This window comes from Juglans microcarpa x Juglans regia, chromosome 2D, assembly GCF_004785595.1.
Source record: "Juglans microcarpa x Juglans regia isolate MS1-56 chromosome 2D, Jm3101_v1.0, whole genome shotgun sequence".
NCBI lineage: Eukaryota > Viridiplantae > Streptophyta > Magnoliopsida > Fagales > Juglandaceae > Juglans > Juglans microcarpa x Juglans regia.
In genome coordinates, this window is record NC_054596.1 from 15419521 (window position 1) to 15491609 (window position 72089).

Below are 72089 nucleotides of genomic sequence, written 5' to 3' on the forward strand. Positions count from 1 at the left end.
AGATACAAACTTTTTAAACCACAGTCGAAAACTAGAAATAGGAATTTAGCGAACCTTTATAAGCTTGGACATAACAAATCTAGCACTAGCAGAAAACAACATAAAAAATAAGAAAATTGTTATAAATATTAAGAGATAATAAAAAAATAAATTTATAAATGGACAGAATTTTATATAATATATTTAAATTATTTTATATTAAAAATAATTTTACAATTATTTCAGTTTTTAAATTTAATTTTAAATAATGATTAAAGTATTTATCAAAAAATAAATCAGACAACGCAGCTGAAACACGACCGAGGCTAAACTGCCACCCGACATTGCGAATCATTGCGAGCGAAAGCTCCAACTATTTCCAGTAAACATCTAGTGATGACCCTTTCAAACCTGCATACCACCCTGCCCATTCCCTTCACGCCACGTAAGCCAACAAATAACCTTCCCGGAATTTCGATCCAAATTTTCCACGACGTGGGAAGTCATCATTCGTCTTCCCGTCCTCACGCGCAATATTGGAAAAATACCAATTGCCTTCATTTGTATCAACAGCCTCAAGCCCTCGGCTTTTCCTCAAAAGTGCCCTTTCCGCTTCGATCCGTGAACTTGCCAGAGAGGAGATAGACAGAGAGAATGGCGAGTGGGGGAGGAGGAGGGTACGGGGATGCGAACCAGAAGATAGACTACGTGTTCAAGGTGGTGCTGATAGGGGACTCGGCGGTTGGGAAGTCGCAGATACTGGCCCGGTTCGCAAGGAACGAGTTCAGCCTCGACTCCAAGGCCACCATCGGGGTCGAGTTCCAGACTCGCACCCTCGTTATCCAGCACAAGAGCGTCAAGGCCCAGATCTGGGACACAGCTGGCCAAGAACGGTGCTCATCAACTCTCTTTCTGCTACACACTTAGCTTTCAACTTTTCTAGCTAGCTTCCTACGGTTCTCATTTAGTTCACTGAGTTGTGCTCAAAGCTCGAGATCGATCTTTCTTCTGAGAAAACTAGCTAGCTAAATAAATAATTCACATGCCTTTTGAGGTTACTGATTTGTCAGGAAATGCAGTTCCAATCTTCTCTTCTATTTCCACGCCGAATTTTGATAAGTCAAACCAATGTCAATTTCACTCTGCATTGATTTGTTACTAAATCCTTGACAATTTAGAAAAAAGTTAGATTTCCTTATTTCGGATCAGGAATTTGTCTAGTATGATTGTATTAAAATAGTGCGCATGACTTGGATCAGGAATTTGTCTCCTGGTATGATTGTATTAAAATGTTATCTTAGTTTTTTTATTCTTAGATCCAATCCATCAGAGAGTCTCAAGTCCTTTGAATGCTTGTCATGAGGTATAATTTCGTTTTGGTAATTGATTTTTTTGTGTAATCGTAGATGTATATTCGAATAATGTGCGTTAAAAAACCAGTATGAGAAATGATTTGAAATCTTAGTACGACTTAATCCAAATTTAGACAAGTCGGCGTTTCTTGAAACCATTGGTTTTGTGATAGAACCTCCTCCATTGGATGATGTTTGGAACTTTGGTCAGAAGGATAACTTCCAAGCCGTACGAGAGCTTACCCACCTCCCTTTCTCTTAGAGTTTCCGTTTTATTGCTTGTCAAAATCTTTTATATTTTCTAGACGTAAAATAAAAGAAAGAATATAAGAAGTTCGCACTTTGGGTTTTACAGAAGCCGGGTATCCTTCAGTTGTAGTTGATAATGAGTACTTATATGATTATATCTAAATAATCTAATTGACTGCAAGAACATTCCCCTTTTTAAGGCTACTTTTGATATCTGGAAATGGATCCACATCACAAGGATACAAACGTGTAGGTTTTTCTTTTCAGCTTCTATATTCCTTTCGGGAGATACAAGGTGAAAGTTCGAAACATGTTCAACGCTTGTAAAAATTGATATTTTATTTGCAGAGTAGTTCGTTTTATGTCCAATATGAATGACTACTTGATCTTGAGTGAGAGTTCTTCCTTCTACAAGATTTTCCAAATGCCTGTCACTTGTATTATGGTGTGCTTCAAGAGTGTGATAAGAACACACTTGTTGAGGCAGTAGAGATGTTACTGAGCCTTCATATAGCTTTGGATTCTATCATTCTACCTTTGGGTATGAGAGGGGCCCTTGGCAAATTTCTGTGGTATTTTGAGACCAACGTGTTTCCTTTTTAGTATCTCAAAGCTTAATTTTTTTTAAATGATTAGGTTTTGTGTGGATTGTGATTGAATGATCTGTTAAGCCATTTGAAATAAACTGTCTGCCTCAATGCAATCTATAATCCTCTGATATTGTCTTTTGGTTGATTGATCAGATACCGAGCGGTTACAAGCGCTTATTACCGGGGTGCTGTTGGGGCAATGCTGGTTTACGACATAACCAAGCGCCAGACATTTGATCACATACCTCGTTGGCTGGAAGAGCTGCGTAGCCATGCAGACAAGAACATTGTCATCATTCTGATAGGGAACAAGAGTGATCTTGAGAATCAGCGTGCAGTCCCCACAGAGGATGCCAAAGAATTTGCTGAAAAGGAAGGACTGTTTTTCTTGGAGACATCGGCACTGGAAGCAACCAATGTTGAAACTGCCTTCTTGACTGTGTTGACAGAGATCTTCAACATTGTGAACAAGAAGAACCTAGTTGCAGATGAAAATCAAGGTAGTGGGAACCCTACATCCCTTTCCGGCAAAAAGATCATTATCCCAGGTCCTGCACAAGAGATCCCAGCTAAGAGCAGTATGTGCTGTAGATTAGCGTGATTTGATTGAATTGAAGTTTCAAAATACGTGAATCTTGGTCATATGTTCGTCATAGCAATTTTTTGAGGTGTGTGGTGTATTTCCTTTGTATATTTGCCAATGCTTCAGTTCCGTTTGTATGAGCAACTGGTTACTTGCATGTTATGAAATGGGAGTTTAGATTCTCTTTGTACCAATGTCAAAGTCCACAAAAAATTGTCCATTCTCCCTGAGAAATTGTCAATTGGGATAGTACCCAATTGCCTGAAATACTGTTTATTAAATTTCTGTACCGGGGGGGGGGGGGGGGGGGGGGGGGGGGGGGGGGGGGGGGGGGGGTCCCCCATTATTATTGATAATGTGATACACGGCACCGTGGTGGATGATATGACACAACTGCTGCAATTCCTCTTCGGTATGATTTTGCAGTACACTTCCTTTCTTGGATACTTTTGAGAAACAAATTTTCATGTCCATGTACGCCTTCCGCCAGCGAGCTGGCCATCGAAAAACTTTTTATAATATAAAAACTTCGACCTAGACATAGACACATGCATGATCATGGTTTCTAGGAGTGTGTGTAAAAGAGAAACTTTCAGCAAAACAAACCCGTAATTTCTTCTTCTTAAGAATCGCGTTAACATGATATGGTAAGAAAAATTAAGAGTCCACACTGTCAAAAAAGAGTTCCTCTAAAGTACCAAAACGAAGGACTCTGCCACGCTAATCATGATAACATCCAAGATTGGATTAGCTAATTATAATACAACACACAAATATGTTTCTTGAAATTAGTTCAACTCTTGGTTGCAAGTATGCCACTCTCCATGTCCTCATTCCTTTCTATGTCATTCATGTCCTCTACTTCAACACCCTGAACATGAGATTTCTCTTCATGCACCAAAGAGCAGTTTTGAGCATCCATGTCCTCATTCCTCTCTATGTCATTCATGTCCTCTACTTCGACACCCTTGACATAAGATTTCTCTTCATGCACCAAAGAGCCGTTTTGAGCATCCATGTGTATTAAGAGCCTTTCTAGCAGTTCTTGGCACTCAATTGCATTGACCATTACAGATAAACTGGCCCTGCCCTTCCAGCATCCAATGGCTATTGTTGACTCATCCACTTGGGTAGAATCTAATGAGGCTTTGCTACCTGCAAAAAAAAAAAAAAAATGTAAGATATTCACGTAAATGGGAACTGATCATCTTGAAAACATGGTAATGTATACCTTTGCTCAAAACTATAATACAGCAGCCTAGCATTAGGTTTGTTGCCTTCTGTCCAAACTCAGAATCAACAAAATCTGCAAATTTAATAGTTTTATATTGCAGAAGATGCTTGAAGTCCACTAGGGATGCATATAGTATCTGTTTGGTGACATAGGGAAGAATCAGTGGCAGTCCTTCGGAAGATATCCGGAACGCACATGGTGCAGAGCTCCCTTCTCTGGATGATTGTCTTTCCTGTTTTTTGACAGAGTGAAAAAAACTCCAATTACACAAAAATAGCAGTTATCAGGGAACTTTATTCGTGTAATACACTAGGATTAGACAGGAGTGCAGTTAAACTCATCACAAACAAATAAAATGAAATTTGGCAATATGTACTCGCAAAAGAAAACCATTCATTAGATTCATTAGTTGGCGACATAAATATGAATGGGAGACCAGATCATGGGACTGGATTCTCATTTATTTTTCCATGTCTTTGTTTTGATACTCCACCAATAAAACCCCCAACATAGGTGAAAGCAAATTTGATCACGGTTCAACTCGTGGTAGAAATTATAAGCAGGGTAGCAAGCGCTTATTGATTCTTTCTTTTGGGGCTAAAATGAAATGTTTTTAGAGCAAACTTTGACCAATTGTACTGTTAATCGTATTCCAACTAAACTTTGACTTGTAAAATTGTAGCTGATATGTTATGTCCCATCCAATGGCGCTATTTTTAACTTACAAGGCAGTTATTCATACACATTACGCAGGAATCAGGATCGACACCCTCAAGAATAAGATGGGGGAGAAGGAAACCTTTTATGAACATGTAACTTTGAAACGGAACAGGGCTAACGAGAGTGCCTCAAGTACTCTCAAACACTCTCACTACTATTCTTTACTTTATTATTACCTTTCACCTACTTTTACTATTATTCATTACTTTTCACCTACTTTTTACTATTATTCAATATTCTATTATTACTTTTCACCTACTTTTCACTACCATTCACAAACATTCTCAAATACTTTCACTATCGAAACGTAAACTAGGGCATACTAAATAATCATGGTAACAATGACATATAGAAATACTTACAAACATCTTCAGGCCGATGGACGTTATCTTAAGTTGCTGCCCTACTGAGAAATTCAGCTCAAGGACATCCTTAACTGACTTTGAAATATAGTATATCCTCTTCACATGGTTAGTATCGTTGTTTCTTGTGACTAGGTGCCCATTTAACGGAAAGGCGCCATCAATACCATAGAATAACTTTATGCTATTGACGATGCCTTCATCTTTGAAGAAAACAACAGGGTCAACCCCTTTCCACTTGCCTTGCGTTTGCTTCTTTCTTTTACCTCCAGCTTTCTTCACATCAATTTCCTTATGATCAAGTGCTTGGGCTTCTTCAGAATTCTGCACTTCACTTGTAATGCAAAGATGAGGTTCCACAGCAGCCTCATCTGGTTCATCTGTACCAGCCTCTAAATTGGCTACTGAATGTTTCTCATCTGTGCCATCTCCTGAAATAACCTCCACCCCATTGGTATCTTCAATAACCTGATTCAATTGTTTTGTAGATGACTCACTACCTACTTGCAGAGTATTTGGTTTCTCCTGCATAGCTGTGTACAAAAAAATATCAGTGTAATCATCTTGATATGGAAGCCTAAAACAGAATGTAGAGAACAGGAATTACTCCAAAATAGATATAAATCTATTTTAGATTTAAAACTTTATTGCAAAAGCATATGATAAACATGATGCATTTGCAAAAGGGTATCGAAACATTCATCTGATTCTCCAAAAATTTAACACTATAAAAAAAAATTATTGCCCACAGAGAGAACACAGAACAGAGAAGACACAAAAAAGGGATTTATCTATGGATGTTTAGCACATGCATGCGGTCGCTTTGGTTTTACCATGACTGATACCTTGAATGTCTTGGCTTCTCATGAGAAATATTATTAGTTAGATTAGATCTGAAGTTACCTGGCAGAGCGGAAAGTTTGTGGAAGACAGCAATAAAAAATGCTCCACTGTTTTGATCATGAGGCATTATCCTCATGCAACGTTCTAGAGGAAAGTTACAAACTTCCTCATCTAAATCATCAGCTAGAGCTATGGATCCCCTAACGGCTGGAACCCATCTTTGGAATTTCCGTTACCACTCTCATGCTTTTCTCCCAATTCCGTATCAGGGTTATTCTCACTTTGCTCCACATAGATTCTGCCAGAGGGAAACATGCTAGGAACAATCACACTTCTGCGGTACTTAGGGACGTCTTTGTAGGAAACAAACCAGGTGCCCTTGTCACGCACCTGCATGTCCAAGAGAAGGAATGAAAAACCATATACTTGAACGATGCATGTTGCCAGCTAAAGGTGTAATGCTGGAACTTATTCCACAAAGTTGACCAAAATTTTATATCATTGTCTTGCTACCGGGCAAGATCAGCAATTTGTTGCTTTTGATTTGGATAGAGAATACCATTTTCCATGTAAATATCCAGTCTGAACCCAGACATTTGTCATGCACAGCATCACTCACTACATGATATCATAGGATTAACTTTTTTACTAATTTGAGAATATTTAGATTTATTTTAGAATAGATGACCCATAAGCTAAAAGTAACAACTTCAACATTAAACCACGATACAACCAATACAAACATTTTCCAGTCAAGAAATAAAGGTCCAGGTAGGAAAAATTGCCAGGCATTGCATCAATTCCCACCAAATAGTCAATCTAAAAAGTGGCACCAAGTCCTGTTTCACCATTAATCAATAAGAAAAACAGCATTTTGACCTTAACAGTGAGAAAGGTAAGCTTCTATCGTGCACCAAAGTCAGCTGTACCGTTACTTTCATCTACAGGGTCATAATTTGATTTTGTTATATGTCCGGAGGTTCTGGTTGAATGAAGCCCAAATATTAGGGCTTGTTTGTTTTCAAAGATGAGATGAGATGAGTTGAGATTAAAGTTAAAAATTTGAATAAAATATTGTTAGAATATATTTTTTAATATTATTTTTATTTTGGGATTTGAAAAAGTTGAATTGTTTATTTTATTTTGTGTGGGGATTTGGGAAAGTTGTAATGATGAGGTGAGATGAGATGAGATGAAATGTTTCTTGAAAACAAACGAGGCCTTAATTTCAACCAGTGTACTACTACTACAAGTAACAGACATTACTTTCTCTCCACTCCAAGTCTCAGATAGATATTTTTTTGGAAGGTAAGTCTGATATAGACATTTTTGTATGCAATGGAACCATGCCAAACACCCAATATTGATTCAAGCTAAATTTCCTCTCTAGAGGAAGAGCAAGAAATGTCCTTTATGCATGGGCAATGAAGATAACTTTCAGTATACAAAAGTAATATAGCAATAGCGTTGACCAAAAAGAACACAAGACTAGTACCCACTTCGGTAGAACAGTAGTAATGTGAGGGCTCAGGAACTAAACATTTTCAGTCCAATTTTCCTGGGGGTAACACAATGCATATAGTTTGCAGGTGACTGAGAGCAGGCATAGGGATTTTTCTTGCCTCATACACATCACCCATACCCCAGAGTAATTGTATTTAGTAAAAAAAAATGAAAAACCAGAATCTATATGCCAAGAACTAACCTTCCATTTTTTGAGGCCTGGCCTGCGAACAAGTTGGGGAAGCTCACAAGAGACATCAACAAGTTCAAGAGACCCTCCACACTTCCGCAAAATCTGTAGAAAATGAGCAATGGTGACCAAAATTTATGTGTAGGAATAAACCTCCAGTTACGTCCAGTTGGTGCAGAGAAAGAAAATTGCCACATCCATGAAGTCATAATCATTAGAAGAAATCGAATCCAACCATTCAAAAATATGACCATAATATAAATTAAAGACAACCCCATGGGGTTGGCCCAAGTGGTGAAGGCCTTGGTCTTGGGGTATCACTCCCTTCAAGGTCCAAGGTTCAACACCTCATGGCTACAAAACAATCCTTTGGGATCACACCCCCTGGTGAAAAGCCAGCAATTTAACCAATTCCGTGTAGGGAAACTTCCGAGGGTATGATGCACGGGACTAGAGTTTACTCTGCAGGGATGGATCCGAAGGACCCTACCTTGGAGAGGTTCCCCGACATCAAAAAAATAAATAAATTAAAGACTAAAGAAGACAACAACTAGGTAAGATCAAATACCAACACATTAAGGCAAAATTGACCCAAATTTGACACTTATGTTAAGGTAAAAGAAAATAAAGTAGAAACAAAATGCAGGCATAAAATTCACATGCAAATTATCTCATATGCTATACAACACATGAGTTTAGGAAAACAGATTAGATCTTCTCAAGACACAAGGTGCTAACAATCTTAGAACCTAATGAAAGTGAAAATTGAGATAGGAAATTCCAAAATAGTATAAAGCTAGCTTCAAAATCAAATTGTCCAATCTGTTCTTCTCCATCTACTTATTTATACCAACTTTCAGAATTCTCAGTCAATTAAAGTAAAAACCAGTTATTAAGAAATTTGAAAGTAGACAGGAAATCGAACACTTGCTGTTATTACTCTTCAATTTACTGCTGAGGTGCCATGAATCGTCTTGAGATAGAGGAGTTCCTTTAGGGACACACGAAAGTAGTGCATGACAATCATTAGATGTAAAGTTGGTCACAAAATGATCACAAACCTCCTGTTTAGAGGAATGGTACATAAGTAAAATAATTTTTAAAGGGAAGACAATGTTATAGTTGAAGCAGAACTAGTCCATAATGGCTGCCATCATGGAGAGAATGGTCCATACATAAAATCATAATTATTCAAGAATCAAAATTGATTTGCTTTATATAGAGAATACGTTGTGACAAACAGGCTTTACTTGTAAAAAAGGAGTTGTGACCAATGTACTTTAGGATGTGGACATAGCATAAACATTCCAAGTCTTGGAGAGATGAATAAGCTGGTGGACACTGTAGGATTTCATTAGGAGATCAGTAGCAGTGTAGGACAGGTCTGTCAATGAACGCATCTTGGCCTAATCGGGCATCTTCATTCAAGTGAAATTTTAAAAGAGCAGCCAAGGGACCAGGAGCACAAAATTTACTCGTCCATACATAGAATCTTTACTCTTTGTTTTTTTTTTTTTTTTTTTTTTTTTTTTTTTTTTTTTTTTTTTTTTTTTCAGATTAGGCATTTTCTTTTGTGTAACCCCAGTGTACTTGGGTTGTGCCCCCAGCACTTAACAATAATACGTGGTATCTTTACTTATCCCAAAAACCAAAAATTATTCTTTTGAGCCTATCAGCCTACTAGTTCTACCTTTTCCTAATGCCATCTTTGAGTGATAAGACACAGTTAAATCTAGAAATAAAAAAGAATCTCCTGTAGGCTGTTAAAAGAGTGGATATGTTACTTGATATAGAGGTAGGGTTTGTGGACGTGCACACAAAAAATTGAGCAAGTTCATTGAACCATAGCTTCATTCACTAGCTGGATTCATTGATGTAGAAAAATAATTGATAATTACCTCAGCAACCACAGCTTCATTCTCAACTGGATTCATTGAGCAAGTTGAGTAAACCATTCTGCCGCCAACTTTAAGCAAGGATAGACCTGCATAAGCAACACAGTTTTTGTAAGTTTTGAATACTCACTAGACTGCATGCGCAGACCCAAATACAAACACTAGTATGACCTTCATATATTAACTTAAAAAGGAAAGACTAAGTGGCATGATTAGAAGTTCCATCTAATACAACAAACATCTCTTGAACACCATCAATGAACCATCAAAAAACTTAAGTCTAAGCAACAACATGCATTGTAATGTAATGACTAAATAAAAGACGGGCTCTCGAAGAGATTAGCCACTTATCAGCACCACGGGAACCTGTGACTTACTCGAAACAAAACGTATAGTAGAATTGTTTCTTTCCCCTTTTTTTTAATGTCTGGGGAACCGCCCCACGGCAGAGCCCTTAGGACTCACCCATGGAACCTAAACCCCCGGGGAGACTAGCATAGCAACCCACCGCCATGGCCTCCCACTTAAATCACAGTTTGATCCCAGGGGGAATTGAACCTGTGACATAGAGCTCATGCACACAAGTTTGCCCTTATCACTTGGGCTACCCACAGGTGGGTTGTTTCTTTCCATATCTCCCTTAAGACACAAATTCACATCAACATTTCAAAAACACCATTTTAGCAGGACAATATCCGAGTCTTTTTTTCGATTTTATTTTAGTTGGAATTTCTGACAAGATTGGATCAAGATTTAAAACTAAATAAGTGAGCCAGAAAGATAGTTGATTCACAGAGTCACTGGTCAAACCAGTTTGATCATAAATACATATATTATAATAAAATAGAATTAAAATACTATAAATATACAAGTATGGCATAAGTTAGACTGGAATATACTTCTGGTCCCCAAATATATAACAAGGGTCCGAATTTCGTCTCTGAAATTTGAAAAGCCTCAGTTTAGTCCTTAAAAAAACTTAAATGGTAGCAATTTAGTTCTTACATCCATCAAGGGGGGAAAGTTGCTGATGCAGCAAAAGGAAAACCAAGGTGGCATGTTAATAGTACCTGTGGCATGTGAAATGGCAACATTGCCATACCATGTCAACAATTGAAAATTATATTAAATTATTTACTTACCTTAAAAAAAAAGTCTATCTTCCTCTCCGTCTCCCTCTCCTCCATTCCAAATCCCACCAGAGCTACCACCATCATTAACTTTCATTTGCCATCACATGTTCATAAAATATAACTTAAGAAAATGGACCCAATTGGACAGTAGGAAAATTTTAAAATGAAAACTTAAACTTCAGGCCCCTACCAAGTTAGGAAAAAAGGCTTTCAGAAAGTCTTGTTTTCGTTTTCTCTCTCTATTTTCTCTCCGTACACATAATGTTTTCAGTGGTGGTTGGGGGTGTTTAATGGTGAGGTTACCATTTGACTAGAGCTGATAATGGGATTCCAGAATCAGATAGTTATAGAAGCAAAAGCTTTAGAGTTCTTGAGGGATGGAAAATATTTGCTCATCACGGAAAGGAGCTGGAGAGTTGTGAAGGAAATAAGGTTGGGGAGGTCCATGACATTCTGGTTTGCCAAAGCCTTAGAGAACTATTTGAGGGGAGGAGGAAAAGTGTTCTATTCGGCTCATCGTGAGGGAAACAAAGGGTTCATTGCGCAGAGATGTTCTAACTCACACGGTGGTTACATGGCTTTAATGGAGTATGGAGATGGTGGTAGAAGAAATTTCATCTTCATTCCAAAGGAGAGAGATGACAAAGGATGGAGGAAGATGGTGGATACACTAAGGGAGGCTAGTAGAGAGGGTGGCTATGTGGCTAACAACAGAGGAGGGGCAGCCTAGGTGCCGTCGGAGGAGATGGTGGTAGTGAGCCAACCCAAAAGGCGGTCGTACAGAGAGGTCCTCCAATAGGAGGGAAGGTCTGACATGCATATAAGTCTGAAAGGAGGCGTTGTGCAAAGGCAATATGGTGGTGGCAGCTGCGTTGTCAGCTTGAAAGAGGATGGCATGTACTCTGCTCTGCTGGAAATGAAAAAGCAAATTGATTTTTTGCAGGAGAGGATGGTATGTGTTTTAAGCTACATACAGGAAAATCAGAAGGTGGGCTTGGACTTGGGCTGGGTTGACATTGTTTTGGCTGAAGAAATAAGAGTAAAAGGCATGGGATTTGATGGGCCAGATAATAGGCCCGAGGAAAACATTTCTCTCAATAAAAATCTAGTGGGTAGAGGAAAGGCCAAATTGGACTTGGGCCGACGTAAAGGGCCTCAAACCGTGGGCCAAAACAGTCTTACAACAGGGGTTGGCCCTAGTCACGTTTGGAGAAGACGGGGTGCTGGTGATCCAAGCCCATCAACTGGCGAGACCCAGACCAAGCCATTAGAGTTGGTTCCGATGGTCGCGACCGGTACGCTGACGACACCTGTGTTGGATCTTGACAGAATCTACGCTGAGCAATGTGTGGTGGTACCACCTAAGTTGGATTCTCGCATGCTGGTGCCCTCTAGAGTGAACAAAGACATCACAGATGGCATTCCAGCCGGGGGGTGGCACAAACTTGTGCACCAAAGCATTCTGCGATGCTTTCCGTCACCACGGCAGTGAACGTGGCTAACGATGGTGGAGCAGATCCTTTCGTCACATGTAGAGGAAGAAGGTTTAGTGGCTCCGAAAATTTTTTCCCCTGAGTCCTGCACACAGAAACTCCCGATATTTAACATGGAACCTACATTGTCCCAGTTGGAGGCGTCATTTGCTGTGTTTGAGCATCATGAGGTGTTATCAGAGGGAGGAGACGGGAGGAGTTTGGATTTCGTGGAAGATAGTCTCGGGGGGCTACTTTCCGAGGTTAGTGAGGATTTGTTTTTGGTTCCTGAAACATAGGAGATTGCCATTCCTTCTGCTAATGTTGAGATCAACAGGGGCACTGTAGTTAAATGGGAAGAATGTAACATGTTTGGAGGGGAGGGAGATGGTGGGGATAAGGAGCCATTCCCACTGAATTGTCTATTACCAAATGAGTTTGAGATCTCTGATTGGGTTCTCAAAAAGGTGAAGGACATTCAACATGTGGTGGGAATGGAGTGTGTGGGTTACGAAGAGCAATTTATGGCCCTTCTCACAGCCATTGAGGTGAGCCATTCTCAGTCCAAGAAAGTTGGCTCCAAGAAACAGAGGGAGCTTAACAGACTTAATTGGTCTTTGAATGAGGGCAGTTCAAGCCGAGATAGGTCCAAAGGGAAGGGTACTGCTGTTTTTTTATGAAGCTGAAAATTGTATTGTGGAATGTGCGTGGGCTAAATGAGGGTAATAAGCGCCTTCGCATAAAAAATTTGCTTCAGGAATGGAAGGCAGATATTATTTGTTTACAAGAAACAAAGTTGAAATGGGTGACCAGAAAACTGGTGAGGTGTGTGGAGTTGCCCGTATGCAGAATGGGTTTATCTGGTTTCGAATGGTGCATCGGGTGGTATCCTTATGATGTGGGATAAAAGAGTGGTGGAGAAAATAGAGGAATTTGTAGGGGAATACTCAGTGGCCTATTCCTTTAAGATGGTGAAGGATAATTTCCTGTGGGCATTTGCAAGGTATATATGGACCGAATGTTGAAAACATCAGAAGGCATTTGTGGGAAGAACTAGTGGGAATATATAGCTGGTGGGACCTCCATTGGTGCATGGGTGGTGGTTTTAAAGTAATAAGGTTCCTTAGAAAGAGATTTGGAGACAGCCGTATACGCCCAACCATGAAAGATTTTTCAGAGTTCATTTTTTACTTGAACATGGTTGACCTCCCATTAATAGGTGGTCCCTTTAACTGGTCTAATAATCAGACGTGGTCTCGGTTGGACAGATTTCTAATATCGCCGGATTGGGTAAGTCATTATCTGGAGGTATGTCAGAAGAGAATGCCACGTCTTTGCTCGGATCATTTTCCCATTTTGCTAGATGGAGGCAATATTCAAGGGGGTCGTCGCTATTTTAAGTTCGAAAACATGTGGCTCAAAAGTGAAGGTTTCGTGGACAAGGTAAGGCTTTGGTGGTCATCTTATCAGTTTCATGGTACTCCCTCTTATATTCTTGCAGGCAAGCTAAAAGCTTTAAAGAATGATTTAAAGCTTTGGAATTCTCAAACATTTGGAGACTTAGAGGAGCAAAAGAAAGCTATGATGGGAGAATTACAGAATCTTGAGAGGATTACTAAAGATAGTCCTCACGTCAGAGGAAGTCTCATGTAAGACAGAGCTGGCTTCAGGGTTGGAAAGAGTATTATCTCTAGAGATCTTTTGGCGACAGAAGTCAAGAGCACCTTGGTTGAAAGAAGGGGATCGAAGCACAAAATTCTATCATAGAGTGGCTAATTCTCACAGGAGAAATAATTCCATTGATATGCTGAAAATCAATGGTAGAGAATGCATGGAGGCTCCTTAGATTTGGGAGCATGTGGTGAGTTTCTTTGAACAATTACTTTCAGAAGGTGAGGGTTCGAGGCCAAAATTAGATGGACTTGGTTTTAATTCTATTGAGCCACAATCAGCGTCTTGGTTGGAGAGATATTTTGAGGAAGAGGGGGTATATGATGTGGTCAGAAAAATGGTGAAAGATAAAGCACCCGGTTCAGATGGTTTTTTGATGGGCTTCTTCCAAACATGTTGGGAGGTAGTGAAAGAAGATATTATGAATGTATTCCAGGAATTCTTCTTGGCTAGGAAGTTCAAGAAAAGCATGAATACTACTTTTATTACTTTGATCCCAAAGAAGACAGAAGCATCGGAAGTGAAGGATTTTAGGCCCATTAGCCTCATACACAAGGTATATAAAATCATTTCCAATGTGCTTGCAAACAGGCTCAGGTAGTCATAGGTAAGATGATATCAAAGCCACAAAATGCTTTTGTAAGGGGTCGCCAAATCCTGGATTCAGTCCTAATAGCCAAAGAATGTCTGGATAGTAGATTAAAGTATGGTATTCCAAGGATTATCTATAAACTAGATATGGAAAAGGCGTATGATCATGTTAACTGGGACTTCCTCCTTTATTTATTGAAGAGATGTAGCTTTGGGGAGAAATTGTGTATGTGGATCAGATGGTGTATTTCAATGGCAAGATTTACAGTTCTGATCAATAGCAATCCAGAGGATTTCTTTAATAGCTTGCGAGGCCTAAGGCAGGGAGATCCCCTGTCCCCTCTTCTCTTTGTTGTTATCATGGAGAGGCACTGAGGAGGATGCTATCGGCTATGGTTAGCAAAGGTTTTATGGTTGGATATTCAGTGGGTGATCCAAACATGAGCCTTATCTCAGTTTCACACTTACTATTTGCATATGACACCCTTATTTTTTGCAAGGCAGAGCAAGACCATCTTAGGGCACTGAAGACGCTTCTTCTTTGTTTCGAAGCAGCGTTAGGTTAGAGAGTGAATTTTGATAAATCAGAATTAGTGCCAGTTGGGAATGTCAGTAATACTAGGCATTTGGCTAGCACACTCGGGTGTAAGGTCGTTTCTTTTTCTATGACATGCTTGGGATTACCGTTGGGGGCCGCATCACGGGCCTTGTCTATTTGGGACACAGTTATTGAGAAAGTAGAACGGAAATTGGCAGGGTGGAAGAAATTATATCTGTCGAAAGGAGGCAGGGTGACTCTTATCAAAAGTACCCTCTCTAACTTACCAACTTACTTCATCTGTTTTTCCAATTTCAGCTTGCGTGGAGGCACAGATAGAAAAACTCTATCGTGATTTCTTATGGAGTAGGATAGGGGATGATTTCAAGTTTCACCTAGTTAGTTGGGACAAGGTATGCAGGCCAATTCCGTCAGGTGAGTTAGGGATAAAGAACTTGAGAACGTTTAATCGGGCCCTTCTTGGAAAATGGCTTTGGAGATACAATATGGAACCGGAAGCTCTCTGGAAATTAGTGGTAGATTGCAAACATGACAATCTATTGGGGGGAGGGGGGGTTGGTGTACTAGAGGGGAGAATGGGTCCCATGCGGTGGGGTTTGGAAGCAAATAAGAAGAGGGTGAAGGGTCTTTACTCACCATACAAAATTGATAGTGGGGGAGGGTACTCGTATAAAATTTTGGAGGGACATTTGGTGTGGAGAGGTGGCTCTAATTGACTCTTTTCCATCCGTTTTCTGAGTGGCGTGTGATCAAGAAGCTTCGGTGGCGGACCTCATGGTTCGTTCAGGGGACCAAGTCCAATGGAATGTCACTTTTAGTAGAAAAACCCAAGATTGGAAAATAGAAAGTTTTGAGGCTTTCTTCAGCTTAGTTTATTCTATGAAGCTGAATAGATTGGGGGAAGACAAGTTATGGTGGACACTTGCAGGTAAGGGTACTTTCTCGGTTCGCTTTTTATTTATTTATTTATTTATAAGTAAGAATCTTTATTGAAGAGAATGAAACTAGGCAATGCCCAAGTACATAGGAAGTATACAAAGTGAGACACCTACTTACATTCTAGTGAGCTGAAAAGAAAATAGAAACTCATGGACATTCCCACCCTTCAATACAATAGCAGAAAACCATTGTAAAAGAGAGAATACAAATAAATTCCATATTTCCCCCACTGCACGTTCCTTGTTGTTGAAACACCTATCATTCCTTTCAAACCATAAACACCACATTAAGCACAAAGGTATCATTCTCCACACTGCTGCCAGTTGAGTGCTATTGTGCCTTCTGTTCCAGCACGCTAGTACTGAAGGTTCGCTCAGTTCACGCAAAGGTTCGCTCCTTTTATAAGTCCCTTACATTTCTACCAAACACTCATTTCCCATGGAAAAGTTTGTGAAGGAATAAAGCACCTCCCAAAGCACTCTTTTTCTTTTGAACAACAGCCCTGGGTAAGATTTTGACTATTGATAATCAGCATAAGCGCTGGGTAATTATCTCAGATTGGTGTTGTATGTGCAAGAAAACTGGCGAGACAGTGGATCATCTCCTACTACGTTGTGAGATAGCAAGAGCCGTGTGGAGCGAAGTGTTCAGCCGGATAGGGCTTAACTGGGTGATGCCTGCCACAGTGGTTAAGTTATTAGCCAGTTGGGTGATGTTGGGTGGTGCTCCACAAATCAAAGCTGTGTGGAAGATGGTCCCTATCTGCATTATGTGGTGCATATGGCGAGAGTGTAACAAGCGGACATTCAAATACAAGAAGCGTACTTTAGAGGAGATTCGAGCTTAATTTTTTCGCACCTTATTTCTTTGGGCTATAGCTATAGATTTTAATGGCCTAAATGTACATGATTTTCTTTCTTCTATAGTTACCTATATCATCTCTTGTATATCTTCTTGTGTACTTGGACTATGTTTATCCTTATTAATACTACCATTTACCTATCAAAAAATAAAAAAAGGCTTCCAGACCATCTAACATGATGGAGTCCACCTAGATGAGTTAAGTTCTTACAAAATATGCACAAATATATCTAGTCATTGTTAATAAGTATAATCAGCTAGTTGGAACAACAAAATAAATCTCAAAAAGAGTAAAAAATCATATAATCCAAACAAGCATTGTTGCATACAATAAAGAGGATTTCTGATTTAAATTTTTCCATCAAAGGTTACCTCGAATGGCAATCTGAACTTGGAGGTTATGGATCCCATTGCCCAATCCTGGATTCCTGTATTAAGAAAATAAAATCTTATCCACCACGAAAGAAAGGTAAAAACAGAAATGGCGTTATAAAATTCAAGAAACAAAAGGTAGATAAAGGGAAAAACACACGACCATTTCCTCCAGATATCGGGAGCCTTGCGAAGTGTACCATCTCCACTGCAGGGAACATCACATAAGACACGGTCAAAGATAAGTTGACTAACACTCGGATGAAATCCCATTGTACTTTCAGAAGAACTAGAGCAATTTCTGTTGGAACGGCAGCCAGGAAAATGTTGAGCTTCGTGATTTGTGACTACCAGATTGGCAGTGCACATTCTTTTTGTTTGGTGGATGAGAAGATTACATCTTTGGACGTCAAGATCGTTTGCAACAACCTAAGAGAATGAAGAAATCAATTTCAAAACCAGAATTAGCAGAGTGAGAAGAAGTTCAAATTTTTTTTTATCAGCAAAACAAGGACTTTATTGAGAAGAAAATAGGTGTAGCTCAAGGACTTCATTGAGAAGTTCAAATTATATCAACAGACCAAGTTAGACAAGCTAAATAAAAAGAGCGCAGACTATATACAAATATAAAATCAGTAGTAAACAGTATAAAACAGGAATGGTTAAAGGACACGAACCAATCCATCAGGCAGTGATCCTTCTTTGGCTGATCTGTGTATAATCTCAAGCAGTTGGAATGTTTTTGATCCTGGTGCAGCACACACTGAGCAAAAGCAAATAATCAGTCAGAAAACACTTGGTTAAATACCCGATTTTCTCACATGTCAAATGGATTTTCAATTATTTTTTCCCTGCAACTTTAACAACCATTTGATGAATGTGAAGACAAAGATGAAGCAGCAGTTATAAAATAACTTGGTTAAAAATATTTTCGAAAATAAGATATTACAAAACAAAGGAAGGTTTAAAGAGAGAATTTTTTAATGCACAATAAGTTGCTTACTGTCGAGTACAAAATGATATGAGTGTACATCCAGGAAGAGAGGAGGCACCTGCATCACAAGCAATCACTAATCACAAGTAAATATATAACCCTTAAGGAAACAAATGCATCCAAAACTCGAGAGATTTTTAAAATCTTTTAAAAACATGAGTACATAAACTTCAGGAGTGACAGAGTGTGTATAATGTTGGCTTACCATGCTGACAGCCTCCTGTCTTGTGATATTTCCAATTTCATTTTCAAGCTTTAAGAACTCATGGAACCTGGAAAATTCACATATCATAGCAGAATGAGAACAGACATTAGGGCTGAAATCCAGGATAAAAAGCAGGTACATATTGCATATGGACAGAAGTCTTGTGTTCTTCTAAACTCTTTGTTGTCTTCATTGTGCTCTCTAGAATGGGTACGTAAACTCTTTAATTCTTTGTTATTCTAAAATTTTGGGTAAACATCTCTCTTTGTAATCTTCTAAAATCTTTATTGTTGCTATCCCTCGCATTTTTTTTACTCTTAAGATCATATAGTGTGTGTACTAACACCCTCCTATGATTTATATTGTTGGCTTGATGATGCAACTTCCTATATAGACGATTCTATGTGCTCTTTTTCTTGTGTATTAGCATTTGAGAAATAAGTGTTATGACTTATGGGTTTTACCTTATTTAAAAGATGAATGCTATGATGCCCTTGTTTTATATCATCATGGATGTTATATTCCTGCATTTCACCCTTCTTCACACAGTGGCATTGGTAAATTGGCTTACTGAGGGGTAAAACTCACCCCTCCTTTTCCTATTATCCCCTTAAATTGCCCATATTCACTGAACCACAGCCATGACAATAGTTGGAGCCTGTAGGACAAAGAAAGTTAGCATATTGGAAGGGTTCCCAAGCTAGAGCAAATGTTTGGTTTAGGGAATAGTCTCTTAAACTTCTTCTCTATGTTTGGTTCAGCTTAATATGGTTGGTCTAGAATTCCAAAAATTTTATTTTATTTTATAAGTAATAAGAGATTTTATTCCCAAGAATAGGCATAAGCCCAAGTACACAGGACGTATACAAAGGAGATACCTACTACTTTCTAAAAACATAACTAAATCTAAAACAAATTCTGGAAATTATCATCCATTACAAAAGTTTTAGCCCACAAACTCAAACTACTAAAGAAAAAATCCCTAAGGTCTCCCAATGAACGTTCTTTGTCTTCAAAGCATCTCTCATTCCTTTCAAGCCATAGACACCACATGAGACAAGAAGGAATCATCTTCCAAATATCAACAGCATTCTTGCTACCCTTCAATCCCTTCCACCCTACCAATAAATCCACCATTTCCTTGGGCATTACCCAAAGTAGACCAATCCGATTCAAAACCTCATTCCACAAGAACTTGGCCACTTCACAATGAAGAAAGAGATGATTAACACATCCCCCCCCCCCCCCCAATCCTTCCAACACTTACAACGGGGTATATGTTACTATATGAATATTTATTTCTGCACAGTTTTATCTAGTTTGATGGGAATGACCAAATGTGTGATTATTTGATAAATGAAAAAAAAAAGGAGAATTTCAGAATGGTCATCCCTTTAACCATTATGATCCCTCAATAAGGGATCACAACAAAGGTATTATTACATTAACTTTTTAATGGCATCTTCAAACCTTGACTTTAGTTGGGATCCATTTGGGGCCGCTACAAAAATTCTGGAATCAAATTTAATATATAAGGTATGCGAGACAACCGGCAATCTACACATACAATTTACTCAGTTACACTAACATATATCATCACACAAAGCATGATTGACCTCTCAAGTGTTTGGTTCTTCCTCAGCTGCATGCGGGAAAAATTTGAATGCCAAGCAAGATTCTCAGGGTACCAAGGCAATGGTCTAATAGCCTCCACTTCACCATCAGTGACCTTAAAAAAATGAATGCAAAAGAAACACAAGAGCTTGTCACAAATAATGAACAATACTGGCATCAAGATCACCACTGCACTACAATTGCCAAGTTAATTGTGTATCTTACCTCAGCTTGAAGAGATTTCATAAAGTCATTCTCCAACTGTGATCGAATGTCGGAACAAAACTGGCTACTGCAAAAAATGAAAGTACGAAAGATATGTCATCGTAAAATTAAATCTATTGGAATCTTGGGAAATCAAATACAATTCCAAATACATTTTAAATTGCACAGAGAAAGGGAAAAGGCCAGTTTCTGATTGTTTCAATTTCATTAGTCACAGGAGTCTCCATGCCATTAGCACCTATGAATTTCAATGTTTATGTTTTCTGTAATAGGGAACTTTATCTTCTATGGCAAAGAATTGAGGAAATACCCAACAATCCATAAGCCACTCTTCTATTATATAATATATATCTTATTATATATTTTTATATATTTCTTTTGAAAGGGATAGGGAAAATGTTTTTACCTAAAGTTTACACGTTTAAGGGTTTAAGTGGAAGTTGGTTGCTTACATTCATTGCCGCCTACTTGTTTTTGGCTCCTTCAAAACATTTTCTACAATTCATTCTTTCTACTAAAACAAATGCTTAAAAGAGCACAGCTAGACGTCTAAAGGAGTTCCATCTCTCCATTTTCTGATAAAATCAACCGATCAAAAAAAAAAAAAAAAAAAATCTGATAAAATACGCCAAAGGCCATTTCAATAGAATATGATATCAAAACGCGCCAATTGTGACATTACCTTGAATTAATTCTAAAAGCAGCAGGCAATGGTTTTCGAAGAATTTGCATGAAGGAGTCCCACTCCTCAGGGGACACAATCCCTTGCTCCTAATATCACCAAAAAAAAAAAAAAAAAAACCACAAGTTCGTATTCCCACAAAAAAAAAAAAAGAAGAACATTAATAATATAGCATAATATTCTGAACTCAATTGAGTAAGTATGATATCAAATGGACAAAATAATCCATGCACACACCAAAAAATAAAGAACAAAAATTCATACATAAGATAACAGCCGGAACCCGTTTGAGTGTATGAAAAATACTCCCCAAGTATATAGAGTAAAAGTACCTTATAGTATTCATCGAAGGCAGGGTTTTGGGTGGCGAAGGGCTGCCAATACGAATTCTCATTATTGCTGCTGCTGCTGTTGTTGTTGTTGTTGTTTTCAGAGGAAGGATCGGATTTGGGGCGCTTCCAAACGTTCTCTCTGTTCTCCTTAAAATGCCTTCTCTGCGTACGAGATCTTCCTCTACCTCCCATTTTGGACACAATGCGTTACTGCTGCTGGCTGCGTGAAAGGAACTGCGTTGTGGAGCTGTGGTCGTAAACAAGAACCGGGTTTGAGTTGGAGTCGGATCTTCGCACACACGACTCTCGACTCTCGAGTCAATCTCCTGCTCCCATCATTTTTGTAAATGTGAGCTTCGCTATTTGGGTTTGAGTTAGGGTTTGGTTTGGTTGGGCTTAGTTGAAGAACCATAACCCAAACGATGCCTTCAAGAGAAGTCTTGGGCCAACCCAACGCCATTAATCTAGCCCTTGATATATATCATATTGCAAAAGCTATGGAATAACATATTAATTATGGATAATAATACGTGATACGATTTATAAATATAATACATATATAACACGAAATTAGGAAGGTTGAGATTGATATAATTGAGTTTGAGTCAAAACGAGTTGACCTGTTAAGGTACGATTAATAAATAGATTAACTCAATTAATCCAAAATCAACCCGTAATAATCTGTTTAAATTTTATTTTAAGATTATAATTTTATTATTGTTAGATTGTAATATAGATATTTCTTAACGTGCTTATATTTTTATTGTTGGAATTATAATTCTAAACCTATACTCATATTAGTTATTATTGAGTTTGTAATATTTATGTTATTATAGGTTAGAATCTGAAAAATATTGATAATTTTTGTTAATAGGTAGTCTTATTATTTTCTTTGGAGATATTGTGGGTCATGTTTAAAATCATAATTTTTTATACAAATTAATTTTTTAATTTATTCGACCTGCTAAACTGATAAGATTGCTCGTGGGGTAAAACATCTTATGTTTATTCCACTTTTTGTGCCAATTTTCATATATTTGTCATAAATTTTGGAACTCCGATACGGAATTAGCGTGAATCGACCAACATGTATTTTCTATTTTCGAATACAGTTGTCTTAATTAATTTCTTTCATCCAAAAGTGTAATCACTGCATTTCTGACTTTTGAAAATAATTGCAATTCACGGGAGACATGAACGTCCTCGTGGCTAGTGGCTAGTGACTAGTCATGCATGAGAGCAATGCATGCAGTTCCTTGGAAGAAACGAATTCTCTTGAATTAATTTCTTGCAGTTCGTTGTCATATATATTGAGACTGATAGCCACGTGAGCACCTTAATTTAAGTTGAGAGTTATGAATTTTATGGAAACTGAATATAAGGGCATTGGTATTGAATTAATCAAATATTTTTTTATTTTTAAATTTAGTAAATATCATTTACATTTACTTCATATTGAATTAGTTAAATTATTTTCATCCAAACTATAAAGTACAGTAAATCTATTCTTCTTTTCAAATAAGTCTAAAAGTATTTTTTGAGATTATTATATTATAGATATAAGATTTTTATTTATATGAGATTTTATCATCTATATACATATGAGATTATTATATTATAGATTGTTAGATTGTGAAAATAAAAATGAATATGATTGTTGGAAGTTATTAAAGATTATAAAAATAAAATATAAATTAATTAAAAATATATAAATAATAAATAATAATAATATTTTATTATTATAGAGAGTGTGATGACTAATCTAATATAGACTTCAAGTTTTGAATGTTAGCTAAAAGTGAAAAAACTACATATTAGTTAAAATTTGAAGAATAGAATAACTAATCCAATACTAATGCTCCAACTTTAAATATGAGAAATATTTTAGCTATCACACAAAAGTAATTTTATAAATTAACTTGATTTCATATAATTTCTCGGATTGTAAATTATTTTTACTGTATAGTAGATTTAACAGATCACATAAATTCACATAGTTTGTTAGATTAATTTTATGTAATTTTTTTATGATTTTAAAGATTAATTACCTAAATTTAAAGTTTAAACGAGCTTTATAAATCATCAAAAAAATATATATAATAAAATGTTAATTTCCATCTTAAATTTATATAGCATTCTTCGTTTGGGCCTTATTAATTGCTCAATTTAGCCCATTTTCCTTTTAGTGTAAGGGGTAATTTTGGGCACAAATACAAATCTTTGTCTCTCTAGTCCCAGACTCCCAATATAGGCTATAGAACATACGTGTGTTCTCCTGATTTTTACCACATAGCATACTTAATTATTTAGGCTATGTATTTTATGATTATACCATCTAACAGGAAAAAAAAAAAAAAATACCATCTAACAGAAAAATTGAGAACGAAGAAATTGAATATAAAATCAGAGCTTGTTGAACAAATAATGATCTCACTTCTTAGGCTTGATGGGAAAAATAACATTTCTCCTATTATGAAGTGAAAAAAGACTATGACTACCAAGTGTTTGTGAAACATTGTCAAAGAATATTTTCTTTTAGAGTATTGGTATACCCTACACTCATATTCCTTCAGTGCAGAAAGGTTTCCATATATAAACATTTAGTCATAACAGAATTTGTCATATGGTCACAACACGATGACACCTAGCTAGCCAAGTCTCTGTTTCAGTTACACAAATATTCTTATGGAATATTTTATTTTCTTGAATAGGCTCTAATGCTCTAGAAGCTTCCTTGAGGTGTGTTGATCTGAGGCAGGTACATCTATTGCCTTAACATCTCCCCTCGATGCAAGCGGCACTGGAGTGAGACTGAGACTTGATCGAAATTGGGAAAACCTTGCAGAGGAGAAAGGCTTTGTGAGAATATTTGCTATCTGATCCTTGCTTGAAATAAATGAAACTTGAAGTGATTTGGCTGCAACTCGTTCTCTCACAAAATGATAGTCCAATTCAACATGTTTGATTCAAGAATGCACGACAGGATTGAGAGACAAGTATGTAGCACCAAGATTGTCACATTATAAAGTAGGAGGTGCAGTGAGAAAAATGATAAGTTCACATAATAAAGATTACAATCAAAGAAGCTCACAAGTAGTGTTAGCAACAGATTTGTACTTGGCTTCAGTAGAGAACCGAGTAATTATGGGTTGCTTCTCAAAACCCCAGGAAATAAGATGAGTGCCAAAATAAACACAAAACCCACCAGTAGGTTTATGATCATCAGAGCACCAGACCCAATTAGCATCAGAGAAAGTAAACAATGAAATGAGGAAGAAGATGAAAAACATAACCCTAAATGTCGAGTATGGTTGAGATAATGAATTATTCATTTGACAGCCTGCCAATGGGAAAGACGTGGACAATACATATACTGACATACTCGATTAACCGTAAAGGAGATATTAGGTCTTGTGAAAGCTAGGTACTGAAGATTGCCAACTACACTACGATACCACGGTGGATCCTCAAAAGAGCAACCATCAAACGCAATAAGCTTTTCGGAGGATGACATAGGTGTAGAAATAGACTTAGAATTGTGCATGTTGGTTCGAATTAAAAGGTCAGCTATGTATTTACACTGAGGCAAAAATAAACCAGCGGATGTTCTATTTACTTCAATACCCATAAAGTAATGTAAGGGTTCGAGATCTTTAACAGGAAAATATGAACATAAAGAGTCTATGAAATCTGAGACAAGTGTAGGATTAGACCCCGTGATTATTATATCATCAACATAGATCAAAATAAAAATACAATCAGAGGCATGTTTCAGTATAAACAAATGGGAATCTGAACTAGAACAATGAAAATCGAGAGTAAGTAATTTATCACTGAGCTTATCAAACCAGGCCCTAGGAGCCTGCTTCAAGCCATCTATGGATTTTTTTTCAACTTACAAACATTTGTTGGGAAGTCAGGATTCACGAACCCGGAAGGTTGTTTCATGTAGACTGCTTACTCAAGGTCCCCCGTGCAAGAAGACATTTTGTATGTTGAGTTGTCGAAGAGACCAGTTAAAGGTGATAGCAAGGGAAAGCAAAAGCCGAATGGTAATAGGTTTAATGACTAGGTTGAACGTCTCGTTATAATCAAGACCAGGTTGCTGATGAAATTCCTAAATTACAAGGCGTGCCTTACAACGCTCAAGAGTGCCATCAGTTTGACGCTTTGACGTGAAGATCCATTCGGAACCAAGGAGATTGAAGTCTGGAGAGGGAGGGACCAAATTCCACGTCTGGTTGTGGAGAAGGCGGTGATTTTAGAGTTCATGGCTTGACGCCACTCAAGGTATTTGGACGCTTTAAAGAAGGAGGAGGGCTCTTCCGATATTGGAGAAGGCTGAGAAGCCATTTTGGGAGGAGATTTGGTGAAAGAGAGTGATGGTTTGAGAGTTGGCTAGAGAATGGTTCTATCGGTACGACGTCTGGGATAATAAATATTTGACTATGAATAGGTAACCATTGGATGGAAGGTGGGTTGCACGATTTGAGGTGAGGGAGTGGGAGATTTTGACGAGGAGAGGGCTAGGGAGGCATCTCGAGTAGAAGAGGAAAGTGAGGAAGGAGACCTAGGTGTGATATCGAGCTGAGATATTGAAGTGGGTTGTGATGGGCTAGTGAGAGGAATTGGCCTAAAATTGGCTGAGTATTTTGAGATAGAATAGGAGTGAAAAGTGAGGTAGGAATAAAATTAGAAGTAGGCCCACAGAAGGGTGAGTCCAGAGATGAATTTTGAGGAGAATAAGTGGACTTGGGTTGTGGTTCAAAGGGGAATGATGTCTCATTAAAGGTGACATCCCTAGAAATATAGGTTTAGCCCGAAGGGATATGGAGACAATAATAACCCTTGTGATCTGGGTTGTAGGCCATAAAGACACAAAATTTAGAGCGATAGTCTAATTGCGAGTAAACGGCTTTAAGTTGGGCCAGTAGGCAGACCCGAAAAGACGTAGGAAATTATAATCTGGGATTTGGTCCATTAAAACTTCAAAGGGGGACTTATGTTGAAGAATTGATGTGGGCATGCGGTTAATTAGAAAAGTGACAGTTTGAAAGGCTTCGATCCAATATTTTTTAGGGACTGAAGCATGAGATAAAAGTGAAAGACCCATTTCGACAATGTGTTGGTGGCGACGTTCAACACTTCCATTTTTTTTTTTATGTGAATAAGGGTAAGTGATTCTATGAGAAATGCCACAAGATTTAAAAATCGATTTAAGAGGGTGAAATTTCCCTCCCAAGTATGACTGAACCAAAAAAACATTTGTAGAAAATGTATTACTAACAAAATGTAGGAAAACAAGAATTAGAAGAAACTGATTTAGATTGTATAGGAAATAACCAAATGAACTTGGAGAAATCATCTACAATTGACAAATAAAACCGTGAGCCATTAGTAGAGAGAACATGTGATGGATCCCATACATCTAAAAATAAAAGTTGAAAGGGCATGTGAGTGCGAGATGGAGATGAAGGGTGTGGGAGAGCATGAGCATTAGAATGCAAGCAAGCAGAACAGTGACCAAGGGTAGCATTAGAGGTGAGAGGAAGTCAAAACCTACAAAGAATCAATGAAGTGGTGCGAAAAGAAAGGTGACCTAACCTTGAGTGCCAGAGTTGAGGTGAGGTACGAGTGCCAATCAATGCTTGCAGAGAGGATGCTGTTGAGGGCACTGTAGGTGACGACAAGACATACAAGCCATCTTCAACACGACCTTGAAAAAGAACTTCCCGGGAGCATAAATCCTTCACAAAAAAGAAGCTAGAGTGAAATTCAAAAAACACACTATTGTCATGACAGAATTGACGAACTGAGAGGAGATTGCAAGATATAGAGGGAATATGAAGTAGAATTCGCAAAAGAAAATTTCTAGAGGAGGAATGCATATGAGCTGATCCTATGTGTTGGATTGGCAAGGTGGGTCCATCACTCATGCTAACTTAGTTGGAGCCCTGATATAGAGTAGAATCAACATCGAAATTGTTGAAATCAGCTGTTAAGTGGTGTGTGGCTGCAGTGTCTGAGAACCAGGAGGAAGGGGATGATGTGGTTGTGGGAAGAGACGTATAGTTAGCAATGAGGGAAGTTTGGATTGGGGCTTGATATGTTTGGTTGAATTGATGGTAACATGAGTGCAGTATGACCTGGTTTAGGGCATACTTGGTAAACAAGGCAAGGGTCCATTCAAGTTGAGAAGGAGTTTGAGGATTGGCCTCCAATACGAGCATTATTGAAAAAACCTCTGCCGCTACTACATCCACGCCATCCACCACAGAAGGAGGAATTACGGCCACGATTAGAACCAAAGGAAGAAGTTGGTCTGGTGGTAGTGTTATGCTACCATAAAGTAGAGATTGGGCTTGATGAGCAATGCGAGACTCATGGTTAAGGAGGTAGCTATAAATTTGATGAGGTGAAAGTGAATCAGGTCATGTAGTGAAGGAAGTAACAAGAGATTCATAGTTTGTGCCAAGACCAACTAAAAGGTAGATGGAAAACTCAGAATCAGAAAGGGAATGACCAATGGCTCATAAGAAAGCAACCAGTGCTTTGGCTTTGGTATAGTATTTTGAAACTGATTCAGGTCCTTTTTTGAGTGTGGCTAGCTGATACTTGGTATGAACTACACGACCAGATGATTTTGCAGAAAAAAGATTTTGAAGGGTAGTCCAAACCTCACAAGAAGTTGTGCAGTCAAGGACTTGAGCCAAAACATTATCAAAGAGGGAGGAATTGATAGCCAAAATGATCAACTGATCCTGTTTAATCCATCATGTATGTGCTGGGTTAGGTTTGTCATCAAGAATGAGAGTGGGCATAGGAAGGAGCCATCGACCAAACTATAGAGCTGGTGACCTTTGAAGAACGGCACAATTTGTGCCTTCCATAAGAAATAGTTGTCGATTGTGAGTTTGATAGTGATGAAGTGTGTGACTGAGTTGATGATGGAGGTGTTAACGATGGGTGATTTTTTTGGTGACTCCATGGGGTGGGAGAGAAAGAATTGTAAAAAAAAGTTTGGACGTGGGTCCTTTAGGCTCAGTATACCTTGATGAAGTGAAGAAAGACTAAAACTACCAAGTGTTTGTGAAAAGTTGTCAAAGAATATTTTCTTTCAGGGTATTGGTATACCCTGCACTCATATTCCTTTAGTACACAGATGTTTCCATATATAGATATTTAGCCATAACAGAATTTGTCCTATGGTCACACCACGGTGACACCTAGCTAGTCAGGTCACTATTTCAATTACACAAATATTCTTCTGGAAGATTTTATTCTCTTGAATATTCTCTAATGCTCTAGATGCTTCCTTGAGGTGTGTTGATCTGAGGCAGGTACATATGTTGCCTTAACATCGACATATGTATGCAAAGGGAATAAAATTTCAAAAGGAAGTAAGAAAGGGGAGAGGTATAACGAACCTAAATATACCTTTAAAAATTGATTGTTCAAAGTTAAAGTGTAAACAAACTCTGCGAGTCATCAAAAAAATATAGTTAATGAGAAAAATTTTCATCTATCATGTACAATGGATGTGGCATGTTTTAATTATGGACAATGTTATATACCATTTTAGAGTGTGCACTCGGCATGCTCCCATTAAAAAAAGAGTCGAAGTCATTATTAAATTTTTTTTTTTTTTTAGTTCTGGATTTATTCACTTTTTTTAAAAGGAATACACAGGAATTGTATATTCTAATACTGTAAACATAATTTCTCTTTAATTATTTTTTTCTTACAATAATCTATATAAGAAACCACACAACTTAGTACACCAAATCAAATCATATATATGAAAATTAACCATAATTTCAAGACGAAAAATAACAATATTTCTCTAAATGTAAAGAGCAGCGCATTATTGACTTTCATATATATATCCGATATCCGACACCCCATATAAATTCAATTAATCTATTTTTTGGGGGTAATTAGCATCAATTACGAGTTCTAAGCATTAGATGATTGACCAGTAATATCGATTCCAATAAAGAAACCTGTATTGAACGTTTTTCAGCCGCTAAGCAAAGTGGTAAAGATCGACGTGCCATTAATTGGTGTATTAAATTTTATAACGAAGTGCCACACAGCTGGTTTATTCTCATGCACGGAATCACGGGATGTGGCTTCAAAATCCAGACTGAATCTGAAGGCTACTTGCTAAAAAACTGTAAAAAGTTTCGATACATGATTTGATCTTTTTAGGTCATATGGTGGGTGCTGCAATAGTAGAGAAATTGGATCATAATATCCACCATCCACATGAACCACACCTATATGATACATCTATGATCATATATCATACTCTTGATCCAAACTTTCAATTTGCTATCGGTCACTCAAACTCTTCACCCCGTTGGCTTCTAGTTCCCCCCAACCAAAACCCTTTGATCATGTATTGACGCCCGTGCAATATGTACATGGATCTCAGTGGAATAAATATAGTAAACTCCCCATACTATATATATACATATCTTTTTAAACGGAGTTTAAATTAAAAAACCATACAAAAATCTTGATTGTGATCCAGTTTGTCTACTACTGCGGCATTCATGATGCTCATCTAACTTAAAAAAGTCAAATGTATCAAGATTTTTGTATAGTTTTCTAATTTAAACACCGTTTAAAAAGATATATATATATATATATATATATATATATATATATATATATATTATATGGTCATTTGCGAACTCTTTCAGTTTGCTTTGGTCTCTCAAACTCTTCACTCAATTTGCTTCTGCTGCCCCCTTCTCTCCAACCAGAACCTTCTCATATATTGACAAAATGTCACCCATGCAATATATATATATATGTGTGTGTATATATATGTATGCCCATAAACTTTTCGAGAAAAAATAAAAAGAGGAGGGACCCATAAACAGTTACCCCTTTATATGGCATCCATATATAGTTTTCCACACATGCATCCGAGGGGCGTTATAAAGCTTCATAGAGATCACAAAACTGGACCATTCACACACCCAACTACTTGTTCTTAAATGATGTCTTCTCTCTTTCTGATCTTTCTTTTATGCATAACCATGGCCACTGCAGCCCCACTCCGGTCAGGTTTTTACTCGGAAACGTGTCCGGAAGCCGAATCCGTCGTCCGACAAGTCATGAAGAATGCCCTGATTAAAGAACCCCGGAGCGTCGCTTCAGTCATGCGCTTCCAATTCCATGACTGCTTTGTTAATGTAAACTCGCAAGGCTAACTCTTATGTTTCATATCTGTTTCAGTTCAGTTTCGTTGTTAATTAGCTTATGAAATTTAGCACATATATATATGCTAACGGGTGGTTCAATATTATTAAAGGGTTGTGATGCTTCTTTGTTGCTGGATGATACAGCAACCATGCTCGGAGAAAAAGACGCCCTTTCCAACATAAACTCTCTGAGATCCTTCGAAGTCATCGATGAAGCCAAGGAGGCCCTGGAAAGGGTTTGCCCCGGAGTTGTTTCATGCGCTGATATCATAATTATTGCCGCTAGAGATGCCGTTGCGCTGGTATGTATTTTTTACACAGCATCTCTATTAATTAGTTTTCTCTTTTGAAAAAACAATATCAAAAAACGAAATCAAAGTTGGTATAGATCGACCTTGCGCGCATTACGGTATATTTTGGAAATGAGGAGATCTTTGGCCCCTGCGTTTTGTCGCGGAATTCTAGGCCAAAGAGGCCACGTTTCTTGAAACCTTTGTCAACTCGGTCCCCTGTCGGTCTAATATAATATTAACGTAAATGATTTTTTATAGCCCCAAGTCCAAAGTTACAAAGACGGCAATATCATATAAAAGATTCCCCCAGAAGCGCATGCACTTTATTAATTTTAGCTAGCCGATGGGGGGCACCGCACAGTACTCGTTTGTTTGTGACGAGAAAGTCCGAGAAACTTGTTTTTTTTCTTAATATTAATATTAGCATCAAAGATTTTCAGAGATCGATGCATTTTGTTTGTAGTATTTTCAAAATGATCAAATGATGTCGTTAATGTTGACTCAAACCAGACTGGAGGACCCTTTTGGGAAGTGAGGCTCGGAAGATTGGACAGCTTAAGTGCAAAGCAAGAAGACTCGAATGAAATCATGCCAAGTCCTAGATCCAATGCCAGTTCCCTCATTGATCTCTTCCACAATTACAATCTCTCTGTCAAAGACCTTGTAGCCCTTTCTGGGTCTCACTCTATTGGCCAAGCTCGTTGTTTTTCCATCATGTTTCGGCTATACAACCAGTCCGGCACCGGCCGGCCGGACCCTGCCATTGAACCAAAGTATAGAGAAAAGCTTGACAGGCTCTGCCCGTCTAATGTTGACCAGAACGTCACAGGAGACCTTGATGCAACTCCCCGTATATTCGATAACCAGTACTTCAAGGACTTGGTTGCTGGGAGAGGGTTTCTCAACTCGGATCAAACACTTTTTACGTTCACAAAGACTAGAAAGTTTGTGGAACTGTTTAGCAAAGACCAGAGTGAGTTTTTCAAGGCCTTTGTGACGGGAATGCTGAAGATGGGTGACTTGCGACGGGACCAGCCGGGGGAGATCAGAAGGAATTGCAGGGCTATTAATGGCCGACATATGAAAAGATTGTGGGAGTCTCGACGGGAAAGGATCGTGATTTGATTGAAGGCAATACATATTGAAAGAATAAATATAGATAAAAGTGGGAGTAATTATTTTGTATAAATGATATGATATTATCTAGATCATATATCTTTTAAATTTAAAATAAAAAAAAGTAAAGAATTAAAAGCAGTCATGTAGTGAGTGTAAAGTATGTACTGCTACAGTAGTTTCTCTCTAGCATTATTCATATTGGAAAAGAATAAATATAGATAAAAATTACTATTAGAAACATCTATTTTGTACACATGATATGGTATCATGTAGACTATACATCTTCTCAAGTGAGTATTGAGAACAATCAACTAGAAAGAATCACACAGTAAATATATACTGTTATAATGATTTCTCTCTAACATTATTTATTTGGAAAATACAGAGACCACCTAGAGAATTCATATACTCTAAAATGTCCACAGAGATGATGTGGATGGGTGTTGGTTGGAGTTGATTCGGAAACAAATACAATGACACGTAACATTAGAAGGGCACTACTCCAGATTGTTCATGGAGTGGTCTTTTTATTCGCCTATCATTCTATTTTGATCACTTTTCTTCTTTTTAATTAACGTCTTTGGAGCCTTATTAATGTGGTTTTGTTTCCGAATTCCTACACTGCATTGAGTTTCAACTTAAACGGTGAAACGTATATAATTCATAAAATAATTTATCATGAGATTAAACAGGTCAGGATTATTCTGTGTCGCGAATTCACGAAACTTCAAATTGAAATAAGTATGCAGTATAGAATTTTGCATCATCCTTTGGACTCGACAAATTAAGAACGTTGTCAGAGGCCTGGTTAGTATAACCCACGGCCTCCAAAATAAAAGTCTGTAATTTGAAACTCCCTCTTCCAAATAAAAAAAATAAAAAATTAAGAACGTTGCAGTTAAAAAGTCTTTGGTTCTCTTTTACAAAACCCCCTCACCTATCGCCTCCTGCCTCCCTGAAAATGCTCCCTTGTAGAGTTTCTCCAAGCTCCTCAACAGAATTGAGGAGAAAACTAGCTCAACTCAAATCCAAGTTAAAATCCAAGTTATTTGGGTCAAGATGTTGAAGATTAGAGGATTTCTTCTTTCTTGGTGCGTACTTTGAAAACGAGAGGTCTTGTTTGTATTTAAAATTCACTTCAACTCATCTCATATCATCATTACAATATTTTTAAATTTTTACACAAAATATAATAAATAATTTAACTTTTTCAAATTTCAAAACAGCTTTCTCAAATCTTCATACAAAATATAATAAATAATTCAATTTTTATTCTACTATTCACAAATCATCTCAACCCATCTCAATTCATCTTTGAATCCAAATCACTCCAAATTTGAATTATTTTATTGTTAATATATTCTTTTGATTTTTTTTGTACATAGTTTAATTGGAGACCCCTCACTCAATGAAGAGTTGAGAACAGCATGTCTCTGCTGTGGCCTCTCCTAGGCCATGAGGCATGAAGACAGCCAATGCCAAGAAACCATAGGGACCAGCAGGAATAGTACAATTTCTGTGATCGTATATACCCTAGTTATTACTTCTTTTCCTTTTTTTGGCTCTCTTTGCGTACCGATTTTCTTGGATGATTGTCGGGCCCTCACCCCTTTATTTTATCTCCTAGCTAATTTTCTGTAATTTTTAATGATGTTGCAGTATCTTTGCTGTTTACTTGGTCTATCATAAATTATCAGATATTGCCAAAATTCTAGAGGCAGAAATCAGATGCGTGAAGAAGATAAGGAACCATTCAAAGCATCTTTGGACGTTTCGCACAAGTCCACCGCCAACCCGCAAGGAAAGTTGAAAGCTGACTTTAATGTTGAGAGAGAGAGAGAGAGAGAGAGAGAGAGAGAGAGAGCCCATTAACTGTGGTCCATTCCTTATTCCTATTGAATATTTGACTGACTGGCAAAGATAAGCGAAGACTCTTAGCTTATGATGTGAAATTAGAGGGTTTGTTGTGGAGCATTTGAAATTAGTGGTTCTCTCTTTTTTGACTATTCTGCCGTCCTCATCAGTGGTTGATTACCTTTGAACAACATGCAGAGTATGAGCAATCAAAGATATGGGTTTTCGGAAATCCATTTTGATTTGCTGAATTTGAACAACCAAGTATACCATTCCCCAAAGGGATTGATGCTGTATGGCACCAAATGCCATTCATGCATCTTCAAAGCTTTAGAGGTGCCTACCCAACTATAATAGAATTATTACATGCTACTTTCATCAGATTGACTCATCAACATTGCTAAAAAGAAGGTACTAGTTGTGCAATCCTCCTCTCATTTCTCCGTCGGATAAATATCATAATCAAAGAATAATATTTCCCTGATGGAAATCCAAGGCGGAATTCCAACTACAGTTGACGTGGTCTCTTCAGTAAAATGAATACAAATTAGATGACTCGACTTCACAAGAAACTTTCAACTTTTTCAACACTGGTGGCGACATCATTTCGCACGAAAAATTTTAGTTGCTGTATCCTACGTACAAAAGATACCGGCTAGTTTTGATTGTTGAAATCAGGATTAATAATAAAAACTACCAGTTCGATCATTCTTCTCAATCTTCTTTCCTTCGACACAATCTTGTAAATAAAGTTTTTCACGTTAGAATTAACTGGATATCTAGAGATGACTTTAAAATAGATTAACGAAAGCAAATAACAAAATCGACAATCACATACAAAACACCAAGATTTAAGTGGTTCAGCCTAAATAAGCCTACGTCTATTGGCAGGATTGGTCTCAATGAATTGACTATCAAATAAAGGTGGAGTACAAGAGATTAATTATAAAAGTCCTCAATCTCAAAATCCCAATACAGCCCAATTAGCTCTCAAGAATCTCATAAAAGGATTTTTCTCTCTTTTCTATTAGGGGTGGCAATATGTGACACGACTCGTTAACCCAATACGAACACGATACGATAAAAGTGAGTTAGAGTTTAGCCTTAACGGGTTAGGGTAAAAACGGATTGATTCGTTAAGATACGATTGCTTAATGGATTACTAACACGAGTCAATCCGTTATGACCCGTTAAGAAAATTAAATTTACTTTTATACCCTTAGACCTAAAGGGCAAAAGGACGCTCAACTTCCTTCTTCAAGTTCTAAATTTGTTTATATTTGTGTTTTTAATTTTTTATTATATTTGGAATTGTAACATTAATATATTTACATTGTATGTTTTGTTTATTATATTTGGGATGTAATTTTAATAATGAATATTATTACAAATTGTGTGGATCATATTTGTTTGGATTGTAATTTTAGACTTGTAGTTAGTTTTTTATTTTTTATAGATATTATTTATATTTATATATTTATATAAAATCAATTAAATCAAACGGGTCGTGTCGTATCATATCGTGTTTGTTCAACTCATTAACGTAAACGGGTTGAAATAAAACGGGTCGTGTCGTGTCAACCCATTATCTTACCGTGTTGTGTTCGGGTTTGAAATTTTGACACAAAATCCTTAACGGGTCGTATTCATGTTGACCCATTAAGTGTAATGTCCATACCTTAATACGATACGAACACAATCCGTTAACACGATTTGACACCTCTATTTTCTATGTATTGGCCGCAACTCTACATGCCTCACTTTACAAAAATATGTTTATATATCAAACGGCGTGAGAATTAGTTTTTTTTTTTTTTTTTTTGAGAATTAGATTTTCTGAATATTCGCTCGAGCTGACTATCAAGTAAATGTCAAACGAACAATCTAGAATGACACTTTTTCAACAAGAATAAGCCACCATTTCAACATTTCACACATTATATTTTTTGTCAAGTTCGTTCCAAGACAGATGCCAGGCATTGACTGATCAAGACAAGCAAGATTTAGAACCAGGCCTCACTTTACAAAAATATGTTTATATACCAAACAAGTGAGAACTACGTTTTTTTTTTTTTTTTTTTAAGAACTAGGTTTTCTAAATATTCGCTCGAGCTGACTATTAAATGCGTGTCAAACAAACAATCTAGAATGACACTTTTTCACAGGAATAAGCCACCGTTTCAACATTTCACACATTATATTTTTTGTCAAGTTCGTTCATAGATGCCAGGCATTGACTGATCAACCTAGTTACCATGGCTCAATTCAGAACAGATCGTATTAAAGAGATTTTACATTAGATTATTGATCGTAATTTTACCTAACTGGTCTCATACCGACCACCTAGTCATCGTGACTCGTAAATTTACCCGGTTACCATGGATCCAGCACAGATCTTATAAACGAAACATATATAAGGAACAACTTTGCAACCCAAGTGGCATGTAGTTCCTAACTGAAATTGTGCACAAATACTTGAACGTCAAGGCTTCTAGTGAACAAGGCATAAGCTAGAAACAATCCTCATTAAAATACTCAGATCCTCAACATTATAAATGCAAACAAAACTTCTAGTGTAATGCATATTAGGAGCACCAGAACATCCAAATGCCGTCTTGCAATCCAAGAACAGTCCAAAACAACCTCAGTCCATCTATGATCCAGGTAAGATCAACCAACAAAAATGTCAAATATTGCACCTTAGTGATCTAAGAAGCAATAGATGGCTTAGAAGCTCCAGAGAGCCTAGATCTCCTCTTTGCTAAGCTCTCGCTCCGTCGTTCACGCTGCTCCTTCAAGCGAGTGGCAAGAAGTTTCTGATACTCGGCTGCCTCTGCCTTAGCCTTTGCAATTCTCTTCTTCTTCTCTGCGATCCTTCCTCGCTTCCTTTGTAAGGTCAGAGGAGTCACCAGCCTCTGAATCTTGGGAGCTTTGCTGCACTTCTTGCCTGTGGGAAAGAAATTTGACATTATTTAACAGCTGAAACCAACTAACAAAATAAAGAGGAATAATCCTATACATAGAATCTGTGACTTGTTCTCTGTTGACTATAGGAGCAATTGAAAGGCTAATCAGTTGACGAACCTGACTTGGTTGTGAACGTTCTACGGTATGTGTTGACATACTTCCGAACATCATCATCCTTCGAAAGGTTGAACAGCTTCCGGATCTTTGATGCCCTCTTTGGACCTCTCATTCTAGGCTTTTCAACATCAGTCAGTCCAGGAAGGTCATCCTCACCTTTCTTCACAATAACCAAATTCAGAACTGACAGGTCTGGACTAACAATGCACCCACGAACAGACTTCCTTCTCCGCTCTCCATTCCTCCTGCCATAACCACGGAAGCAAGTGGTCCCTGTTCAAAAAAACTCTGAACTAATTAGCCTCACCATGAGAAAAAGAACACGAGAAATTGCACAACTGGGCTAAATAAATCCACTTAAAAGCACATGCACACACAACCGAAGCACAACAAACCAACCTCGATGGAGCAAAAGACGAACACGGCCAGGAGTCAGCACTCCTTGCTTCATTGGAAAGCCTTGCTTGTCACAGCCTCCCATTATTTTAAATACATAGCCCCTGAACTCCTGCCATAAAACATAGAAAATATCTCCATACCAAATGACTTGGAATAAAACATAGCAAAAAAATTGAAAAGATCACTAGTAAAAATGTACATCACCAAGCGCATCTCCGCTGACTTCTTGTGAGATCCTCTTGTCCCAGAATGCTCGGCTGCAATGGTAATTCATCAACAAGGAATTTTGGTTACTACTTGATCAGATAAGAAATTTTACGTAGAGAAGAAAACATAAAACTTGAAAAGTCAAGTGTTGTAATGTAAAGCCGAAAACTCAAACAGGCATACATCCGTGGCAACAAAGCACAGGACATCTTCAACATCAACACAAGAGACAGAAATAAAAGACATGCCAAATTATTTGTGGGTATGCACAACATATAATTTGTTGAGTCAATTTGTGTGCATATACAGATAGGCTCAGGCAAAAGACTGCTACACGAAATTTCACATGTTCACCATATTGGTCTGGACAGACAAGGACTCTCCATGTTCAACCCAACTGCTAAGCACTAGCAGCTAAACAGCTACTGTTATCCAAGGGACAGAAGTGAAAGAAATGCACTCAATTGCTAAAGCACTAGGTGTCTTACGAGCAGTGCACATGCATAATACAGTTTTGAGTTACCCATAGACAATGTGGGAAGAAATTTATTTCCATAGAACCGTGAAATATGACATGAACGCCAACTCATGAGGCACATACCTACAATGTGTGACAACCTGATCCAAAGGTCGGAGGCCTAGATCATGTACAGAGCTTTTAAGTTATGATTTTTGTAGTACAAAGTTTGAGAAATTTAAGTGATTCTGCATACTCTCTTTTATATCCAGTATTTTAATAAAGAATGACTTTATTATTTATTATATGGAATCTTTTATACCCGGTGCTTCATTAAAGAAAGAAAAAAAAAAATTAAAGGAAAGGTGAGTAGCACTCCTGTTACCCTAGATTTTTTTAAAATGATGTTCTTAACCCTAGGGGGATGGGGTGTTACACAATGTGAACAATAATAAATTGTATTTGAACATTATATTTTTGCCTAGACTATCACTGATAACACCTGCTTTAAGATATATAAAACTTAACTTTCATAAAAAATGTACAGATTACAGAATGCAAATTCAAATCATATACAGGATTAGAGACCTAAATTCCTATATTGTTCTCGTAATTTTCATACCCGGCATCAGCAACCAAAGAAACCCTCAATACCCAAAATATATATGTATATATATATATATATATATAGAGAGAGAGAGAGAGAGAGAGAGAGAGAGAGAGATAATCCAAATTTACTAATACAATCCGATTAAACACTTGTCGTATCCAAATAAAATTCTCAATTCCACCGCATCAGTTACAATACTTAAAAACGCAACAAAAAAAAAACGAAAGCGACAGAGAGAGAGAGAGAGAGAGAGAGAGAGAGAAGTTTTCGTACAGTTTGGTGTCGTCGTCGATTTCTAGCTTCTTCTGGCACCCAGTGGTGGGATTTGCGATGTTGAACTGAAACAACAGGGAAACAAAGCAAAAAAGTGAATATCGATTGTAGTGAGGCCTACGGTTTCAGAAAAAGAGAGAACGGATTGGATTTCAAAGAACGTCACCTTCATCTTCGATGAACTCGCTCTCTCGGGCCGCCGATATGAATAATGCCTCCTCTGGCTCTTCCTCCGCTGGGGCTCCCGTAAGCGATTTAGGGTTTTTAAACTTCTGAAGTTCTAATAAGGGGCGTTATATATTTACATAATGATTCTTGGATACTATTCGATAGAGTGGTAATCTGTACGAGTGAATTAGTTACCGTACACGTGGGTTTCTACTATCAGATCTTCCAACGGTCAGGTGTTTTTTAGAAGTTGGGACATATGAATAATGTTAAATATAGTTATAAATTGTATAAATATTATACATTTTTTTAAAAAAGAGTGAGATCTATTATTAAAAAAATAATTTTTTCATGTACATTATATATTTACTCATTTAAAAAAAAAAATATGTGACGTTTGTGCATTTTATGACTATAAATATCATTTCTCATCATATTATCATTTTATCAGTCTCCTCTCTAATTGTCTCCCGCGATTAGAGGTGGTGTTTTTTTTTTAGTGCATCTTCGACGAGTTTGTTCCAATGGAAAAACTTCAAGAGATGCGGGAGAATTTACAGTTGAATGAGGAAGAAGGGGAAGCTATTGTTATCGAGGGAGAATGGATCACAGAAGTACTCAAGAAGGGAGATAGAAGCTTAATTGGGAAGATCTAGTTGAGAGACAAATTGTGAAACAGGTTGTTGAATCAACTATGGCCAAGATCTGGTGACTTAGTAAGCCATCAACTTTCACTGAGATGGGGCAGAACACATTTATCTTATCTTTGCCACACATGCAGATAAAAGTCAGGTGGAGGATGGGATGCCTTGGCTTTTTTATGGCAATATGTTTGTGATGAATGCATTTAATGGGCATACACCTCTCAATAATATGTCTTTTGATGTGGTAGCCATGTGGGTCCAATTTCATAAACTACCACTGGTTGGAATGTCCAAAGATTTTGGAAAAAAGTTAGGGAGTTCGATAGGGGTAGTGGAGGCTGTTGAAGTGGATACTGATGATGTGGGGTGGGGCTTCTCTCTGCATGTGAAAGTCTTATTAGATTTGAAAAAGCCATTGGTTAGGGGTAGAATTGTGTTGTTGCAAGGTGTGAAGACATGGGTCCCAATATAGTATGAAAAACTTCCAAGATTCTGCCTGTAGTGTGGCTGTGTGATCCATGATAAATCAGGATGTCCATCTTCTACTGCTGTGAGAACGGATAAGGTGGGGACAAGATTGATGATAATTCAAAAAGTAACGGTGGATCATCTTCTGATCACTCAGTTATGGGGAGCGGAAATGTAGGAGATACGCCACTAATATCAAGGAGGGATAAGGGCCAGTCAGTTGAGATTCATGAGTTAAATGAAAGGGAGCAATTACAGATGGATCATGGGATGTTAATGCCGCATCTGGTGGAAGATAACGGTTATAACAGACTTTTGAATGCTGGGAGGGAAGGTATTAGTGAAATGGGCTATGGGCGCTCTCTACAAGCCCAAGCACACATGGAGTTTTCGGCCCAAAAAACTTTACAGACGCTATCAAAAAATTCCTCTCGTAATACAAGGAAGGAGCGTGCTCGTAAATCTAATTTGCCTGCTTCTACTCAGCCTTTGATCTCTGGTAGCAAACGAACCTTGGAAGACTAAGTGAGTGGCATGTCTACTTGAGTGGAGGTCAAGAAAAGTAGAAGGACAGAAGTTTTAGATGAAATGAATTTGCAAAACATATCAGAAGAAGTTATTTTGGATGTAGACCAAACAAAGTTGACATCGGCAAGGGCTGTGCTGACCCCGATGAGGCTCCTAAGTTGGAACTCCCGTGAGCTTAGAAACCCACGAGGGTTCAAGCTCTCTCTGATTTAGTTAGAGAGAAAGATCCCAAGGTCTTGTTCTTGTAAGAGACTAGACTACATGAAAGGGTGATGACAAGATTAAAATATCGTTTGGGGTTTGAAAACTGTTTGTCTGTTAGTAGTGAAGGAAGGAGTGGAGGTATTGCTTTGTATTGGAAGCATGACATCAATGTGATTATAACAAATTTCTCTCGATATCACATTAATGCTTCTATTTAGGACAAGACATATTCTTCTGGTCTATGGGTTTTTACTGGGGTGTATGGCCATCCTGAAGCAAATAAAAGACAAGAAACTTGGAACCTATTGAGATCTCTTAAGGTATCAAGAGATGAAGGGTCGCTGTTGATGGGAAATTTCAATGAAATATTAAATTAAGCCTAACTAAGAAGTTGGGAGGGGGGGGGGGGAGGGGGGGGGGGGGGAGAGAACATAAAGACTTATGCAAGATTTTAGAGAGGTGTTGGATGAATGTGAGTTGTTGTATCTGGGTTTTCATGGTGCACCAATCACTTGGTGTAATAAGAGGGAACCTGCATTTTGTATAAGTGAGAGACTGGATTGTTGTTTGGCAAACTTGAAATGGAAATCCATGTTTCCAATGGTTTGTGTTAGACATAGTAATGTTGCTTATTCTAACCATGTCCCAATAAACCTGCACATACAGAATGACATACCACTGAGAAGAAGTAAGAAGTTATTTTGTTTTGAGGCTATGTGGGAGGAGGATGCAGGGTGTAAAACTGTTATTGAAAATGCTTGAGGGGGGTGATGGAGATAGAAGTATGGAAGGTGTAATGAGGCAGCTTAAAAGATGTGGGGAGCAATTAGACTCATGGAATAGACGAAGCTTTGTCAATGTTCAAAAGAATTTAAAGAAGACCAAATTGCAGTTTCAATTAATTCAAGAATCTGATCCAAGAGGACATAATCAAGAGGAGATTAAAATGGCTCGTGCAAAGGTGCATAAGTGGTTAGAAAGGGGGGAGATAATGTGGAAACAAAGATCAAGAGTCTTATGGCTAACTGATGGGGATAAAACACATCTTTCTTTCACCATAAGGCTTCACAGAGAAGGGTTAGAAACTTGATCTAGGGTATACGTGACTCCTCAGGGAATTGGCAAGTGGATGAAGCTAGAGATGAAGTGATCGTCGATTATTTTCAAACTCTTTTTACTGCTTCAGCTGAAAGAGGCAGTCTGTAATTTCTTGACAGATTGAGGGGAAGGGTGACTACTAAGATGAAGGAAAAGCTTGATATGGAAGTAGCTGAAGAAGTAGAAGTAGCCCTCAAGGAAATGCATCCCACCAAAGCACCTAGACTAGATGGTATGGCCCCTTTGTTTTATCAAAAGTATTGGTCTATTGTGGGTAGGGATGTTACAAATGCCGTCTTGAATGCTCTTAACAGTGGTACATTTCCTACTCAATTAAATCATACTTTTGTTACCTTAATACCAAAGAAAAAGAAAGTTGAGTTGGTTTCTGATTTTAGGTCAATAAGCCTCTGTAATGTGGTTTATAAGTTGGTTCTAAAGTGCTAGCAAATTGACTAAAGAGTATTCTTCCTGATCTGATCTCCAAGTCTCAGTGTGCATTTGTTCTAGGCAAGTTGATTATTGACAATGTCTTTATTGCATATGAGCTAGTCCATTTCATTAGCAATAAGAGGCAAGGGAAGAATGGCTTCATGTCACTCAAACTTGACATGAGTAAAGCCTATGATCAAATTGAATGGGAATTTCTTGAAAGTGTGATGCTAAAAATGGGGCTTGGTGTTAAGTGGATTGATTTAATTATGCATTGTGTAAAATCAGTTTCATTCTCTACATTGGTGAATGGAGAACCTAAGGGATCAATTTTTCCTAGCAGAGGTCTCAGGCAAGGGGATCTCATTTCCCTTTACCTATTCTTACTTTGTACTGAGGGCCTAATCTCATTCTTACAACAAGCTGATGTGGTTGGTGCAGTGGAAGGAATTCGACTCTGTAGAGAGAAAATCCTTCGTTAAGGTCTTAGGATCAGATTTAACAATAAGTGAACTATTGGACGAGGAAACCAAGGAGTGGAAGAGGGAGTTGGTAGATGAGATCTTTAACAAGGAAGAAGCAATATAAATCATAAGCATCCCGAGAAGTAGGCTGGAAGCTTAAGATAAACTAATCTGGGGGTTTACAAAAGATGGTAGATTTATTGTGAGAAATTCCTATCACTTGGCACAAGGAATTAGGAGACAAAAGGTGGGTGAAACTTCTAAAGAATGGGAGATGGAAGATATGTAGAAGAAGTTCATGTGGGGCTTAAACATTTCTGGTGTGGCAAGGCACTTCATTTGGAGGGCAGGAAATGATCTTCTTCCAACTAGGTATTATCTGTGTAGAAAGAAAATTATTGATTGTGACACGTGCCCTATATGTCTGAATGGAGCTAAAACAGTTTCTCAAGTTTTGTGGAGTTGCCCTGTAGTTTCTAATGTATGGGGGGCGAGGAGAAGTCCACTTCGGCAATGGTCAAGCTATGGGGAGAACTTCTTAACACTGTGGGAGGATCTGTGTAGGGTTTTAAAGAAGGATCAACTTGAAGTCATTGTGGTAATAATGAGAAGCATATGGCACAGGAGAAATTTGTTCATCTTTGAAGAAACATTCTCAGCTCCTCAAAAGGTGTTGATTACAACTATGGACAACTTGGAAGAATTTTATCAAGTCCAGATGGGACAAGAGAAGAAGCAACACGGGAGAGTGGTGGAGGAAACAGCTCAAAGCTGGCAGAGACCCGAGAAAGATTGTTGCAAAGCAAACTTTGATGCGACAATTGACTGTAAAAATCAAACAATGGGAATTGGAGTGATTGTTAGAGATGGTAATGGTGAAATATTGACTGCTTTGCATGAACAACGCCATGGACTATATAAAGTTGATGCACCAGTGTATGGCTCTTTGGAAGGCCATGGAGATGAGCACAGAATTGGGTTTCAAAAGAGTTTTGTTTGAAGGTGATGCTAAGAATATTATAAAAGCTGTACAGAATACTAAAGATGATTGGTCCATAGTTGGACAGATTATAGAAGATATAAAAGAAAATATTTTAATTACCATACTGATTGGGCAATTGTATTTACAGAGAGAAATGAATGGGATAGCACATAAATTAGCCAAGATGGCTTTAGGTAAGGAGGGATCTCACTGTTAGGTTGAGGAGGGGCCCATAGCAATTAACAATTTGGTTCGATCTGATAAACTCTGTAATGTTGGTCCAGTTGATACGTAAATGAAGTTTCTTTTGCTTTGATTAAAAAAATTCCAACTATATATTCAACAAGAGAAGTCGTTGCAGTCACAAAAAGACTTTCACAAAAATAAACTCACAAATTACCATAACTTTATATGGTATATTAGATCTCTAGTATACCAATATAATGTATCACACCAAACGACATTAATTTATAAATATACTTTTATTAAATTTATTTGTGGGTAAGCATTTCTCATCCAACAATATCAATCTCAAGAGAGAAGTTTTGGTAAGATGTAATCATGTAAATTAAGAACTCAAAACCCAATAATCTTTTTGGATCACTCTCAAAGTTGCCATCATCCAATAATTATTCAATACGTGTGAGATTCACAAACTACACATTCTTAGGGTTCACGTAAGATGCAAATCAGATGAGACATGAAAAGTATGTGCAGATAAGTATGTGCATCGATTATAAATGATACCATGGTTCATATTAATATCCGATCGTCTACTATTCTTTTGGGCTTGCTTTTGGATGTACCTCTAGTGAACAAACATCGTGCATGTACAAGGGGTAACTATATACATGTGACGTACCAATATTTCCCCAACGTTAAGAAACTGATTTCATGACGTTGGTGGGAATTTAATTAGGCAAGACCAAATCCGAGTTCTCAAGAGAGCAGCTCGCATATTAAATTGATGTGAATTATATCTTATGAGCTTATAGCACCATTCAATCCGCTCATGAGTTTATCTAAGCTTGATAACATTAAAAAGAGACGGTCGAGAATCTTATATCAAAAGGACGAACGCCAATGAAGGAGGAGGAGAAAGAGTAGGAGCTAATTCGGACGGAATCGGATGATTACGATATTGATATTAAAAATTATATTTTAAACTTACAAAACTCTCGTTTTTTTTTTTTTTTTTTTTAACTCGAGAGCTGGCGAATAAACAAGAAAATCGAAAATAATAATAAAAATAATGTCATGTACAAGTTTACAACATGCATTTTTTCCTTTTTTTAAAGAAAAAGTGGGGTAAAAAAAAAAAAAAAAAACTTTTACATGTGGAGTACTTGTACAAGAATTGCACGCCCAGATCGTGCATAACTCATTTTCCTTTATCAAACTTATATTCCTTCATGTGTTATTACAAGAGAGAGAACCATTTGAACTAGAACTCTTGGCAACAAGTCAGAGATGCTGCCAAACACAACTTAGATATATATATATATATATATATATATATATATATATATATATATAACAAAAAACAGAAGAACTGATGATTCTAATAGTTACAAGTTTCAACAGGAATTAAGAAAACGTGGATAACTTGATGTTCTTTACATCTAGAGAGCAAGACAGCCAGCCTCCATGGACGTACAGCCTTCAACATCATGCATCCTCCATACAGAGAATCTGATTCCCCTTGAACGGGAAAAAAAGTGCCTTATCTCAAGCGCTAGCTTTTCACTGAACTTGACATCCAAAGATGTAAGATTCAAACAAGCTAGCACTCATTATAATGCGCAGACAAAATCACCGCTTGTCTCCATATCGTCTGTGTCACCATCTGCTTCTAGTTCATCGAAATCCATGCTGCCTCCAACAATATTCCCACCAACTTTGGGCCCCAAACCAGGGTTCCTAGCCTCTTGAATAATTGACAGTATTTCTTCAATATTTTGGGATGACTCACTTTCGCCATTATTATAATGCAAGCCGCTTTCATTTTCTTCCATGAACTCTACTGGCAAGTCCTTCAAGAACCAGGGATGCTTCTTAATTTCTGGGATGGTTATTCTCTGCACAAAAGGCAAATTAAATCATCAGTAAGAGGGAAGAATTATATATGAAGGACTAAAACATTGATCTGTTAATTATACCTTTTCAGGGTTAGCTACAAAGATTCGAGATAGAAGATGTCTGCATTCCCTGGATATACGAATATACTCTGGAATTGAATAGTGGACGCTAAGAATCCTCTGCCATAAAGCATGCAGTTAGCATATTATTTGAAATCAAAACACAGCAAGCTGGATGCATCTGGGTAATTGGATGGTCATGAACTAAAATAATTGGTACCAAATTAAACTAACCTGAAGGGTTTTTCTGAAATTACTTGGATCTTCGGGATCTTCAAAGGGATAAGATCCAACCAGCATCACATATAGGGTTACCCCACAAGACCAAACATCTGCAATCTATATATGTATTTTCAAGGACGAAAAAGTTATCACGAATCCATGATTCATTAATCTAGTGACTAAAGTTGATAAAGCGAAAACGACGAAAACTCTAGAAATAAAGTCATCAGAAAGGAATAAAATTTACTTTCCCGTCGTATTCTTTCTTTGACAAGACCTCCGGTGCAATATAAGCCGGTGTTCCGACGGTAGATTTGGGTTGAGAATGTAATACAGATGACTGCGAAATGAGGTAGAATTTTTTAGTATCTTGGTTTGATGAGATCCTAATTCACTCATGAACATTTAAAAATCAGTTAGTTCACTGCCTTGGAATAGCCAAAGTCACATATTTTGAGACGCGGAGCCGAACTTCCATCTAGAAGTGTGTTTTCCAACTTCAAATCTCTATGACAAATTTCCTGGGAAAATTAGAAGAAAAGAAAATGCAAGAAACATATTATATTCGAATCAACAAGAGGTACTGCAACGTCCATATATATTTTTCAAAACATAAAAGGTACGGTAAAAGAATTGTACGTACCATCGAATGGCAGTAACTCACTCCCGAAATAAGCTGTTGAAAGAAATATCTTGCCTGATACAAACAAACGTAAAGAAACAACAAAGAAGAACAAAACTTAATTGCAAATACCATGTATGGAGCGAGCTAGAAATCCAACTTATAAAGAAATATCGATCTTCTCCTATCCATCATGTTCATTCCATTAATTACCTCATCCTCGCTGAATCTACCAGCATTACATATTCTCTCAAATAGTTCTCCTCCAGCTGCATATTCCATGATTATGGCTAAATGAGTTGGTGTTATCTGCACCTGCAACAAAAAAGGCTCCAACTTTGCTCTCCATATATATATATATATATATATATATATATATATATATCCATATAGAACTTAAAAAATAAAAAGGTAGAAATAAGCATTTATCATTTGTACGTGTCCCATATTATTATTTTTTTCTCGAATTTTTTTTTTTTTCTTATGGTATGAATTATATGTACTGCGCGCGAAATTTACTGTAGTTTATTAGATTCTAAAGTAGTTGGGCATGCAGGTGGGGTGCCAAGTGTATTAATTGTGAGGTATCTATCGATTGGTTATATATAATATATATGTTCCACGCACCAAACGCAAAGTGGGTGGGCCATTGGAAATGTACCGTGGCTTGAGATCAACTCAATTATTATCAAGTCAATATGTGTGTGTATGTCTATATATATATATATATATATATATATATATATATATATATATATGCCAGTGATCTTTCGTTTGTCTTGCTTGGCAACTCAATAATTACGTAAATTTGTGAGTGTCGTTTAGTAATCAAAACATGCATTAATGGGAATTGATCTAAAACTTCTAATTAATAACCATTTATTTTAATTCTTAATAATATATTTTATTATATTGAAAAACAAAAAAACAAAAAAAACAAAAAATCAGATGTAATATGCGTAATTCAAGATTAAAAAAAAAAAAATCAGCGTATCCATAATTATTCTCTAGATAGATAACAGAATTAAGGAGGGATTGAATAGACCAAACGGATGATTGAGAAAAGTGTAGTAAATTTAATTTTTTTTTAAAAAAGAGATTAGAAATTAAATAGACTAAAGTCATGTACTTCCATAATGGTGCATCGAGAGTTTAAGCTTCTCTTCCAATAATTTAGGTTCAGCCATGTTAGAAGACAATAATATATTACATCCTAAAAAAACTCTCTCTTCATTCAACTACAAGGAATAATCAATGAGCAACCCAGATGAAGAAATTTTAAAGGAAAAATGGCAAATCATAAAGCTGTAGTACTGTAAAACAGTAATTATAATATAATTATACCTCCTTAAATCTTATTATATTTGGATGCTTCAAGGATCTGTGATTCACTATCTCCCTCTGTACATGCTCATCAATCTGCCCAACGAAGAGAATTAGCAATATACGTGAAGAAACCAGAAACCCTTTTCAAAACTCAGAAAGCAGCTTGTAAACAACAAGTACTTTGGTTTTCCAAAACAAAGATGAAAAGCTAAGCTAACACCTTTTGGCCTCTCTCAATATACTTGACAGCGTAGAGCTCACCACTCCATTTATCCCTGACTAGCTTTGCCACCCCGAAGTTCCCTGACCCAATCTCCTTCAGTATCTCATATCGCTCCATTTTTTTCTTTTTTCTTTTCAAAGAAATCTCTCTCCGTCTGCGTTATCTTTCACTCTCTTTCTATTTGTTTGCTTCGAGAATCTTCATGATTTCGAGGCTTCCATTTGCTTAAAAAGCTGCTGAGATGATTGGGTTCTAGGGCCTTGCCTGCAGACACCTTTGGAACTTTCAAATAAAGTCTTCAGGAGCGAGGGACAAGGAGGAGGACCAGGGAGCATACGTGGCTTAATGCTAGAGGCTAGATTTTCCAGCGGAACTCAATTATAACTGTGAGTCCTTATCTTCTGTCTCGCGTCTACCAAAAACTGTATAAAATCGCTCTCAAAGATGACAACGTGCCAGCAATGGCTGTATTGGTAATTAAGAACAAATTTCGTTGACAGAAGTTTGGTCACTTTGTATACTAAAGAGCGGAGCTAAAGCGAGTATTTAAGGTGTAATACTCTCACATCTGTGGAGTTTTTGGTCCAAAAAAGAAGACCAAACAAAAGGGGTTATTGAGGGCTTACGAGCAGAGGAGAAAACTGACGCAAGGTAGCACAGAAAAGCGCCGTGGACGGTTGAGAGGAAAGGACAGAAGGAGAAGTGAATGCAATTTATTGGTGGGCTCCACTTGGACTGGGATGTTTTCAAGGTTGCTCATCCTGCTCGCAAAGCGTGCAATGCCGTTAATAAACGATTAGATAAAAAAATAAAAAGGTGGAAAAGCTCACAGACGGTCGGGCGAGTTCACCATTTTTACACCAGCCATTGAGAATTTGGTATGTAAGAGACTTAGCAAATTATATTTTACACTTACATTCATTAAATTACATTTTTCGATTTATTCTCCCCTCCCCTCTATGTCTCTCTCTCCCTACCCATACTTAGGGGTGTAACCGGTTTGATCCAGTTCGATTTTGAAAAAAATTTAAAATCGAACAGATATGTATCGGTTTTATATTTTTTAAAACCGATTATGCACTGGTTACCCTCCTAAATCTGTACTTTCGGTTTTACTAGTTTCCGATCCAGTCCAGTCCAATTTTTCGATTTTTTTAAAATGTAAGTTTCACAATTTGTCATTAAAAATTTGTTTATAAAAAATAAAAATAAAAAAATTGATTTATACTTTTATTAAGATATTAGACTATATAATAGTATTAATATTAAACTATTGGTATAGTTATAAGTTATATATTAGTATTAGTTATAAACTATATATTTAATATTAGTATTAGTTATAAACTTTTAGTAAAAGCTTGTAATATTAATTACAAGTATAACTATAGCCATTAGTCTATATTAGACTATTAGTATTAGTTATAAACTTTTAGTGATTTAGTATTAACATTTTATGTAATAATTTATAAATTATAATAACAAATTATTTCATATATGTCACCACATCTTCCAACTTAAGGTCTTGCATCGAGTGCACATCCACTAAAGTGAACTCATGATTCACCTTAGGATTAAGACACTAAGACCTTAGTCTTACTCTTCTTACTAACCACATTCGACGCATGATTCCGAGCGATGGAATCACGCATCTCAATCCTAACAATACACCTGTCACTACCTTCATGCACTTTAACCCATACTAAAACCTCATTCACATCTATACAAGCTATACGGCTCTAAGCCAACTCTGAGGCTTAAGTATTGTGTAACTGTGTCAATGACAGATTACCCATTACATATGGTGAATCCGTCCGGCACGTGTCTAACCAGATTACACATGTACCTTACCCCTTTTATCACCTGAAACCAACATATAACATGTTGATCACCTGCTCGTAGGGACAAGGACCATACTCCGATACCAACCTTCTCTTAACCCGGCTAGCATGACTCTTCACGCTACCCGTCCCTTTTGACAGTTCATTTCAACCTTAACATGACAAGGCTCCATTCACCATCACGCCTTATATCACGTCATATAGCTCGAGACTACACCCGAGCTATACCATGACCTTGTCACGTCACCTGACAATCCCGCTATGTTATTCTTACATCAACTCCTTAACTCATCACGAGTACAGTTCCTCACGTACTCCTGTCACATCGTGACATCTCGTCACTTTCCTGCTACACCATTTCTACAATAACTCATCACACATCATAAGCACGACTATCATGAACCACATCACTTCGTGACGTTGCCCAGTCATGCTTCGACTGCGCATTCTTACACTTATTCTACTACTTCACGCATGCTCCTAGCCATAAGTCCATCACTGTGACACTTGTCACCTCAGACTACAGGCTACGCCATATCTACTTCGGGACACTGTTTCACAACTCACGACACTATTCACCACGTTTTACACTCATCATCACACAACTATCATTATCTCTGCGACACGCCACACGGAGTGTCGCTGCCTCGTGGAGTACACTCCACGTATACTCCATTTTCACATGCTACAACCTATCATCAATATGGCATACCCGCCATACGATGCATCACTCTGCCACATGGAGTACACTTCGTGTGTACTCCCTTCATACACTCTACGCCATATCACCACTATGGCATACCTGTCATATGGTGCATCACTCCACCACATGGAGTACACTTCACGCGTACTCCATTCACACACGTTACGCCACATCACCATTATGGCATACCCGCCATATGGTGCATCACTCCACCACATAGAGTACACTACACGTGTACACTCTTCACATACGTTATGCCACACAAAGTACACGGTACACTCCACGTGTACTCTTCCCATTCCACAATACGCCAGGAGGGTATATTTTACATATACTTTCCTTATCCTACACTACGTCACATCACCATTATGGCATACCTGCCATATAGTGCGTCACTCCACCACATAGAGTACACTTCACGTATACTCCATTTTCACATGCTACAACCTACCATCAATATGGCATACCCGCCATACGGTGCATCTCTCCACCACATAGAGTACACTCCACATGTACTCTCTTCACACACGTTACGCCACATCACCATTATGGCATACCTGCCATATGGTGCGTCACTCCACCACATGGAGTACACTTCACGCGTACTCCATTCACACACAACGCCATACAGAGTACACTCTACGTGTACTCTTCCCATTCCACAATACGCCAGGAGAGTATATTCTACATATACTCTCCTTATCTCACACTACCCTATACACAGAGTACACTCAGCGTGTACTGCTCCCACTCCACATGCCACATCACCAATACAGCACATACTCCACAATCACATTACACCACACAGTCCACAACACTGCACAACACAATTCTCCACTACGCTCCACACTTCACAGTGCACTACACAAATAAGCCCAACATTTCACTACACAGAATGCCCAACACTTCACAGCACAACACATCTTACTACACAGCAACTCCACTAATACTAACAGCACAGTCCACAACATAATCAACTAATCAATATCTAACATAAATAACGAGAGATAGAGGGTTATACCATCGACGGGATAACCCGTGCGTTGCTCGCTGATCGTCACAGCCGATGACGTCGGAAAGGTCGTACGTGGTGGTTAACCCACGTACGTTGACTGTTTGGGCGTTTGGATAGCTAAGTGTGGCCTTGGAATGGCTCGTGAAGGCCTTTTGATGGTGGCAAGGAGCGTAACACGGCAGATCTGGCCATGTATAGTGGCGGTCAGTCACGCGCAGTGACTGTCCATCACATGCAGTGGTTACCCACCACATAAAGTGGTGGTTTGGGACCTTGGGTTCAGCTAAGGGAGCTGTGTGGGACTCGTGGTGGCGTCGAGGTGGCGCCATGATGACTCACGGCGGCGGTTCTGGCCGCACAATGGAGGAGAAGTCGTGGGAGAGTAAGAGAGAGTGTGCGTGCATGGGTGGTTGGGTTGGCTTGGTGGTGGCCTGAGGAGGCTCATGAGGGTGGTTACTCGCCGTAGGTGGCAGCGCACGACAGTGGATGTGTGCAACCCGTGCACTTGAGGGAGAGGAAGAAGCCGTGCATGGAGAGAGGCTTCTAGCCATGGGTCACGTGGAGGAAGAAGGGGGAGGCTAGGAGGTGCCTGTGGTGATATCCGGTGGCCAAGGTGGCGCTAGGAGCATCGGTGGCCTTGAAGCCGTGCGAAACCCGTATTTCAAAAGGAGAGAAATCACCTCCAAGGCACGGTGGATTCCCTTCAACTCGAAGAGAAAGCGAGTGTTGAGCTTTTAGTGGATTTTAGAGCATTCTCATTGGTTTGGTTAAATTCATCTTCAAAATTTAGTCAATATAACACTTTTTTACATTTGCCTATTCCATTTAAATTCAATCTCCACATTAGATTAGCCATTTAGTCTTTATATAATAATAAAATATTATTAATTTAATAATTTTTTATTTAATTTATTTGTTTCACATTTTATAATTCTACCAATTTAATATTAATAATAATTATATTCTAATTAAATTAATATTAATATTTATCACATTTAGTAAATATTAAATTAATATTAATAATAATTATATTATAATTAACTTATCATTATAATTAACTTAATAATTAATATTCTAATTAATATTAACTAATTAATTTATTTTTATCACATTTTATATTTAATAATAATAAATTGAACCAAATTTTTTAATTACAAAAAATACCTACATATTTTGTGAGAGAAGTGAGAATTGAATATTTTAATGTTTGGCTAACCTACTGTTCACCTAAAAATTTAGAAAATCACTGCAGCAGAAATATAAAATTTTATAGAGATGCCCAATCCAATGTGATAGTTTTTTTTGTACATATTGGCTAAAGTTTAGCTATCATTAAATTTTGGTCAAGACAATGAGGATGCTCTTAGAGAGAGAGTGTGGGAGAGGCTTGAAGGCAACGGGGGTAGGGGTAGGGGTGTAAATTCAAACTGGAAAACCGGTCCGGACCAGACCGGACCGGTTTTACCAGTTCTTAGAATGCGGAACAGGACTGGAACGCCAACGTATAAGCTCATGTATGCTTTAAAATGAAGTTTTCCACGAACAAACTGTTAACGATGTTTTCTCATGAAAGAAATGTTTTCTCACGAAAATGAATGTTTTCTTATGAACTGAACCGTAAATGAATGTTTTCTCATGAAAGGACTATTAAATGAAAGAAAGAACTGAATGAAAGCTCCGACTCTTTAGAGCTAGCATGAATGAATGAAAGTTCCAGCTCTTTAGAGCTGACATGAATGAAAGAATGAAAAGCAAAGAAATGCATGAAATGTATGAAGATACGTAACGGCCACATGAATGAATGGAAAGGGTACCAATGAATGGGGAGATTGCAATGCCGGGTAAGTAGTACTAGTAGTGCACTCAGTGCTGCCCCTGACTGAAAAGGGATTCCCAACCCATGGCCACGGGCGGAGTCCGGGTCAAAAGGAAGACCGCTAACCCCAACACACGGGGCGTAACAGTGTGTACTGGCCTATGAAAGTGATAAGAAAGAATGCATGTATGTATGTATGTATGTATGTATGAATGCATGTATGCATGTAACGCACGAATGCACGAACTTTTAAGAAATGAAGACATTGACGGGGGAAACGTTTTACAAAAAGAAAGTCAATTTTCAAAGGAAAACCCGTCCAGTAATGTTTTCAACAAACGCACATATGCACGCACACACGTACGTATAGTATGTATGAATTATGAATGCATAAATGAAAACCTATGTTGTTATATTTTAAATGTATGAAGTAATGCTTTCGAGTCTTCGACTCATTTTAGTTTTTATGCATGTCCCTCCCCCCTCACAGGGACGGAATGAGAAGTACGCATCAGGATAGACACGGCCCATGGGGAAGAGCACGGAAGTCTAGGCATGGGTTTTAATCGTACGAGGGAACCCTTTTATTGTAAGATTAATGTTTTTCGCTGTAAATCTCTTTTATTGCAAAAACACTTTTTATTTTATAAACGTAGAGTGTTGCACCCTGGGAAGAAAGTAAAAAGTTTTGACAGTAATTCTCGTCGTCCTTTATGAAAATATTTTACAAAAAGTCCCACCACTAGGACGGGCGTTACAGGTTAGGGTTGACCTATATAGTATAATATACATGTCTTAACATGACACGAACACGACCCATTAACACGATTTGACACGACTACCTCTAATCCTATATTAGTTAAGAAATACTTTATATATTATTTTATTGAACTCCATATAACCATGGATCCTTTAAAAGCATTAATGTGTGACACAATAAAATCTCGTTTCACTTTCATAAAATATAAATAAGCTACAAGCGCTTCTTAGGTAGCTTTGACTGATGCAAGGACGATGGCAGTTTTTCTAAGTCACATGACATTAATAATATAGAAGGAAGCACAATAACATGTTTAGAATTGCAGTGGATGATATAGCTTTTAAATTAAAGCTTATTGTTATAGAGCTTAAAATAATAAACTCTATTAATAAAAATATATTTATGGTTTGGAAATCATATATCGAAAACACTTTCAACATATTATATTTATTTGGAAATAAACTAAAAAAATACTTATTGAGATAGGAATTGTGCAAGTAGGCTTGTGCAAAAAAATTTGTTGGCTCAATCCGTCCGAAATACCCGACCCACCCACCCGATAAGTCGGGTTGAAATGATATGTGGGTTGATCCGATGCAATTCATAGGCGAAACTGTCACCCCCAGTCTTTTGGTTCTTTTCTCAAAAAAAAAAAACCCTAAGCAGCTACCTCTGCCTCTCTCTCTCTCTCACAGACAGTGGCATGGGTCTCTCTCTCTCTCACACACACAGACGACGCCATGGGTCTCTCTCTCTCTCTCTCTCACTCTCTCTCTCTTCGGCCACAGTTCCAAGATCAAGTCAATTTGCTAAGTTATGTTCCATTTATCATGCTCCAAATTTCTTTGCCCTTCCAATATCTCGTTGTTGATAGTATCACATGGATATGTTGGAAGCTCGTTGGTAATTAGGCTATAATACCTCGAGAACTCCCTTGTCATTGGTCATACTCTATTTTCCTAACAAGGAGCTTCCGTTGTGTTCGTTGAAATTTAAGCTTGTAATGTTCTTTGTCATCAATTCAGCATGGTTGATGGTTGCGCTTGTCGGCACTGGTAATAGGTTACTGCTTGTGTCTGGGCTTGGCAAGGAAGAATATTTTTCCAGTTCATTATCAATTGCGAAAATGGGTTATATATATATATATATATTAACCCCACCACCCTTCTCTCAAACTCTAAACTCTCTCATAATTAATGATTCTTTTTATTATTATTATTATTATTATTATTATTATTATTTTACAGGGTTCTCTTTGTTTTCGAGAAGGTTATGTTAAACGTGAGTTCTTCATTGTGCTCTTTTTTCTCTATCTGAGCAAAAGTTTTTTCTGTTTAGGTCCCGAGAAATTTAACGAAAATGATTATTTGCTGCAACCCCACCATCAATGAGATTGAAACTTCAAGTCTTTCCCTCGGTATTTTGTCTCAAAGTAGTATGTTTGAGCTGTCTAAGCTTCAATGACACCCTCCCAATATTTTCTAACCCAAAATAAAAATTTAATTGAGTGACAGTAGGACTAAGAATTTGTAGAACTTTGTATTTTGTATTGCGTGCCCTTTTGTGCTTCTGCAGCAGCTCTCCAATCACTATCCAAACTTTAGTATAAAATACACAATCTAAATCAGGACCAGATGAATGTAGCTCAGGCTATTCACATGCTAATTGAGCTCTATTTTACGTGCTAATTGAATGACATGAATACAACAAGATGTTCACATATATTGAAGTTGTGCCAAATGTATAGATATAGCTCAAATCCCAATTTTTTATATACAACAAGTTAGATATAGCTCAGACTGTGACTCATTTATGTCTTATCATGACATGTCAAATTTTATTTCTTGCCATTATAATAGTCTTTAATATTTCTTAAAGTTCCTTTTGACAAAAAAGAAGTATGAGAGGCCGTTTCTATTATGTGTAAATTGTTATGTATTTGTTTTGTTAAGTTCCAGGCAATGTAGGCATATAATCTTAGATAATGCATGAAAAATAAAACACTCAGCTATTCATGAAGTTACTCTTTGTGATCTGCTCCACAACACTTCCTCATTTTGGACAGACCTAGTTTGACTGAAACATTAGCTGAAACATTTTTTTGTCATTAAACATTTTGTTTTGCTAGTATTTGTGTTGTTGGGTTCTGGGCATTAATCTTACATAATGCATGCTCATGCCGAATTATTATATTTATTTCTATATCATTTAATAATCATTTTTTTTCATAGTTTGATCTCAAATTAATCTTTATTTATGTTGATGAGAAGTGACTCAAGGCTTATGGTCTGCACATTCAATATTTGTTGTTAAAGACTCCTGTTTGAGGACTGTTTTTAACAATAATGAATGAATTGCTTATGTTATGGATGTTTATTGTTCAGTCATTTGAAACCCATTGTGTTAAATTATCAAGTTTTGTGAAGCCGAGTCTGTCAATTTTCTGGGTTGATGTTAGATGTGTACTCATTTATGCAACAAAAAGGAAAAAGTAATTTCTGCACAAAGCCTTTCAAAATGATTAAAAAAAAAATAAGTAGTGAAAAAAAAAGGTGAGTAAAGGCAGGTATTAAAATAAATAAATAAATAATTTTTACCCAACCGTCGAGTCGGGTCGGGTCGGGTCGGGTCGGGTTATTTTTCCCTAGCCATGGTTACGGGCCAAGTTGGATCGAGCCAAAAAAGTGATTGGGCGGGCCAATGTGCAGGCCTAATTGTAAGTACATATTTTGAACCAAAATCTAGTGGTGTTTTGCACAAAAATTGTGACAATCCAACTAGGGAGTTTGCCTCGCAAGTTGGTGGCTAACAAAAGAATTGTAAGTGCTTTAATTGTGCACATTTAGTCCCTATTTATAGACCACAAGCACTAGTTGGCATGGGGCATAACCGTTTAATTCAATCAAATAGTTGTATCTCTTGATACTTCATCAACCAACACATTTATGGGAACTATCACCATGGGGGTGCATTGTTTGGGATGGTCACTCTTCACATCTACATCTCTCACTTAAACGGTGATGCGTATAATTGAGTACTTCTACCTTGCTACCAATATAAATTTTTCTCAACTCAACTCTCATCTCCAACTCCTAGAGATCGGCGTCAGAGTATGACAAACTTTTATGTGCACACGCTTTTGTTATTACTTTATTAGACCGCACCATTTATCACATATTCTCCCACTTATGACAAATTATGTGTGACTTATGTTCACTATATCCTTACCAAACCGCATCAATTATCTGTGATTGGACAAATAATCCTGCCACAATTGATTACTTAATATGAATGCATAAAACATGTATCGACTTACACTAAACTTTTATTAAATACTTTATCTAGAGTCATTCACGAGGCTTTCCTTATTTACCTTATCAATGGCTCCACAAAGGAACAATCTTTTTATTTGAGCAATTCCCCATAGCTCCATTAATCTAAGTATTTCCAAAACTTCTTAAGTTATGTATGTTAAACATGTGGTTACTTTACTCAAGTATTTTCAACTCCATTCTAGACACATGTTGTCTGAATTTCTTCATAAATAATGCCATAGTCATTGGATCCATTACCATCTCAGTTGAGGAAACAAAATTAACATTGGCCTCACATCTTTCTATTATATCTAAAATATAATGATAATACACACCAATGTATTTTTTTCTTGGAACTATATGCTCCACTTTTTTACTAAGGAGAAGGCAGATAGATTATCGCAAAGACATTGACTGGTTTAGTGGATGTATCCAAACTTAAGTTTCCAATAAAATGTTCATCAAACCGCATTACTCATTGTAGTGTTGTAAGTAGTATACTCTACTTCCAATGTGGATTTAACAACATAACATTTTTTCTTACTTAACCAATAAACTGTTGTACCACCAAATATAAATAAATATTCACTTGAAGATTTTCTATCATCTACATTACTTCCTAAAGTAGCATCACTATAGCCAATCAATTTCCAATCATTGACTCTAAAGCACAATTTCATATTTTTCATACCTTTGAAATACGTTAATATACGTTTTACTACTTGTTGATGCTCCTTTTCTAAATTAGATTGATATTTACTTGTCATGACAAAGTTCAGGTCTCGTACTTGTCATTGCATACAAGAGGCTTCCCACAGTTTGAGGATAGAAAATTTTAAGCATTTCACTTGTTTTCTCTTCATTTTTTGGGCACATACTTTTACTCAAAGTATGGATCTTTGCAAACAAGTGTACTTAAATATTTGCAATTTTTCAACCAAATCTTATGAACACTTTGTCCAAATATTTTTCTTAATCTAAATATAAAATTTTTGAATTCATATCTCTTGAAATTCTTATGTTAAGAATATAGGCGGTATCACCTATATCTTTCATTTCAAATTTAGATCTCAAAAACTCTTTTATTTTATCTATCAAATAAAAACAATTACTCGCTAACAATATATCATCAACGTATAATGATAATATTGTTATTTTATTGTCATGTTTCTATATATATACACATTGATCTAGTTAACTCATTTCATATCTAATTTTCAAAATCGATTGGTGAACTTTAAGTACTATTGTCTCGAAGACTGCTTAAGTACATATAGTGATTTCTTTAACATGTAGACTTTTTATTCATGTCTTCCAGTATGAAATCTTTATGGTTGAATCATAAAGATATCATGTTTTAATTCACCATTAAGAAAAACTATTTTTACATTTAACTGATATAATTTCAAATTCATTTTTGCAACTATAGACATGATTATCCTCATAGATGAAAACTTCGCCATAGTCGAATATGTATCCACAAAGTCTAAATCTAGTTGTTGAGTGAATCTTTTGGCCACTAATCTTGTTTGATATATATCCAAACTTTCATTAGCATTAAATTTCTTTCTAAGAACCCACTTTCAACCAATAGTTTTTCTATCCTTAGGAAGTTTTGCTAACTCCCAAATATTATTTTGAATTATCATTTATAATTCATCTTTCATGGCTTCAAGTCATTTATTTAAATCGACACCATTGATTGTTTCCGAACAATTTTTAGGATCACTTTCTAAATTTTCAATAGTAATATTAAGAGTATAATGATATTGAAACAATATTGATGGTCGTTTGGTTCTTTTACTCAATTCTTGAAGATTTATTTTGATCAAACTTTCTTTTACTTTCATTACTCTATGTCCAAGTATTGTCAGCATTTTTATCATTAGGTTCTATAGAGATTTGTAGATTTTCAAGATCAGTCAATAAATCCATTTGATCAATTGGAGTAATTAGATCTATATTCTTCAAGAAAATCATCCATATTTTCTTATTAACCCCTACCAAAGTGATAAAATTGATAGCCGCTTCTGTTTTTTGCATACCCGATAAACATGCATTTTCAAGTTTTACTTTTCAATGTGTCCCTTAATGGCCTTAGGACAATCACGTGTGTCTTACAAACCCACACTTTTGAGTTTACTTAAGTTTGGTTTTTGACCCGTTCATATCTAGTTTACAAACCCATATCTTGAACAGTTATCAGTGAAAATAATAAAGTACTCTATTTTCTTATGGGTTTTTATTTTAAAAAGTCCACAAATATCAGAATGTATAATTTCAAGTAAACTTTTGGCTTTTCAACTTTTGGAAAATGATTCACAAATCAATTTGCCTTTGATAAATAGTTCACACATATCAAAATCATCTGAATTTATTAGTGGTATTAATCCACTTTTATACACTGATTATTTTGTTTTTATTTATATAACTCAATTTTAAATATAAAAAATATGTACAATTAGTGGACACTTTTAAATCATTAAAAATAGGTACTTTATTGCTAATACTGATCTTCAGTAGCTACATATTGTGGCTTTTCACACCTTTCACCGATACATCATCCTAATAATAACGATTGCAAACTTAAATTCAAATGTGTTGCCCTTTTGATGTAGTACATGCACATGTATTAAATTCCTATAAATACCACGTACATACAATACATTTTTAAGTATATAATAGAACAATTTACACAAAATTTGCATGTACCTTGCCCCAGGACATCGCAATATGTGTCGTTGCCCATATATATTCTACTCTGTGTTCAATTATTTTCTTCTCTTCAAGTTCGACAAACAGATATTTGTTCCTACAAATATGTCTTTTTTCTGTAGAGTCAACCCACCAAGAAGTTGTCATTGGTTCCACGAGTTTAACTTCTGAAGCTGTCATCACAATTTCCTTACTCTCTTTTATTTTTCCTTTATTTGGATACTATGAGTTCTAATGCTCATTCTTTTCACATTTAAAACAATTTCCACCAAATGGTTTATTTTGCCTCTCTTCCAACAATTTCTTTTTTCTTGAACTATATTTACTTCATCTTTTTCTACAGAGAATGTGTCTTGAGCAATCATTAGGTTGGATGATCTATTATCTCTGCTCTTCCTCTTCATCATTTCTTCTTCAAATATCAAAAATATCGGGAGTGAAGTCATTGTTATTTCATTTCCACTATATGTTAAGGAAGTAATAATGTGTTCTCAAGATACAGTAAGACTATTGAGTATGATTGTAACTTTCATTTTATCAGTACGAGAATGACTAGTATCAAATAATTATTTTGTAATTAGTTCCATTTGAAGTATATGATCACCCACGCTTTCATTCTCTTTCATGCAAGTCTTGTTATATTTATCCAATAATAATTGTATATAAGTATTAGATCTTAATCCATACTTGCCTTCAATTGGATCCATGATTTCCTTAATTGTTTCATAGTCTTCAAAGAGGGGAATGATTTCATCATTCATACAATGTAAAATCAAAGTTATTACCCAAGCATTGTGTTCATCACATTTGTCTATGGTACTTAGGTCGCTTCCACTTCACTCTGGCAATTTTCCACACTTTCAAATGGTTATGGCGTTACTAATGTATATAAAGTCTTTTCATGGACAAGAAGAAAAATGATATGCCTTTTACAAGCCTGAAAATTTTTTCCATTCAATTTTTCTATCCCCAAGGGATCAATACATTTTTTTGGTGCCATAAGTAACAAATCTTAATATCAACTATGAAAGTTAAACAATTACAAACTAACTAATAAATTAATAATAATAATAACCATTAAATTTAATCCAAGGTGATTATCTAGAAATCCTCCTATTGTACTTCAAATATTGAGAATTTTGAAAATGGTGCCTTGATCGAATATTTCTTCGGACTCCCATTTGAATTTCGCATCTTTCAAAGAATTAATGAGGATTATCATGAATAACAATTGCTCTATAGAAATTTGGCACAGAACTAGGAGTGTAACGGCTTTTGAACGGACCAAATCGAACTTGAAACAACTTAGAATGGTCAAAATACCAAAATTAGACTAAACCGGATCAGAAAACTGAGTCAAACGGCTCAAATCGGGTTCAAAAGCAACATGTCGGTTTTTGGCATGGTGATTGACACAATCAACTACTTAGTGTGTGGCTCGGTGCACCAGTTCATGATGCGGGTCAACTCCTGGATCAGGAGGCCTGATTCACTTCTTCTTGGCCTTGTGCTTGGGTCCAGTCTGTTAATAGCTTAAAGGCCACAACAAGATGGACTAGAATAAGAATCCATTTACGTGATGCTTGGTGCCACTTGGTTTGAGAAGAAACGACATTGTTTGGTGTCGTATTGTCTTGGTTCAAAATGATGTTGTGTTGCTTTTTCCATGCTGCCTCCAAAATTCTCAAAACAACTTCACTCTGGGCCTTGCATCAAATAATGTCATCTGCTGCTGAAGTTGGAATCACACAGTAGGCAAAATGACGTTGTTGTTTTAATAAATTTCCCTGCCAACGGGCTAAACGACATTTAGGATAACAATTTTTGAACTTTGATAACCGTTGGTCGAAACAACACCGTTTTGACCAACAATTTCATCTTCTTTCCCACGTACACTGGAGCCCATTTCCTTAAAAATCAAACTCTTTCTTTCTTCCCATGTATTGGACAGCAATGATGAAATGTCTGATGTGTCCCCAACACTTTCGAAACCCGATGATAGTGAAGCATTTTGATGACTAGTGAGAAACGTTTCTTGAACTCCTTTGTTTTTCTTAGTTTCAGACATCCAGTAATTTTCCTCTAAGAAGTAACTGGTAACCAAATTTTGTAGATTACTAGAGTATTCACGCCCTCCACCGTTATTTGAAAAAGTTTATAAGTTGGATCTGAAAGCCTTCGTAAGTGATTGTAATACGCAAGTGTGGTTGCAAAACCATGCACTTGTCTATTGATGGTCTTCTCTATGCAAGAATACAACTCCTTTGTCATTAACAAGGCATTTGATACCACTGTAAGTATTTTGAACGAATATCTGTTGGTGATTTGCTAAAAAATGGTGACAATCTCTTTAGGGTATTTGTCTCACATTGGTGTTTAACAAAGGAATTGCAAGTGTTTTGATATTTGGTCCCTATTTATAGATCATAACCACTACTTGGCAAGGGCACAACCGTTTGACTCAATCAAATGGTTGTCTCTTGACACTCTCTCAACCAACACTAGGGGTGAATTTGGTTCGGTCCAGTCGGTCCCGATGAGGTTTTGTGGACCAGACCAGACCAACTCAGTCCAAGGTTTTCTCAACCTGGACCGGACCGAATAGGCATAAGGATAGGTTCGGTCCGGTCAGTCCTATTCGGTCCAACCCTATACCTGATGGGCCAAAAGCCCAATCTTATTGCTATGTTTTTTCGGCCCAATAGTGAAAGCCCACTAACATTTTATCCAATTTGAAACCAAATAAATACCAAAAAAAAAAAAAAAAAAAAACTTGAAAGGAAAATAAAAATAATCATAAAAAAAATTGTCAATAATCAATATACAATAAATTTGAATAAAAGGTTTTACTACAAAAAATAAATTTTGTCTATATCCATAAGAAACTTCAAAAAAGGAATAACTACTTGATTTTCTTACTATTGATCCATCCAAACAATTTAAACAAGCTTAAAACTAAAAATTATACTAGATAATGAAAGAAAACTAAAATAATATGAGCTTATACATAGAAATTTAGACTCTAGAAGCCTAGGGCCAAGTCAGATATGGGCTATATTCTTCAAACTTCTAGAATACTATTAGTCTATGACTCCCAAAAGGAATCTGCCAACAACTTCACCTCCTGTTAGGGCATAACCCACAAGATCCAAATGTGCTAAATATCGAAGCACCAAAAGTGAAATAATAACAGAACTCCAAGAAGGCCTATGGCCTTATCCCAAACAAATTTGGCTTTTAAAAGAAAGGACAAAAAAAAAAAAAACTTATTCCCAAGCATAAATAATCAAAACTAAAAATTATACAAGTTCCAAAAAACTGAAAAATTAAAAGCTCTAAATAGAAATTACAATTTACATCAATACAAATTATACAATTATTCTCCTGACAGCTCCTAAGTCCTAGCCTCCTACATCTTTTGGCTTGACATACTTTTCAATTTTCACAGTACGTTGTAAAGTGTAAACAAAGGAATTATTAGCAAATAGCTAAAAGTGAAAATTAAAAACTAACAAGCTAAAAGAGATTCACCTCATTAACTTGCATTGGTTGTAGACATTGTATTTAAAGCCTCCGTAGAATTGTCACCATCTCGAACAAGTTCTATACAATAAAGAAACAAAAAAAATTATATAAATTTACATAACATATAGTAGTATAAATCATAAAAGTTATAAAATGAAGTACTTATATATATATATATATAAAGTTATAAAATGAAGTAATAAACATATCCAACTGCCTCTCAAAATCCTCCACCTCATCCATTAAAATCCTAAGGTTGATTGGAGTAGAAGAAGAACGAAGCCAATTTTGTGTACAAATGAGAGCCTCAAATCATCAGAAATAAACTACTTCGAAAAGGATCAACGACACGACCCGCCATGCTAAATGTAGATTCAGAGGCCACTATAGATACCGGTATTGCGAATACATCTCATGCAACTTTTGAAAGTACACGATATCTAACTGAATTAACCCTCCACCAAATAAGAATGTTAAAACTTGGGAACGCCTTCACAACTTTCAGCTAGGTATCTATCAACCTCATTCTTGCTCCCCAAAGTGTTTTCCGACTGTAACCGTTGCTTGAATATGACCATTCTTTCTGCCGTCCTATCAATTCTACCGCTACCACTACCATCTATAGAATTTACTTCTTCACATGGGAGACTTTTGCACTACTGTTGTAGACCAGAATTGTTGCATTCCTCATTATCAGTGTATGCCTTATACATGCGGGTTAAAGTAATTTTCACCTTCTAACTCAAATCAACCGCTTTTGTGGGATCATTGGCATGCATGCATTCCAATGCAAAGTCAAAATATCGCATCTTATACCAAGGATCAAAAATAATCCCAACAAACAACAACATATTCATATTATCTAAGTCGCCCCAATATTTGTTAAATTTTTTCTTCATATTTGTGGCCATTAATCCCACCACATGGCTTCCTATTTCACACTCCACTTCAATTGCATCGGATATTTTAACTAACTCCAGAAAAACGGAGTTGCAAGTTACATATTGATTCTCCGAAAAAGATAAAGTTGCATCATAAAATAGTTCAAAAAACCATACAAACAACTTTACATTCTCCCAATCGTTATTATTGGGAGGCCCTAACTTCTTTGATGTTCTCATATTCACAACATCACCAATTTGATCATATCGTCTCCAACACTACTAAGGAACCCCAAATCTTCTTCTTCCAACCGTTCAAAAGCTTTTCGAAATTTTAAAACCACCTCCAACATAAGATAGGTGGAGTTCCACCTAGTCGGTACATCTAGACAAATGTCAATTTTGCTTGTAATTTCTTTCAACCCAATACACTTCTTAAATGTAGTTCACCTTTGAGGTGAAGACTTAACATATTTCACAACACATCTCACATTCACAATAGACTCATCAAATTCCCTCAACCCCTCACGGACAATTAAGTTTAGGATGTAGGCATAACACCGAACATGCAAGAATTCATGTTCCAAAACAGTGACCTTCCTATACTTGATTTTTTTCTTCAAATAAGAAACTACTCAGTTATTAGAACTTGCATTATCAAGTGTGATTGTAAGTACTTTCGGTCTCCCCCAATCATGCAAGCACATCTCTATGGCTCTACCAAGTGTAGCACCCTTATGATTCTCAATCAAACAAAAAGAAAGAACTATTTTGTATAGTTTCCAATTATCATCAATAAAGTGTGTAGGGAGACACATATAGTTGAGGTTTTGCACGGATGTCTATGTATCTGTAGTGAGAGAAACTTGTTGCCCTTGAAGAGCACTTCTCAACTTACTTTTTTCTCTTATATACACACTAAAGCAATCATTCGCAACCGTAACATGGGATGGAATCCCTACCCACTTAGGGCAAACAACGAGCATAAACTTCTTGAAACTCTCCCCTTCAACGAACCTAAATGGCAACTCATCAAGAATAATAATTTCTGCTAAGGCTTGTTTACAAGCCTCAACACTAAATGATATGGGCACAAATCCCCCACTATCACTTCCTACACCCGCCTTCCAACTGAGAGTAGTTTGGGACTTATCCGTCTATCTTAATTGACATTTCTTACATTGTTTTTCAATGTGATACTTCATGGACTTTGTACTGTCGGTCTTCGTATCACATGCATACGAAGTACCACAGTAATCACATGTAGCCCTAGGTTTACTTGGATCACATTTTGGTATTATTGTAAAGTGATCTCAAACTATTGACCTATGTCTACCACTACCACTCGATTTAGTATTAGCACTTACATTGGGTGGGAGTGGAGGAATGCCTTGCCCATGTGTAGCCTATGTTGACTCTACATCATCTATAGTAGAATCTTGTGGAATCAACTCCGAAATAGAGTCCATCTAGAAAAGAAAGAAAGGACCACCCTTGATTAATAGGTGTTAAAACAAAAGTGCAGTATGTGTTAAAAAAAATGTAAAAAAATGTACAAGGACTACCCTTGTAGCCTCGTCCCTTGTCCCTTGATTATATTGCACAATATAAATAATTACGTGAACTACAAATAGGTGTTAAAAATAATGTGCAGATAGCACCACCCTTGATCAATAGGCTCCACACCTTACTGGTAATCCACCATCAAAACAAGTTTATTGCAAAAGATAGTAGCATACTTTGACGAACATTAACTTAACTGGTTCCAATAATAATACTTAGTTTTTTTCATAACACAATCTTTCGAAGTGGGGAAAAGAAATAGAGAACACACACACACGTTAACCTTTTCAGGTAACACATATCCTGGTCCCAACATGTATGGTAGCACCCTGCCAAATATTTTCTCTAAACTCAACCTCATTTGCAATTGATCTCTAAAACACATATCCTTGGTTACAGACTCCCACATCAACCATTATTTTCTTAAAGTTATAAACCTCATAAACCGTAATTAGTAATAACACAAACCCAATGGCAATCACAATTCACAAAACCCTAATAACACAAACTCAATCACAAAACCCTAATAACACAAAACCTTAATAAGTTATAACACAAATACAATCACAAAAATCCTAAATTTCGGATTCAAAAACTCCAATAAAACCATCTACCAAATTTGAGATTTCAAAGTAATTTAAAAAACACTTAATTCCATTGCCTTGGTCCGTGAGGTGAGGCCAACTCGTCGAGGGTCTGTGCGTGGTGAGGCCTTGGGTCTGTCCGTCTGTGCGTGGGTCTGTGAGGTTGATTAAGAGACGAGATACGAGAGATGAGAGAGACAGAGATGAGGGACAAGAGGTGAGGTAGAGAAGAGAGAGAGGCAGATTGTAGAGACGAGAGACGAGGGAGACAAAGACAAGGGAGAGTTTGCGGTTTGTGCGTTGGAGTCTTGGAGAATTGATTTTAGGGTTTATTCTAGAGTAAACGGCACTGTTTCCCTAAAGTAATTAAAAAAATGTGGTCCTTTTTTTTTAAATGATAATTAAAAAATTTTTTGATCGTTTGAAAAATTGATAATTATAATTTATATATATATATATGTAATACATTAAAATTTTTAATAGGCTATAGTGATTAGTATTAGTATTGGTTATAAACTTATATATTAGTATAACTATATTTAATATTAGACTATAGTTATATATTGGTATTAGTTATAAACTTAGTGGTTTAGTATAGCTATATAATATATTAAACTATATAATAGTATTAATATTATACTATTAGTATAGTTATATATTAGTATTAGTTATAAATTTATAGTCATTAGTCATTAGTCATAGTGATATTAATAATTTAATATTATATATAGTTATAGTCTTATAGACATAGTGATTTAGTTTAACTATCAATTTATAATTATATTGATGATGTTAATTGTTATTTGTTACTTTGTTACTAACTTAGAGTATATTAATGTATTATAATTTATGATAGTTCTAAGTTAATGCATAATGAGCTATTTACAATTTTTTACATTTTGTATATGAAACAATACTAATAAGCATAAATAATTTAATTATCCATGATTCCATACATCCATACATGCTTTATATTTACTTGCAAGTTACAACTTTAGGTCATAGTCTCATAAATGTCACACATTAGTTAATTGTGAATTGATAGCTTAATTGATAATATACAATTAATATAATATTAATTTGTAATTACATATTTAAAATTTTATATTGAAAATAGGGATAGGTTATATGAAAATTACATAATTTATAATAACTAGGTTAGATGTCACACATTAGTTATTATACAATTATTATATAAAATAATATATTTATAAAAAAAAATCGGTCGGTCCGATCCGGTCCTGTCTGAGAAATCTCCACCCCGGGACCGGACCGAAGACCAAAATTCTCCTACTTATTGGACCGAAACCAATTATGTGCTGGTAGAAAGCATATTTACGTCTTTTGTCCTTAAAAAAAATTATGTGTTATTTTATTTTCATTTAAATGGTAATGTGAGGGAGGCCTCCCCTCGTGTCGGGCCAAACCACGTGATCCCAGATCACGAGGCACCGATGGGCCTCGGGATAGACCGACAGTAGGAAATCTGAATGAAAGAATAGGATGGACCGGGTCTGAAAGTCGAGACCCACCCAGAAGGCCCAGAAATGAATGATGATGCATCACGCATGAAATGCGAACCACTCAGTCAAAAGGCCTGACATCTTTACTGGCCGACAAGCCGTGTATGCAAGGTCAGAGGTGGTCGTTGTCCCAAGTTACCGACAGCTGGACAGACATGTAAAGGAGGGGCACGCCAGATCAGGACCACACTGCATTTAATGAAGGGTGGGGGTGAACATGCCACGACCTGGGTCCAAGTCCGTTGGAGTGGCCACGATCAAGCATGGCAGGCCTATCGCGTGGCAGCAAGCCGGTAGACTGCACGACCTAGGCATGGTGTGCAAAGCCACGATTGATTTGGCGAAGGACCACCACTACCAGGAATATATACCCCCCCCCCCCCAATTGAGGTTGCGGGGTCTCTGGACATACACTTTTAAATTCTCAACAACTTGCACAAACTTAGGCATCAAAGGTGCTTCTCACCAGTCTGAACCCTCATTTCTCTCATTCTTGCAGGATTGGACTGGGGAATTATGAAGTTGTTCGAGTTGCGAAACGTGACATCAAGAGTGGCGCCGTCTGTGGGATATATCCTATAGAAGTGTGTCCTTCGTATGCTGGAAATGGCGCGTTTCCAGACCACATGGAGGGAAAAATACCAGTCCGGAACCATGGTGGCAAGACTCACCAAAATGGGAGACACAATAAAGAAGTTGATGGCGGAAGTAGGAGGTCTCCGACGGGAAAACACCGAGTTATGAAGAGCTAACGAAGATCTGGCGTGAGGAATACAACCTAGCCACAACGAGTATGCTAAGTCATGGCGCGCCCCAAAGATAGCCACGACCGAGGAAGAGAGACGCTAGATGCACCTTGAGCTCAAGGACAAGTACGTAGAAATGGCCAAGCGAATGGGCGCGTCATCCTCGGTAGACTAGCTACTCACCAACACGGACCTACCATACAGCGTGGAGATCATGGTTGTCCCTCTCTCGCCTAAGTTCAAAGTCCCCCAGATGGAAGTATACGACGGGGCCAAAGACCTACTGGAACACTTGGAGATGTTCAAAGCTCACATGACCCTTCACGAGTTCCCAGGCGAGATTGCATGACAAGCCTTCCCACTGACACTAAAGGGGGCAGCGAGGGCCTGGTTCAGATCTCTAGCATCAGGGTCAGTTGATAGCTTCGGCAAGTTAGCCCGTCTCTTTCTAATGAAGTTTATGGCAAGCCGAAAAAGGAGACACCCGGCCTCCTACCTTTTGATGGTAAAGCAGCGCGAGGATGAGAGTCTCAAGGCATACCTCTTCCGATTTAATCAGGAGCGCATGGCTACAAAAGACCAAGATGAAGAGATCACCTTGGTGGCCTTGCTGGGGAGAATCTGGCCGCGGAGTCCATTTATGACCGAGATAGCACGAAATACCCCTACAACCCTGAGAGTTTAGGGATCGTGCTAACAGTTTTATCAATGCCGAAGACACCCTCCGAGCTTTGACGGCCCCAGGAAAAACTAAGCTAGAACATATGGATATGAAAGTCGCAGGGCTAAATTGCGAGGCGAATTGTGAGAGGAACAAGAAAGGCACACAAGATGTCAAACGAAGGAATGAGGAGCCGGCTCAGGCACACGGCAAAACCCGTGCACATATGAGTATGACTGTGGAAGGTGAACGTTCCCCGACCTCGCGTGAGGAACCTCAAGAGGGTCGGGAAAACCACAAATACTGCACCTACCACCTGACGGACTGGCACCGAACCGAAAGCTATTATACACTGAAGTGGAGGATGGAAGAGCTGGAGAGTCTGTTAGACCAACGACACCTGAAGGGCCTGAGGCCCTGGCGAAGGGAGAGCCTGAGGAGATGAAGGGCCAGAAGGGGAGCCCACGACGTTAGAGCTCGATTAGGACAAATAGCTCAGTAGATGAGATCTGCACTATTGCAGGGAAATATGCGGGTGGAGGACCCACCTCGTAGGTACGAAGGGCCCACGCCCGTAGGGCTCCATACGAGGAGGTGTTAACAATTGAGAGGACAGCCAGGGCAAGGAGGCATGCAGGAGGAGTCGTCATAACATTTGGTGAGTGAGATGATGAGGGCATCTTCCACCCTCAAGACGACACCCTGGTAGTCATTATGCAGGTCACTAATTCATGATGCGGAGAGTCTTGATTGACAACGGCAGTTCGGCCGACATCCTGTTTTGTAAGGCCTTTGTCAATATGGGAATCAGCCTTGATCGTCTGCGCCCAGCCCCAATGCTGTTTAAAGGTTTTACAAGCGGCATTGTCCAACCAATAGGAGTTATCACCCTATTCGTCCTGGTCGGGAAGGCCCTTAGAACTTTAGCCACGATGACCGACTTCCTGGTGGTGAAGACCCCCTCCTCGTACAAGTCGATATTGGGTCATCCGACCCTCAAGATGAAGTTCCCCACAAACTAGGGGGTGGGTGGAGTTCGAGGCGAGCAGTTGCTGGCTGGGGAATGTTACGCATAGGAGTTAAGGCATGGGGGGAAGGAGGTCGCGACGGTTGGAAAAGCATTGGTGACGGCTGAGCCGCCACCACCACCACCAACCTTGGCAGACTAGGACGAAGAGGTCCAAGACGAGCAGGCACTGCGGTAGGCAGAGCCTAATGAACCCTTGGAGCTGGCTTCCATGGACCACCAGAGACTTGAGTGCACCGTACAGGTCGGGAACAAAATGGCTCTCAAATTAAGGTAGGCTGTGAAGCAACTCTTTATCGAGCATCAGGATGTTTTTGCATGGAGTCATAAAAGATGCCTAGGGTCAATAACGTAGTCATCGAGAACTGCCTTTGTGTGGACCCTAGGGCCAGGAAAGTCAAACAGAAGTGTCAGAGCTTCAGCGTAGAGAAGTATATAGCCATAATCGAAGAAATAGATCATCTCCTTGGGAAGGTTTCATCAGGGAAACCCACTATCCCGAGTGACTATCCAACGTGGTACTAGTCAAGAAGGCAAGTGGAGGATGTGTGTGTGCTAATTTCACCGCCTGAACAAGACTTGCCCGAAGGATAGCTTCCCCTTGCCTCGCATTGATTTGATAGTCGATTCAACCGCGGGCCACCAACTTCTCAGGTTCATGAATGCATACTCAGACTACAACCAGATCCGAATGAGCCCGAATGACGAATAGAAAACGGCCTTTATCACCGATCAGGGACTCTACTGCTAAAAGGTTATGCCTTTCGGGCTAAAAAATGTTGGCGCCACGTACCAACAGCTAGTCAACCGAATGCTCAAATAACCGAAGCATAGAGGTATACGTGTTCGTGCGGAGCTTCACTGGAGCCAATCCCATAAAGCAAAATATTTTCTATAAAGGCAAAAATGAACTTAAATCAATGATTTTGAAGAGAGAGAAAAAAATAATAATAATCTGATACTGCTCTAACCAAGAAATATTCAGCGTTGTTTTTTATCTTGCACAAATTTATCTCAAGGAAGTTCAATACTATCAACTTAAAATTTGGATCAGATCCCATATCAATTTAAATTTGGATCGGTATGTTAAAATTATATATAAACTAAAAAAACCTATATATATAAATATATGTTATAATAACATACAAAATGAATAAGATTTAACTCGATTATTGCATGTCAAGTTCATACAGTCCGTGGACGTCAGTATACAGTCTGACCACACACACACACACACA

General features: G+C 37.4%; 7 protein-coding genes across 7 annotated transcripts in view; 3 read left to right on the plus strand and 4 right to left on the minus strand.

Annotated features, from left to right (window-relative positions):
* Positions 1–567: 567 nt before the first annotated feature.
* On the plus strand, positions 568–2947 carry LOC121248978 (ras-related protein Rab11A). Its single transcript, XM_041147615.1, has 2 exons — positions 568–872; positions 2324–2947. The coding sequence occupies exons 1-2, from the start codon at positions 634–636 to the stop codon at positions 2769–2771; spliced, it is 687 nt and encodes a 228-aa protein (XP_041003549.1). The 5' UTR covers positions 568–633; the 3' UTR covers positions 2772–2947.
* Positions 2948–3343: 396 nt separating this feature from the next.
* On the minus strand, positions 3344–21545 carry LOC121248977 (RNA cytosine-C(5)-methyltransferase NSUN2-like). Its single transcript, XM_041147614.1, is given in 16 exon segments — positions 3344–3908; positions 3985–4219; positions 5070–5602; positions 5973–6119; positions 6122–6302; positions 7618–7710; positions 9504–9589; positions 17099–17154; positions 17262–17527; positions 17776–17861; positions 18102–18150; positions 18298–18364; positions 19914–20026; positions 20137–20203; positions 20819–20907; positions 21151–21545. Coding segments are annotated over 16 exon segments (2622 nt in total). The 5' UTR covers positions 21343–21545; the 3' UTR covers positions 3344–3546.
* An 8541-nt stretch (positions 21546–30086) lies between these two features.
* Positions 30087–32280, plus strand: LOC121250859 (peroxidase 17-like). Its single transcript, XM_041150089.1, has 4 exons — positions 30087–30356; positions 30476–30667; positions 31169–31799; positions 32150–32280. Exons 1-3 carry the CDS (start codon positions 30159–30161, stop codon positions 31781–31783), a joined length of 1005 nt encoding a protein of 334 aa, XP_041006023.1. The 5' UTR covers positions 30087–30158; the 3' UTR covers positions 31784–31799; positions 32150–32280.
* Positions 32281–36137: 3857 nt separating this feature from the next.
* LOC121250681 (40S ribosomal protein S6-like) lies at positions 36138–38984 on the minus strand. The gene is made up of 6 exons (XM_041149864.1): positions 38828–38984; positions 38662–38726; positions 37314–37371; positions 37115–37223; positions 36716–36988; positions 36138–36578 (listed from the first exon to the last, which is right to left on the minus strand). Exons 1-6 carry the CDS (start codon positions 38831–38833, stop codon positions 36340–36342), a joined length of 750 nt encoding a protein of 249 aa, XP_041005798.1. The 5' UTR covers positions 38834–38984; the 3' UTR covers positions 36138–36339.
* A 3981-nt stretch (positions 38985–42965) lies between these two features.
* Positions 42966–43667, plus strand: LOC121249293. Its single transcript, XM_041148000.1, has one exon. It carries the CDS (start codon positions 42966–42968, stop codon positions 43665–43667), a length of 702 nt encoding a protein of 233 aa, XP_041003934.1.
* A 1453-nt stretch (positions 43668–45120) lies between these two features.
* LOC121250805 (serine/threonine-protein kinase SAPK2-like) lies at positions 45121–48802 on the minus strand. The gene is made up of 9 exons (XM_041150025.1): positions 48178–48802; positions 47976–48050; positions 46845–46946; positions 46653–46706; positions 46438–46530; positions 46257–46349; positions 46022–46126; positions 45809–45907; positions 45121–45727 (listed from the first exon to the last, which is right to left on the minus strand). The coding sequence occupies exons 1-9, from the start codon at positions 48295–48297 to the stop codon at positions 45443–45445; spliced, it is 1026 nt and encodes a 341-aa protein (XP_041005959.1). The 5' UTR covers positions 48298–48802; the 3' UTR covers positions 45121–45442.
* Positions 48803–72001: 23199 nt separating this feature from the next.
* Positions 72002–72089, minus strand: part of LOC121250457 (lanC-like protein GCL1) — a 10370-nt gene continuing 10282 nt past the window's right edge. Inside the window, exon 5 of the mRNA XM_041149586.1 lies at positions 72002–72089. This exon is cut by the window's right edge and continues 472 nt beyond it. The gene's annotated coding sequence lies outside the window, so the exon portion shown is untranslated.

Excerpts from the sequence above, each read along its gene's own strand:
- LOC121248978 (XM_041147615.1), top strand. The coding sequence starts at position 634 with ATGGCGAGTGGGGGAGGAGGAGGGTACGGGGATGCGAACCAGAAGATA. Across the intron at positions 873-2,323 it reads GACACAGCTGGCCAAGAACG|ATACCGAGCGGTTACAAGCG; the intron begins GTGCTCATCAAC and ends TTGATTGATCAG.
- LOC121250859 (XM_041150089.1), top strand. The coding sequence starts at position 30,159 with ATGATGTCTTCTCTCTTTCTGATCTTTCTTTTATGCATAACCATGGCC. Across the intron at positions 30,357-30,475 it reads TCCATGACTGCTTTGTTAAT|GGTTGTGATGCTTCTTTGTT; the intron begins GTAAACTCGCAA and ends ATATTATTAAAG. Across the intron at positions 30,668-31,168 it reads CTAGAGATGCCGTTGCGCTG|ACTGGAGGACCCTTTTGGGA; the intron begins GTATGTATTTTT and ends GACTCAAACCAG.
- LOC121250681 (XM_041149864.1), bottom strand. Across the intron at positions 36,989-37,114 it reads TCGTCTTTTGCTCCATCGAG|GGACCACTTGCTTCCGTGGT; the intron begins GTTGGTTTGTTG and ends TTTTTTGAACAG. Across the intron at positions 36,579-36,715 it reads AACGTTCACAACCAAGTCAG|GCAAGAAGTGCAGCAAAGCT; the intron begins GTTCGTCAACTG and ends TCTTTCCCACAG.
- LOC121249293 (XM_041148000.1), top strand. The coding sequence starts at position 42,966 with ATGTGGGGCTTAAACATTTCTGGTGTGGCAAGGCACTTCATTTGGAGG.
- LOC121250805 (XM_041150025.1), bottom strand. The coding sequence starts at position 48,297 with ATGGAGCGATATGAGATACTGAAGGAGATTGGGTCAGGGAACTTCGGG. Across the intron at positions 46,947-47,975 it reads ATATAATAAGATTTAAGGAG|GTGCAGATAACACCAACTCA; the intron begins GTATAATTATAT and ends TTTTTGTTGCAG. Across the intron at positions 46,531-46,652 it reads TGAGTTACTGCCATTCGATG|GAAATTTGTCATAGAGATTT; the intron begins GTACGTACAATT and ends TAATTTTCCCAG.